Source organism: Panulirus ornatus, chromosome 47 (assembly GCF_036320965.1).
Source record: "Panulirus ornatus isolate Po-2019 chromosome 47, ASM3632096v1, whole genome shotgun sequence".
In the NCBI taxonomy this organism is placed as follows: domain Eukaryota; kingdom Metazoa; phylum Arthropoda; class Malacostraca; order Decapoda; family Palinuridae; genus Panulirus; species Panulirus ornatus.
The window spans coordinates 21,471,513-21,543,601 of record NC_092270.1 but is presented as its reverse complement, the minus strand read 5'-3'; the positions used below and the strand labels follow the sequence as shown (position 1 = coordinate 21,543,601).

Here is a 72,089-nt window from a genome sequence, read left to right as displayed (position 1 = left end):
CTTAACTTTCTTCTTTCACACACTTTACCAAACTCAGTCACCAGCTTCTGCAGTTTCTCACATGAATCAGCCACCAGCGCTGTATCATCAGCGAACAACAACTGACTCACTTCCCAAGCTCTCTCATCCACAACAGACTTCATTCTTGCCCCTCTTTCCAAAACTCTTGCATTCACCTCCCTAACAACCCCATCCATAAAATTAAACAACCATGGAGACATCACACACCCCTGCCGCAAACCTACATTCACTGAGAACCAATCACTTTCCTCTCTTCCTACACGTACACATGCCTTACATCCTCGATAAAAACTTTTCACTGCTTCTAACAACTTGCCACCCACACCATATATTCTTAATACCTTCCACAGAGCATCTCTATCAACTCTATCATATGCCTTCTCCAGATCCATAAATGCTACATACAAATCCATTTGCTTTTCTAAGTATTTCTCACATACATTCTTCAAAGCAAACACCTGATCCACACATCCTCTACCACTTCTGAAACCACACTGCTCTTCCCCAATCTGATGCTCTGTACATGCCTTCACCCCTCTCAATCAATACCCTCCCATATAATTTCCCAGGAATACTCAACAAACACATACCTCTGTAATTTGAGCACTCACTCTTATCCCCTTTGCCTTTGTACAATGGCACTATGCATGCATTCCGTCAATCCTCAGGCACTCAACTATGATCCTTACATACAATGAATTTCCTCACAAGCCAATCAACAACACAGTCACCCCCTTTTTTGATAGATTCCACTGCAATACCGTCACAACTCGCCTCCTTGCCGGATTTCATCATCCTCAAAGCTTTCACCACCTCTTCTCTCTTCACCTAATCATTATTCCTGACCCTCTCACTTCGCACACCACCTCGACCAAAACACCCTGTATCTGCCACTCTATCATCTAACATATTCAACAAACCTTCAAAATACTCACTCCATCTCCTTCTCACTTCATCACTGACTGTTATCATTTCCCCACTTGCTTCCTTCACTGATGTTCTCATTTGGTCCCTTGTCTTACGCACTTTATTTACCTCCTTCTAAAAATCTTTTTATTCTCCCTAAAATTTAATGATCCTCTCTCCCCTCAACTCTCATTTGCCCTCTTTTTCACCTCTTGCATCTCTCTCATGACCCCGTGCCGCTTTCTTTTATATATCTCCCACTCACTTGCACTAGTTCCCTGCAAGTATCGTCCAAACGCCTCTCTTTTCTGTTTCACTAACAACCTTACATCTTCATCCCACTGTAATCTGCCCCCCTCCCACCTTTCTCATCCCACATCTACCTTTGACGCAAGCCATCACTACTTCCCTAAATATATCCTTTTCCTCATCCACGAACGGTTCGATTCATGTAATCCGATGGAGACGCCTCTAATTCAAATTCATTAGTTAGGGATTTTGAATAATGCTAAACAGAGCCTCACAACCAGTGAGATGAGTAAGTGTTTAGAAACCCTTCTCGGCGAAGCTGTGATATTGTAATCAGATATAAACGATCTAATATTGTCTCTTGTGTGGTAAGGTGTTGGAAGGCCTTTGGCTCGTATATTCCTTATATATTTCTAAGACCATATCTTAATCTAATCCGAAAGATAACAGTCACGAATTGCGTTGCCTTAGCGTAAGCCAGGATAGCGATTGCGCTCAGACCGATGTAAGCTAGGGTGGTGAGTGCGCACATGTTGATGTAAGCCAGGATGGTGAGTGCGCACATGTTGACATAAGCCAAGATGGTGAGTGCGCACATGTCGACGTAAGCCAGGATGGTGAGTGCGCACATGTTGACGTAAGCCAGGATGGTGAATGCGCACATGTTGACGTAAGCCAAGATGGTGAGTGCGCACATGTTGACGTAAGCCAGGATGTTGAGTGCGCACATGTTGACGTAAGCCAGGATGGTGAATGCGCACATGTCGACGTAAGCCAGGATGGTAAGTGCGCACATGTTGACATATACAAGGGTGGTAAGTGCGCTCAGAATTTTTTTCTGGATTTTGTATTTTGAACAAACTTACTGAACTGGTTCGACCGGAGTGTGTGTGTGTGTGTGTGTGTGTGTGTGTGTGTGTGTGCTTGTGTGTTGAGCACCGCCCTGGTTGGCCTATGTGAGGAAACTCATTCTAGACTCCCTCCACTGGTGTGGAGGATCACTATGGTGCTACCGGACTGTTGTAGGTCACGCCCGTGGTTGCCACACCCGGCCAGGTGGTGTTCAACACCACCTGTTGTGCCCTCCAGCCAGAATAACCCTGGCTTGAGAGCTGGTTGGCTAGAATGAAAGAGAGAAAAAAACTGGTTCTCACCTGTGTTGTGTCCTACAATTTTGTTGCAAGGGAGTTTGGGGACGAGCAATTGCCGTAGTGTAGATGGTTTCCGTGATCCTCCCTAGAATGAGGGGTTTGGAGGCTGCCAAACCTGAGAGATCCATATCTCACAAGGCCAACGCCGACCCAGAGATGGTTCTCATTCGTCAAAATTCTATCTTTTTTTTTTTCTTGATTGTCCTTATGATGGTTTTACTCAGCTTACTCACCTTAGAGCATTCCATCAACTGCAGAAATTCATGACTGGTGTAGATGTAGGATACCAGCGTCTTCACCAGATATATGGACGATCCTTCAGAAACACGAAGTCTACATTAATATCAGTTCTGTGTGGATATGAAGGTGTGCCAGAGTCACATTAATTTAAGAAATTCAGATCAAAAGTGGTCGTGTCTATCTCTGCATGGTGGAATTTCTCTGTACGGTCTGAAGAGTTACTTCACTTGAAATGCCACTCCGATTTTAGCCATCATCGTTGCTGGGTGTCTTAAGACGTGTTCTACTCCGCCAGTCAACCCGTCAGCCACCTTCCTGACGGCTGACTAGATAAGCCAAGAGGTGGGTTGTCTGGTCGGATATTAGGCATAGGTTGGTTAAGCCAGACCACTCTGCTCCCTCGGTGGAAGGAGCAGACGGTCGAAAGTCAATGCGTTTTCCTAAAGCTACATTCCCGGTCTACCCCTAGGCGAAGGACATTCCAGCACCCAATACACAGAGTGTATACATGTACTTGGTGTGGGGCCGTAATATCTTCATCAATCGACGTATGGAACTTAAATCGACCTATCTAGTAACGCCAGCGACGCGTTTGATGGAGCTTCTGTCTTGCAGGATACATCAACGTGCAGCAGTTATCATACGACAGAGGCAAAGGACCAGAGAAAGAGAGCGAAATCAGGACAACGCGCTGATCGTAGAGACACGCACTCGTTAATTAGGATAGCCTGGTTGTCTGTTGTTAGGCCTCTCGACTAACAAGGTCATTAAGAACATTGTTCCTGTGGGCCGTCTTACCTTGAGGACCAGGTGTTCGCTGGTCAAATTGCTGTCGTTAACACTCGTGTGTCATCAGTAGTTAAATGTCAAGTAAACTGTTTGTATACAGTTGGACGAACGTGGTTTATTAGACACAAAAATGTATTGATAATACAGGCCTCTGCTGGTAACTTGAGCGTTTCATCATTTTTCCCTAAATGTTGACCCAGAGGGAAGCAGTGGGGCAAATCCTTGATTACCTGGAACAAGAAAGGACAAAATACGAAGACTCAAGAATGGCAGACATAGAACAAACCAAATACGAAGACTGAAGAATGGCAGACATAGACCAAACTTAATTAAAAGACTCAAGAATGGCAGACATTTTTAACTATGTGCTAAACTCTGGTTATCTAATATTAACTCATCCAACTTTAACAGTTCTGATGCTAGAGCGAGATAAATCCTGCCCTTAGATATTTATACTTTTAAGAACTGTTGGTTAAATATAAATTTGACCATACATACATACATACATACATACATACATACAACTTTTACAATACATACATGCTACTTTATCACTCATACATTCAAATGACAATTAAGTTAGGTATAAATCGCTACTCAGCAAGAATTATAGATTAACATTCTTTCTTTTATGTAAGACTAAGGCCATCACTAGTGGTTTAAGATGTCATTTCCAGATAAGGCATTAAGTGAGCGAGTTGTGGTATAGTTAAGAAATATTATTTCAATCAACAACCTAAACTATTTTTCGTAAACATTTGATGAGTCAGCTCTGACCTCACTGGCGAAGGGCCTCGCTCATCAATAAATTTTGTGAGAGTCTGAACAGGTAATAAGATACCATAGACGTTCGTGGAACATATGATAGCAACAAGATATGTTGCCAGCCTAAACTGGTTTGTCTACCAACCATAGTCAATAATATTCCAGTTAGGTGCTGGGTGGAGTCGCATGAGACCCAAATCGACCATCAAGATAATGCCATCCATACAATGCTTTTTGAAAAAAGAAATTGAACGAGATACTGACCACTGGGTATTCTCGAGGTTGTTGTTATTGACAGTGGAAGAGATCAAAAACAATAATCATTGTGATAACAGGATGAAATATGATAACAAAAGCATCTTGAGAGGAATGCTGCTCGTAAACTTACATTTAACTAAAGTGGCACAAATAATGGAAGTTGTGGACTTGAAGCATTCATCAGTTCTAAATGGTAAATAATAACATGTATTGACAACTTGAATTATACACAATTTCGTCCCACTAGAAGTGAAACGTTTGCCCACGAGTTTGAATCCATGATTACGAAAGATATGAGGCAAATCTAGTCTTAAGTAGCTTATACTAAGTTTGTTTAATGCTTATATCTCTTCTTAACTCTCGTTTCAAAGCTGAATAACTTCAAGTCGTCTACTGCTCTCACAGAACTTGTTTCTGAGCACGGAAATCATATTTGGGAACTCGCTTACTAAATGTAGTGTCTTAAAATACGTTTAGCTAGTTAGAGAGAAGTTTAAAAAGCAATCTAATACTAGCATTCAAACTTACTAAATGTTTCGGTGATCTTAACCAAAAAAAAACTGCTTTAGAATACATACGACAGATTTCATATGAAGGCAAACACTACACCGTCAAATGAGCTGGAATACAGACTGTTAGGGGCCACTTGTTCAGATCTCATGTTAATATCATCATTCCTTGATGTTAGTATGCGACCCAGGATGCTCCAGACTCTCGTGTTCGCTATCATGTTACCTTCTGTGGTTATCTCGTTGGGTTTTAAAAGTTTCCGTAAATTCCTCTTTTTTTTCTATCTTCGTCTCTCTGTCGGTCGAAGCGTGAGTGAGTTCGTAGCCTTGAAGACCTACTGGTGTGTGTGTGTGTGCGGTTCTCGGGTCATGGTCAGGTCACGTTGAGCCAACAAGGATCCATCAGCGGATTACCAATTACCGGTATATGTGATTATGCTCATCACAATACCGCCAGCTTCTCGTTTTCTACGGACTTGTGATTGGTCCTTTTATATCAGTTTTTTATGGTGATTGGACCAGGAGGAGATAACAGAGACTGTCTGTTATGCTTGAATGTTAGTCAATGTGGACGAAAGAATTGAGAGAACGTGAAATCAGTGAAATCAAGGCTTCTCTGGGAACCCTACCTGAAGACAGGGTGAAGAAGTTGGGACGCCATGACCACATAGTCTCCCTCCTCCCCAAACCACTTCTCCCTCCCTCCCTCCCTCGCCATGGTGCTCCGCCCCTTCCCAATTCATCATCTCTATGGCAACCCATTCCTATCTGCCCCCCTCAGACCCCTGTAAACCCCTAGTCCCTCTCCCTCCGCCATGGTCCCCAAAATCTAACCTCCCTCCTCGCCTTAATCCTTTAAACTTTCCTAACTCACTTTACATTAACTCATTTCATTTACTAAGGCATTTGCATGCGATCCACACCTCGCCGCTAGCGACCACTATTCCATGACAGATTACAGACAAGAGTTTAGGCGACGCCCTGCGACTGGAGGTAGACTGAGAAGGGTAGACCCAACTGGTGTGCGAGGCTGTGCTTGAAGATCGTCCAAAAGACTGGATCAGGTTTTGAAGGTGTCCTCACGAAGGCCATCTTCATTCTGCATCTGATAATTGTTCTAAGAACATCTGGCGCTCATTAAAAGAATTAATGATAAAGTTCACATGTTCCAGGAGTTCACACAACGTCTGAACATCAGATTTCATGTAAGTCATTCCACCAAACTCCAGCCAAACGCAAGTCATCCTTTCCTCTGTAAACATTTCATAAACCTTTACCTTTCTCTGTCTGTTGTCTGTTCATTGGCCACAGACACTTGAAAGTGAATTACGTCGTTTGATCAGATAGATTTCTTCAGAAAGAGACGTGGCGATGGTCGGTAGTGTTACAGCGAGGGTTGCGTGAGGTGGTGGGTGATTAGGGCATCAACATGTTACTAAGGTGACAAGTGAGGACTGCACTGTAATCTCGTAGTCCTACTGGCTGTGGAACCATCAGTGTAACGTAAAGGTACAACATATTTCGTTACTTTTCTGTTTACAAGGTGATTTTGGGGGTTGAAGAGTGAATTGTATCCCCTGAGAGTATTGTGTTGGCAGCTATCACTCTCACTTGTCCTGGTCTAAGAGTCTTCACCTAAGACTTGAGCTGTTATGTAGAATGCACTGACACAGCCGAACCCTAACAATCAATTTCCCCATTTTTCTTGACCGGCTTTATATTTCCTGGTTCAACCCAATGAGAGCGCACGTTGCCCCCCATATACCACATGGCTTCAATTTACTCTGTACCACGAACTCCTTTCATTCCCCTGAATGTTAATGCCCCGACATCAAATAAGATTTCCCTTGAATTGTCTATAGATCTTCTAGATGTGGTTAGTGTGTGGAAATGTTGGTTGTTGCTTAGTGCATAGTGATGGGGTTGATGTAGTATTATGCCACAAAGTTTCCGTCGAATCTAACCCTCCACGCCTCAAAACTGCTGGCCTGAAAGTAAAGTATTAGATATTGTCCCTAATGGGACACTCGTGATGAATTATGTCATTCCTTAGAAGTGCAGTATGACTCTAGTCTTATTCATGTTCCAAGTATACATTCCAGGAATTCCAAAGACGAGTTATGAAGTGTGTATAGCCACCATGCTCAGCTCTTCATTGCATGATAAGAAAGAATTCGACGAAAGATATTGTTGAAATCGAGTGATATTGCTTTATTTTATTCAGAAAAAGCAGATCATAACCGTATAAAGATGTTATCATATCTCAAAGCTCTTCTTAGCAGACGTACATATCTTAAATTACTCCAGAGTGACCTTTCACGTCTGCTAAAAGAGGATCAAAGTAATTCTTCAGTGTGTTCATCCACCGGCTCGAAATACTGATTCAAAGTCTTACTCTCCAAAGTTATGTGACAAGGGTGTAACTGACTGTAGTCGTGGTCAAAGGTTATAATCTTCCTTTACTGAAAATAACGTCAATTTCAAAAGGTGTGGAGTACAGTGGTCTACTGGTCTGTGGAAGCTGGAGGTGGATCGGCTCAGTGGATGTTGTGCCGACTCAAACAGTCTGTGGTAGGGCTTATATAGTGGCTACAACGTTTTACATCTTGTGACTGAAACGTTTTACATCGCTCTTGTGGCTGAAACGGTTTACATAGCTCTTCTGGCTGAAACGTTTTACATCGTTTTGGGGGCTGAAACGTTTCATCGCTCTTGTGGCTGAAACGTTTTTCATCGTTCTGGTGGCTAAAACGTTTTAACATCGTTCTAATGGCTCGAACGTTTTACATCGTTCTAATGGCCAGAACGTTTTACATTTTTCTTGTGGCTACAACATTTTACATCGTTCTTGTAGCTGAAACGTTTAACATCATTCTTGTAGCTGAAACGTTTTACATCTAGTGGCTGAAACGTTTCTCATCGTTCTAGTGGCTGAAACGTTTCATATCGCTCTGGTGGCTGAAACGTTTTACATCGTTCTAGTGACTGAAACGTTTCGCATCGCTGTGGTGGCTGAAACTGCCTATATTCTAAAAATTTATGCAGTAAGAAAAATTGACTTTCAATGGCTCACTATACATGCAACTTTAAAGTCAATGTACATTTTGGTCTGTGGCGTAAAACTATGGACCTCATTGGCAGATGAATTATAATGCTGCAAAACTGTGCATACAAAAAATCACAGAAAAATCAATTTCAGAACAATTCAGTAATCAAGGCTGATATAAATGAAAATATCAATGTATGCATCAGCAATATTTCAATAAATGTACATAAAAGTAAGTTGGATGTTGGGCACTAATAATGTTAATACTTCAGAATTCTTCTTGTGCACATGTTATAAGCTGTTACACTTTTGTATTTGGTAAAGAAAGAAAATTATCATGCCTGAAATAGACATATTTTGTCTACCAGACAGTAACAAAGATTATTTCATCTGAGGCTTTTGTTCCAACATTTGAGGATAATCTACTTAACCTAGGTTAAACTAAACTCACAACAAAATCAGTGATAATACAGAATGTTATAAAAACTTGCTTTTCAGGTCTTAGGCTGGATATCACTAACTTCTTTCTTTATAAAGCACTACACCAAGTGGGTTGGTGACTTAACGGTAATAAGGAACTTTGGATGCAATATGAGTGTCATATGTTTACCTCTTTTTCCTTGAATTTGACAAAAGCCTGTTCAAATAGCTGCAGCTGTGGACTTCATGAACAGCTATGTTGGCAGATGCTCTCCACAGAAAAAATAAAAGCTATACTGCTAGTATGTCTCACTTAAGGTATTAGAAGCAAAGTAGTTTTTGTCAGCCCGAATGTTTTCGTTTTTGTTAGGGCCAAATAAACTGTGCTGTATTCAAGCCTCGATTTAGTTGTTGTGAGAAAAACTTTCCATCTATTCCTATTCACCCCTTCATTTTTCATTCTTCTTCAATACAGGGAAATGTATATTGAAATTCCTTGGTGTAATTATTAATAGTTTATTAGATAACATTACTTACAATGTATGTAAAAGTGATGACAATAAATTATGTAAATCTCACAATACATACATCACCACATATGAGTTCACATATTTTCATATTCTAATCTGCCCCTGTCATATGAATTCTAAACTGAGAACAATATGGCATTTTAAGACAAATATCAAATTAAATTGGTTCAAAGGTATACGACTGATAAACCCTAACAATGGCATTTAAAAGATAAACATCAGTAATCAACCATTCGCTTTATCAACTGCTTTGTAAACGAAGAATATTTTACAAGACAGCACTGAAAATTTCCTGCAATAAATACCATGATGGTAAATTTACTTGATGCCCCATACCTCCTCAAAACCAGAACACACTTTAGCACAAGTTAAAGCTGCAGATAGATGATATCTTGAGATTGCAACCTCCTCTTCCACATAATCCGTTTCCACCTGAAAATTCAGAAGATTTTCAAGAAATCAGTTAACATTTAATTGGGACAAACTCAAAGGATCTCAGAATGTCTGTTGACCGCAAATATCCTATTCATGTTTACTTGATCTCTTCATGTTAAAGACAAACCCAAATTATGAAAGAGAGTTATCAATAGCAAAAACAGGAGACCACAATAATATAGCATTGTACACATCATTCCTGTTATATAAGGTAATGCAAGATCATATATAGTGAAAACTATTCACTCACCTTACACTTTTATTCTTTCCTATCATCATATTCCTCCATCATGCCTCTAGACTGTTAGTAGGTTATGTGTTTCATGATCCTCCAAATTGAGAACAAATTTCTTGTACATTAAGTACAACAATCTATCTATATCTCTGATGCCTGTTCTGAATGGAACTCCCTTAAGGGGATGGCCATAGCGACAGAGTCTCCATAACTAGTAAACTCCTGAGCCATTTCTTTGCTTATAATGCTTGATCCTTAACAGGCCAATGGCAGAAGGCAACTCTTGTAGAGTGTTTGCAGAGGCTCCTGCCTATGTTTCTACTGACTAGTTTTACCTAATGCTTCTTCCTACTACTTTGACCTAATGTTTCAACATTAAATCTTCTATTTCATGAATAAATCAAAATCAGTGCACATTTTGCAGTAACAGCATGAAAGTGTAATCAATTTTATCGTCTTTTTTTTTACCTATGTGGAAGTCTGCGTTGGGCCCACTGAACCTAACCTACTTAACACAGCAAATGAATCCCTAAAAAGTTGGCCATTAAATGAAACCTGTTTTCCTATAATATGTTGTTATACAGGTTCCCTGTCCCAAATCTGGAATGCCAGAGATTTAAGCTATGCTATAGTTCAGAATTTTTCACTTTTAAGTCATTCATCATTGCATATACACAAATAATAATAGTATATATATGCACTACTTCTGGTTTTATATAATTCAATCTTAGATCTTCATGTATTTTAGTCATACCCCTACCATACTAAAAGAAAAATAATTACATTATGCATAACCAACCAGTACAGTCATCTGACATTGTTATAAAAAAAATTCAAAATATGGTGAGCATGCAGATCACCACAATAAATATCCATAAACATTTCCCAACTATTTCTGATTATGTGACATCTATTCTTACATCTGATGCATCAAGTGACAAATATTCATATTGAGATTTTTTGGACACAATGTGCATCAGATTGTTCATGTTAACATCTAAATAAAGCTATGTGAAACCTTGGAATGCCAGTGTATTAAACCATAGCATAGATATATAAAATGGTCAGGCCATACAAGTTTTGAGTTAAACAGCATGTCTCTTGCATGCAGAAGTAATTTAATTACCTTGCCATGAGCCATTGAACCAATAACAATAACAACTGGTTCATTAGCAGGTACAAGTTCTCTAGGATTGACCAGTTTTTTGGAAGTGAATGAAGTCCCAATTTTCTTGCAGCCGACAGGAAGATGGTCAGAGACTGGATTACGAATGACTTTCAGCAGCTTCATATTTCCATCAGAGGCTCGTACATTCATCTTATGCAGGAGATGAACTGGAGAAAAAATATTTCTGAAAACTTCATGAAGAATAACTTGAAAATATTTTCTTAATATTCCATTATTATTCTACTAAGTGCAGCAAAGGTCGAGTGTGTTTCAAAGAAAATCTCAATCAAATAACCAATGGGAGAAGATGAGACCATATAATGAAAATGACATGAAGAGGAACATTTTTTTATACAATTAGCAAATGTTTACCTAACAATAGGCTAGTATGATTGCAAGTCAAACCCCCAGAATAGGTTGCCTTTGCTAATTTGCCAGCCTTTAGGATGGAGGTTGGGGACCTCATCTCTGCATTTAAGTTCCAAAAAAAGATGTATGCTTAATGTGTCATCCACCCCCAAATGTACGGAAATTGAGTTAGCAATAGAAGACATGCACAAAATATTCTGTTCTAAAGATCTATCAGAGACTGCAAATGGCACAAGAAGTCAATTTTGCTTTGTGATTCATAACAGCCTTGTGGGCTCAATTCACGTTTAACTCTTTCAGTGCATTGGTGGTTTCTTTTTGTCGTCCCCATTGTGCAAAAAAGCGGCAAATATTTCATCTGATTATATACACAAAAAGTTGTCAAAACCATCTCTCTTATGAATTAAATGTAAGTCATACCTCATATAAGAAAATTTGTTATTTACCAAACTGGCCAATCCTAAATACATGCAGCATGGGTACAACACTGGGCACTACAAGAGGCATAGGCACAGCAGTGACACTATAGTAAACATGGGTATGGCAACAAGCACTACAAATGTAGCAAAGGCATACAACTGCCCAACTTGTTCACTAGTGGGTTACATAGCCTACAGGCAGCCCCAGTGATTCATTATCCTTTGTTTGGTATGCTATATATGGCCAAGCAACAGAGTCTACAGTGGGTTCAGAATTCAACTAATAGTAGGAAAGCAAGCTCCTTTGATTGAAGACAACAGCAACCTACTAAGCTTTCCTTGACTGAGAACAGCACTGAAAGAACTAAATCATTACTAGTATATGTATAAGCAGGAAATCCTGTCTAACTCTACCTGATTAGTGGCCTCTGGCTAACCTAATCTGCCCTTGCAAGGGAAGTTCATGTTACCTAACCACCAACTCTTGATCTAACTGAAATGAAATGGGAAATCCCATGTACCTGGACCTTTGGCAAACCAGACCTGCCTATGATGGATGGGGTCAAACACATGCCTAATGTTTGTAAATAGTTTCTTACCAAAGCAAGGTGTCTCTATTCTGTTCAGATGGGGGCCATCCTTACTGCAGAGGATTCACTCTCTACTACATAAGCTCCATATACTAACATAATGAAAAATTTTTCCTCCCTAAAGAAAGATTCAACTTAATAGTTACGACACAGCAATCTATCCTGAGTGCTGGAATCTATATTTCATCTGAGCAGTGACCTGATACAACTAGCTTCATGCAACTCTCTGTGAACTTACTACCAGCCTGTAACTTCACCTGACCTTCCTCGGACTACAATACCTTACTGGTTCCCACCTGTGCAATAAAAATTGTCTCCTTGGAAGTGTTCTTTGAGGAGAAAGAAACCAAAGGTATCAGCAAAGAAATTTTGATGAGACATGGCTAACACTTAATACTGTCTACAGAGAGGTGGGGGTGTTGGAAAGCACGTGCACACTTTGTTGATTACCATCGATTACCAACCTAAACACAAGTCCTACTTCTCAACGTTTTCCTCAGTGATAATCTGTTACCCTGTAGTTTGTACTCTGAATTACTGCTAATAATTTATCAATCGTATTTCCAAGGCAAAAATTCACACGCAACACCATATTTTCAACTAATGTTATTCAAGAAAATCAAGTCTACAAAACAAGTAAAATCTTCTTACCCATGAGACCTGCAAACCTTTTGAATGTTCTTGGTATTCTGCATTGTGGATTGACCTCAATCAGAACATTCTTCTCTGTATGAACATATACCTGAAATATGATTGTGTTGATTAAATGTCACAAAATAATACACTGCACAAAATACAAATATCAAAAGTAAACACTAATAAAGAAAGGGAAACTGAACACAAATGAAGATGCATTTAAAAATGCAGGGGTGCATGATGTCTCCATGGTTGTTTAATTTGTGTATGGATGGGGTTGTTAAGGAGGTGAATGCAAGTTCTGGAGAGAGGGGTAAGTATGCAGTCTGCCGTTGATGAGAGGGCTTGGGAAGTGAGTCAGTTGATGTTCACTGATGATACAGCACTGGTGGCTGATTCGAGTAAGAAACTGCAGAAGCTGGTGAGTGAGTATGGTCAAGTGTGTGAAAGAAGAAAGCTGAGAGTAAATGTGAATAAGAGCAAGGTTATTAGGTTCAGTAGGGTTGAGGGACAAGTTAATTGGGAGGTAAGTTTGAGTGGAAAAAAATTGGAGGAAGAGAAGTGTTTTAGATATCTGGGAGTGGATTTAGGAGCGGATGGAACCATGGAGTGAATCACAGAGTGGGGGAGGGGGCAAAGGTTCTGGAAGCATTGAAGAATGTGTGGAAGGCGAGAATGTTATCTTAGAGAGCAAAAATGGGTATGTTTGAAGCAATAGTGACTCCAACAATGTCATATGGTTATGTCATATGGTTGTGAGGCACAGGCTATAGATAGGGTCATGCAGAGGAGAGTGGATGTGTTGGAAATGGGATGTTTCAGGACAATATGTGGTGTGAGGTGGTTTGGTCGATTAAGTAATGAAAGGGTAAGAGAGATGTGAGGTAATAAAAAGGGTGGTTGAGAGAGCAGAAGAGGGTGTATTGAAATGGTTTGGTCACATGGAGAGAATGAGTGAGGAAAGATTGACAATTAGGATATATGTGTCTGAGGTGGAGGGAACGAGAAGTGGGAGACCCAATTGGAGGTGGAAGGATGGAGTGAAAAAGATTTTAAGCAATCAGGGCCTGAACATACAGGAGGGTGAAAGGCACGCAAGGAATACAGTGAATTGGAACAATGTGGTATACCGGGGTCAACGTGTTGTCAATGGATAGAACCAAGGCATGTGAAGCGTCTAGGGTAAACCATGGAAAGTTTTGTGGGGTCTGGATATGGAAAGGGAGCTGTGGTTTGGGTGCATTACACATGACAGCTAGAGACTGACTGTGAACGAATGTGGCCTTTGTTGTCTTTTTCTAGTGCTACCTCGCGCACGTGCGGTGAGATGGGGGTGCTGTTTCATGTGTGGCGGCGTGGCAACGGGAATGGATGAAGGCAGTAAGTATGAATATGTACATGTGTATATATGTATATGTCTGTGTATGTATATGTATGTATACGTTGAAATGTATAGGTATGTATGTGTGCGTGTGTGGGCGTTTATGTATATGTATGTGTATGTGAGTGGGTTGGGCCATTCTTTCTTCAGTTTCCTTGCGCTACCTCGCTAATGTGGGAGACAGTGTCAAAGCATAATAAAAAAAATATAATATATATGTATATATACATATATATATATCCCTGGGGATAGGGGAAAAAGAATACTTCCCATGTATTCCCTGCGTGTCGTAGAAGGCGACTAAAAGGGAAGGGAGCAGGGGGCTGGAAATCCTCCCCTCTCTTTTTTTTAATTTTCCAAAAGCAGGAACAGAGAAGGGCGCCAGGTGAGGATATTCCCTCAAAGGTCCAGTCCTCTGTTCTTAACGCTACCTTGCTAACACGGGAAATGGCGAATAGTTTGAAAGAAACATAGCATTAATGGGATGGCCTTGATTAGTGTGCCAAAACAGTAAATCAAGAGGTGTCTAAATACAGTGAAGAAGCCCATATCATTATTCAAAATACTGCAAAAGTACAAATAATTATGTATGTATGTATATTTGCGTGTGTGGACGTATGTATATACATGTGTATGGGGGGGGGGCCATTTCTTTCGTCTGTTTCCTTGCGCTACCTCGCAAACGCGGGAGACAGCGACAAAGTATAATAAAAAAAATAGAAAATAAAAAATGATTTATCTTAAAAACACAAGAAAGAAAAAAAGGGCATTCAATCACTGAAGAAAAAATATACATTAAATACCATACTGAAAGTGTAATTCAGTACTGAGGCCTAAATATCTTACCTGAAGTTTACCAGCCTGATTAAGTGGAGAATCCTGCAGCATCAGAAGACACTGATGGAGAATATCTGGACGACAGTTAGCTGGATCCTTATTGTACTTTTTCATTAACCCGATGTGGTCATCACAGTTAAGAAGCTCATACATCCTTCCATTCTGAAGAAAAGGAAAACCTTTGGCCTCTAATGTACTTATGGGAATGAAAAATACCAGCAATTTTTTGATAAATAATGAGATGTTTCATTTATGTAAAAATACACAACTCTTCAATATCTATTTCAATATCCATAAAAAAGGGGAAAATGAAAGATAACTGCTTATGCATGATTGTTTCAAACATAATGGATACAATATTAATAATTACAAGAAAATGTCATGGACAGTATATGTAGACACACTGGTTATGCAAGACGAAATCCATTTATTTACCAAGGCTTAGTTCTAAAAGCACTTGAGAGATGATTTTGATTTTTGATATTTCACCCAGTTTTAAAATTCTAAAATAACTCCACATTTTCCCTAACATATATAGCTAATCAATACCAACCTATCAAATATTACAAAATAAAACGTAATACTCCAAAGAACATTTCACAGCTCTCATTGCAATCTCTAAACATTATACTAGCAATGTAAAGCTTGATTTGGAGCACTGCAATTTATGTTATGGTCTAAATTGAGGAAGCATTAATGAGGGTCATGAAAATCAGGAAATCTGAATTTCATTACAATAGATGTAAGTTAAACACTTGTAATAATCAACAGGATGTATGATAAACTCACATAAACTTCCCTAACATCCAAGATTTTCAAGTCAAAATATACCTAGCCTACCAAGCAGTCAAGAACTCACGGCAGAAATATACCATTATCAATGCGGTATGTTGCTGAGTACTGCACTGGGGGAAGGTGAGTAGCCACTTGGTCTGTTATCTGTTTGGCAACATTCATTAGCAGTTGGCATAATACTCAGTCTTGGGCGTTAGGTATGTGTAGACCAGAATACAAAAATCCTATGAGGTCTCCTTGGTTCTCCTAAGGGTCTCCTTGGTTCTACTTATTACTAATATGTTTTGCCTATCAAGATTTTTAAAATAATATGCACTACATTTATCCTATTGTTCATAACCTTCACAAATATTGACTTGTGTTTTGCAATAATATATAATGCTCCAAATTGTGCTCTGCAATTCTTACTCGTTCTCTTAACTCTAGTGGAACATGGCAGAGCAAAATCCCTGAATATCTAAGATTAATTTTAATAAACAGCTAAGCTTGTAATTTACTAGTCACTCAATACGTACAGTTTGTTTTTTAAGAATAGCTACAATGATAGTTTATCTAAAGAATAACCAATTACAGCATCAGCAGGTCTCCGCACCAGGGGAATGACTCACCATGGGTCAGTAATACCAGGGAAAACGATAGCGAAGAAAATGTATATTATGGGTTTGCAATATTCCTCATTAACAGAAGCCCACAGCAATTGTCAGCAGCACTCCTCACTGGAGGAAACCCAATGTGTCTGAAGTAACACACACCGGAGAGAACCCACATAGTGTCAGCAGTACTCATCTCCGAGGTAAACCCACACCATGTGTAACTGTACTAATCACCAAGGAGAACCCAAAACAACTGTCAGCAGTGATACTCACCGTAGGGAACCCACACCAAGTGTCAGCAGCACTCCTCACTGGAGGAAACCCAGACAATGTGTATGAGGTAACACACACCGGAGAGAACCCACATAGTGTCAGCAGTACTCATCTCCCACACCACGTGTAACTGTACTAATCACCGTAGGGGACCCAAAACAACTGTCAGCAGTGATACTCACCGTAGGGAACCCACACCAAGTGTCAGCAGCACTCCTCACTGGAGGAAACCCAGACAATGTGTCTGAGGTAACACACACCGGAGAGAACCCACATAGTGTCAGCAGTACTCATCTCCCACACCACGTGTAACTGTACTAATCACCGTAGGGGACCCAAAACAACTGTCAGCAGTGATACTCACCGTAGGGAACCCACACCAAGTGTCAGCAGCACTCCTCACTGGAGGAAACCCAGACAATGTGTCTGAGGTAACACACACCGGAGAGAACCCACATAGTGTCAGCAGTACTCATCTCCCACACCACGTGTAACTGTACTAATCACCGTAGGGGACCCAAAACAACTGTCAGCAGTGATACTCACCGTAGGGAACCCACACCAAGTGTCAGCAGTGCTCCTCACGGGGTAACAGTCAGCCAATACACATTAGGGTTGGTTACCTTAACGCTCTCCAGGTTGGCTCGTTCCAAAACAACCACCAGTCTTTTTTCTTGTTTTCTTAAGTGTGGAGCTTTTAACTTGAAATTGGTTGACTCCTCTACTTCCTCGTCTCCCTGGGTCTCTCCATACTTCCTTTTGTTATCCATTATTTTGAAATAAAGCTGAAATTGTTGATCACCTTCGCTTTCAGGGCCTCACGTGTGGCCACTGTTTGTCAACAACGTGTGCGAATGTGTTGACGTGACTTGGAAAATTAATTCCATTCTCGTAATTATTACTATTCATTTCACTAAAGATATATAGTTTTTATAGAAGAATAAATATAACATGTTTTTCTTTCAATTCATAGATAATTGAAACCTAGAAGTGAAACCATAACATTTTTTCAAGCATAAATGACGTGCATTCTTTTATACAAAACATATTAATTTCTATGAAGACATTGCTAATCAGACATATATTGCTTAATGAAATAAAACAATCGGACATTATTATTTGTAATGAAAGAAAACATCATATATGAGTTTCTAAAAGGTAGCAATTTTACTTATGTCTGCTCCTTGAAGTTGCTTATCTTTCCCAATGTGAAGGAAATTATGGCGTGCAAAGGTCATTAGGATTGCTTCATTACTTAATCAGGTTCAATCAATAAGAGTAATTATTTTCGAGGGATTGATGGGTCAAGGCAGCATGTTTCAAGCGTTGATTACACTTGAAAATATTGTGTCTCCTCTTGTTCTTCTACATTGCCATAAGAGTGGAGGTATGGCCTCTTGCAACATTCAGGGTAGTCTTAGTGCCAGAATGATAATTGTAGAATCATTATTCTCCAAACTATTTCATCGTGTCTGTTCTTCCCTTGCTAAAGCTCCCAGCATGTCTTTATTTCAGATCCTTCACTTTTGAAACCAGTTTTGTAGTTTCCTCTTGATTCTCTCATGACTTTTTTTTTCAATTCATTTCTACAGAGTGCTTGGCCGTAACTGCATGGTCTATATTTTGTTAATCAAAGTTTAAAACTTTATCTTACTGCCGAGAATATCTTATCCAAAAAGGTGTAGGCACTCTTCATACTAGCTATAGATTGTCTTTGGCAGCCCTTTTGGAAAGGGAAACTGTCTCCTGATTTAAGATATACTTTTATTGAATTCTGATCTACAATCTTCTCAAGAACTTTAATATCCATCATCTCAAGTTTACTATCAGCTTCATGTTGCTGTAGGAGACACCTAACCAACACATTCCGACACTCAAAATTAAGATGGTTCCCATTCATATCTATTTCCAGTTCTTCGTATATTCTAATGGCTTTACAAGACATGAAAAATCTGGACCTGAATCCATAATGTTGAAGAGAGAATATAAGAAGCATTACTCCACAAACATAATCTTGAAGTAAAAGATGAAAATTAAACCTGTATGATAAGAATGCAAGGATACAAAGTACGGTTCCATAAATGTAAAGTTTTCTCGGTATAATTGAGAATTGATAATGGTAGATTATGAATAATAATGTATGATCTCAACTCAAACATCAGCAAATATGAGAGATAACATGATCAACGTTAAAAATTTTCAGCGAACAAACATGAAACTAAATTTTATCTACTAGATAGGAAAATATTGGATTTTATCTAAATGTTTTACCTTTCCTGTAATACCACATTCATAAAGTATTCATATAAATTCATCTTTTGAACATAATTTTAAAAAATTTATGTGAAATACAAGCTATGAATTATTATCTCAAATTAATTCAAAATACATGTCTAATTTCAGGCAATTGTTGTCATTCTAGTTACCTCAACGACCCAAACATGTAAGCAGGTGGTTGTTCCTTGTTATATTGTACCATATGTAGTATAACGGAGATTTGATCACGTCCAAGACTAAGAATTGTAAGAGTGTGACATATATTGCTATAGTTAGATAATGACAAGTGGTTAAGATGAATCTTAACGGAATTAGGGTAAAACTGGGTCAGGCAACGGGGTTGACTCTGGGTGGGAGAGGGTTGTTCCCTGTTACCAGCTCTTTAAGTGTAAATAAAAATACTGAAGCAGTGTTGACCGTCAGAGGTGAAGACTTGAAAGTCATCATTTCCCATAAGTGAGCTATTTCAGTGTATTTTTTTTCTTTTTTTTTTTTACTTTGTCTAACCGTTGTATTTGGCTTTGAAAGTGTGGTCATTTTGGAAGTCTGTAGTGTATGGGTGTCAGGAGAAATTCCATATTTTCATTCCAGCGTTACTTGTTCCTGTGTGACTTGCTGTGGACTAGTTCGATATCGTGTTCCTTTTCTCAAGTACTTTCCAGAGTAGCATTTTGGTCACTGATGGAACTTTTAGTTCTGTCTGTGGTAGAATTTCAGTTTAGGAGTGCTACTGTATTACTCTATGACATTGGAAGATTTTTTTCATTGTATTTCTACCCTATAGTAGTGTTGGTTTCTTGAGGTCATTATGATTTCGAGAATTAGTTTGTATTTTTCAGTGTCAGATAAGACAGTAGTGGAGAGGGTTTCAATGCTCAGGGATTGTGTGGAGTAAGTAAATGTAAATGTAGGAGAATTATTTGGAGAAATCAAGAGCCTCAATGAAAATCTCACCAGACTTTCCCAAACTGGCCAAATTTACCTAAATCTAGATGTTCTTTGAAAAGTATGGGTTTTATAGTTTGAGTTTACATTAATTCTGAGGGGATTGTGTAAATCTTTGTTGACATATGAATTTCATCGACTGCCCCCACAGAACAGATGAATATGTTGATACATATTGTAAATATCATCAAAATTTAAGGTTAACCTTGACTGTTAGTGTAAACTAGGTAAGGTTTTCATAGGTTTTACCGATTTATAAAATTATTTCATTTATCTCGAGTAACCTCATTTTTTTCTGTTATACATGTATTCGGACAGATTCCATTAACAAACACCTGAAATCATCTGGCCCCATAGAGCATGCAAGAATTACATTCATACATGTCAACCATAACAATGAATTAAAAGTAAATTTGGACACCCGGACAAAGTTAGATGAGGTTTTCATTGCTTCAGTTATTTCGTGTTGTTAACCCCAGATTTTCCTCTGATCATCATAACCGTGTCTGCTGTTGCAGTATTCAACTGATACTGCAAATCATGCCGTAATGAATCAATATTACTGAATGATAAAGATAAATTGATACTATATTCATCTAGTTTCAAAAGGAAATGGAAATTTACCCCATCTTTGATGCTGGAACCATCATTATGGTGAAAAGCTGTACTGTTCCACAACAGACAATGGTCCTCTTCAGACCCTATGGTTTTGGACATTTTGTCATGGGTATAAAGTCCACACTACAGCAAAAGACTACCTGGTTTTTAGGATGTCAAAAAGAACTCTGTACCCCCTGGTATAAGGGGCAGAAAGATTCCTTTGGCTTTTTGGGTAAACTTTTGGCCAACAGACAGCACCAGGAGAAGGGGGAGCATTCATAGTCACCCCATCATGTAAGGAAGGGTTTAAATGTTTATCTGTTTTCACATTGGAGGTTATGTTTTTTGAGTATATGACTCCATATAAGAGGTGGATTTATTAGGCTAAAGGGGCATACTTCTAAGCAGGTGTTTGGTCTCTTTTCTGATGAGCTCCACACCTTGGCCTCTGAATTCATAGCTTTTTCTTGGCAGGGAAGGTAAGAAGTGATGAAGAGCAAATCATTGTGTGCTAATTACTCATTCCTTTCACATACATTATTGATATTGCTTGGGAGGATCCTGAATTCCAGCACAAAGACTTTTTTGTAAGAAAATGAGAACTTATCAATTAAAACATTTGATAGAAACCTCATGTCATATGTTCATTATGACTTCAGTTATTGTTAATCAAGAAATTTTGCTGAAGATAGTTTTTGACAGCAGTTAGATCCAGTGCCAGCTCTGCCAACACAGATGAAGCCCAGTCCTGGTGCACTGCACATAAAATTCTTTATTTTCATCCATGCTTAAATCACATTCCATTCCTTTTCTTCTTCATTTTACACTTTTCATTAGATTCTCACCCTATGATTCGATAATCCTCTTTTTGCTTGTTCTTGTAATTCTATCCAGTTTTCAAAATCAGAATCACAGTTCTATATGTAGCACTGTATGTCTAAAAGATCTCACCAATGTCTTAAGTGCTTCATCACTCCTGTAGTTATTGCATTGAAAGTCCATCTTTTTTTACTCAAAAATTTCCGTCATAGACAGGTAGATTTTGTATCCAGTCAGTGCTCAGATATTTGATCTTCTGTTAATGATAATATTTCTTTAATAAGAAATCTTGTATCTCTGAAACCAGAATGTGCATTTATTTATGTAGTAAGCTATGGTTCTTTTACTGTTCTCCATTCAGGCAGCAAAAAGGAGCATGCTGAAGGTTTTGCAAAGATTGAAGTCCTGAATCCTAAGTGTATACTCCTGATGGCATCTTCAAAAAGCTTTTCTGTAGCTGCTACTGAACCAGAAACTTTGTTCCATGAAGTGAGTGACATGTTTTTCTTTAATTCTTTATATAAGTTTGCCTGTGATACTGTTACTATGTAGGAAGATCTCCACTCCAAATATATGTATAGTTAGAAAACATCCAAAAGCTGAATGCATTGGCCTATGCACTTAAGATTCCAGAATTTCCAGAAGATGATAAGCCTTTTTTATGTACATCACTACCAAAGCTCATGCCACAACTTTGACTTTGTTCTCCCCTGTTTGAATTTGAAGTACTAATACTCCATGCTTTTCTTAGTTTTTTATTTCTGTGGATTTGCCATTATAAGGCTGTCCAACAAGCATCCAAAAAGGTGTTAAGTGTAGTAGTACAAAATATGTTACACTTATTATTAAGCAAAATATTGAAATTCCACAGGAATTAGATAAGAGCAAACCACTGCATAATCTGAGGGAGCATTATGGTGTTGGTAACATGAACACCTATTCCATGTAATCACCAAATTCCAGTATTTTGTAATACATCTTATCAATCACATTGATTAACCATGATTTCATATCTGATATTGAACCATATTCTTTTAGTTAATTCTGATATGCTTATTTAGAAGATATAGCTCAGAACTTTCCATCACATCAAGATTTTAGTTTATAGCATCACACTTGGTATATGTACAGTAGTTATGAAAATTTTTATTTAATTCCATACAGTAGTTTATTTTGATGAAATGATGTGAATGAAGACTTTGATCTTATAATGGATTAACTTATTTTACAAAGTGAAGATGTAAGAAGTGCTTCTATTAGCATGGAAGTTTATGTTTCCTGCTAAAGAACTAGATATGGATTGAGAATGTGTATGAGTAAGCTAAGAGGCTAACATGCATCTTGTCCACCATTTGCAATTGGGAATGATATTACTAGTAATATGTATGTAATTTATCCCTGAGGATAGGGGAGAAAGAATACTTCCCACGTATTTCCTGCGTGTCGTAGAAGGCGACTAAAAGGGGAGAGAGCGGGGGCTGCAAATCCTTCCCTCTCGTTTTTGATTTTTCAAAAGAAGGAACAGAGAAGGGGGCCAAGTGAGGATATTTCCTCAAAGGCTCAGTCCTCCGTTCTTAATGCTACCTCACTAACGTGGGAAATGGCTAATAGTATTGAAAAAAATGTATGTAATTATGTACTGTATAAGAGAATAATATTTTTTTAATATAGCATACAAACCAGTCTGAACAAAGAGAGACTTGGAGCATTTGCATCCTTGGCATACAGTGATTAGATTCAAATGAGATTTCTTTAGTGTTAAAGCCCATTTTTCAAGTGAAATCTTCAAGGCACTTGTTTTGTGAAGTGACTTAGGGTGGCTCTAGAGAAAACCAAACAACATATAGCATGAGAAACTTCATTCTGTTGATTTATCCCCTCAGTGGCTCTTTATAGATGACATAGACTAGCAAATTAAACTTTCAGTTTATTTATAGATTAATGCACATTACATAACCCATAACTTGTGTGCTGCAGTCTTCACTGTTGTTTTTCTCTAAATCCCCTTTTTCCACATGTGGAAATTTTGAAAGTTCTTGCTATTATACAATATTTTACACTAATGCAAAGACTCATACTTGTTGATGAAATGAAAGGCATCACCATGGTGGTCCCAAGCACCTCAATCTGAGCAAATAAATTTGTGTTAATGTCCTACAATGAACAACATTTAAGGAATATTTATAGCATGAAATAATTTGTACTTTTTACAGATAGAAGACAAAAAGTCTGGAAAAGTTCGAAGAATAGCATATAAGAAGATAAATGGACCATGCCCTCAAGGACTTATATATATACCAGGATTCATGTCAAACAAATCTGGAATTAAAGCTACTACTTTACAGTCATTTTGCCTGAAGTATGGCTTTTCTTATGTCAGGTAAGAATGTGCATTCTGAAATGATGTATTTAGGCAGTGAATTATAGATGTCTTTGATTGTGTGCCTTTGTAACCTCATCTGTTGAATAAAGAGCATTAAAGAAAAATACCAATTTCTTTGAGAATTTTGGGGAGAGCTGAAAACTGAATTCGAATTGAATGAATGACTGCTTTGTCTCTCAAATAGTTTTGTTTGTTCATTGTTTGAGCAGAAATCATCACATGTCAGTAATGCTAGATACAAAGTTTTGTGCTTATTAGCACTACCTGAGCAGTCTGCTTTTTACAAAACATACCATATTTTGATAATGCAAACATACAAATTATCAAGCAACAGTTAATAGAAGATTCTTCAGCCCCACCCCTGAGTGAGCTAAGGTGGTTATTGGAAGAGAAGGAACTTGTTATCTCTTTGATGAAAATGGTTCCAGTACCAGATGACCTTCTATACTTATTTGCAAAATCTTCTTGCAGTGACTGACACATAGGATATAAGAAAGCCGGCAAGGCGGCGGGTTTGGATGGTATTGCAGTGGAATTTATTAAAAAAGGGGGGGTGACTGTATTGATGACTGGTTGGTGGATATTCATTGTATGTATGGTTCATGGTTAAATGCCTGAGGATTGGTGGAATGCATGCGTAGTGCCATTGCACAAAGGCAAAGGGGAAATTATATGGGAGGGTATTGATTGAGAGGGCAGAGGCATGTATAGAGCATCAGATTGGGGAAGAGCATTGTGGTTTCAGAAATGGTAGAGGATATGGGGATCAGGTGTTTGCTTTGAAGAATGTATGTGAGAAATACTTAGAAAAATAGATGGATTTATATGTAGCATTCATGGATCAGGAGAAGGCATATGACAGAGTTGATAGAGATGCTCTGTGGAAGGTATTAAGAGTATATGGTGTGGGAGGTAAGTTGCTAGAAGCAGTGAGAAGTTTCTATCAAGGATGTAAGGCATGTGTACAAGTAGAAAGAGAAGAAAGTGATTAGCTCCCAGTGAATGTTGGTTTGCAGCAGGGGTGCGTGAAGTCTCCATGATTGTTTAATTTGTTTATGGATGGAGTTCTTAGGGAGATGAATGCAAGAGTTTTGGAGAGAGGAGCAAGTATGCAGTTTGTTGTAGATGAAGGGCTTGGGAAGTGAGTCAGTTGTTGTTCGCTGATGATACAGCGCTGGTGGCTGATTCGAGTGAGAAACTGCAGAAGTTGGTGACTGAGTTTGGTAAAGTGTGTGAAAAAAGAAAGCTGAGAGTAAATGTGAATAAGAGGAAGGTTATTAAGTTCAGTAGGGTTGAGGGACAAGTACTTTGGGAGGTAAGTTTGAATGTTAGGGAGGTAAATGCAAGAGTTTTGGAAAGAGGGGCAAGTATGAAGTCTGTTGGGGATGAGAGAGCTTGGGAAGTGAGTCAGTTGTTGTTCGCTGATGATACAGCGCTGGTGGCTGATTCATGTGAGAAACTGCAGAAGCTGGTGACTGAGTTTGGAAAAGTGTGTGGAAGAAGAAAGTTAAGAGTAAATGTGAATAAGAGCAAGGTTATTAGGTACAGTAGGGTTGAGGGTCAAGTCAATTGGGAGGTGAGTTTGAATGGAGAAAAACTGGAGGAAGTGAAGTGTTTTAGATATCTGGGAGTGGATCTGGCAGCGGATGGAACCATGGAAGCAGAAGTGGATCATAGGGTAGGGGAGGGGGCGAAAATCCTGGGGGCCTTGAAGAATGTGTGGGAGTCGAGAACATTATCTCGGAAAGCAAAAATGGGTATGTTTGAAGGAATAGTGGTTCCAACAATGTTGTATGGTTGCGAGGCGTGGGCTATGGATAGAGTTGTGCGCAGGAGGATGGATGTGCTGGAAATGAGATGTTTGAGGACAATTTGTGGTGTGAGGTGGTTTGATCGAGTGAGTAACGTAAGGGTAAGAGAGATGTGTGGAAATAAAAAGAGCGTGGTTGAGAGAGCAGAAGAGGGTGTTTTGAAGTGGTTTGGGCACATGGAGAGGATGAGTGAGGAAAGATTGACCAAGAGGATATATGTGTCGGAGGTGGAGGGAACAAGGAGAAGAGGGAGACCAAATTGGAGGTGGAAAGATGGAGTGAAAAAGATTTTGTGTGATCGGGGCCTGAACATGCAGGAGGGTGAAAGGAGGGCAAGGAATAGAGTGAATTGAAGCGATGTGGTATACCGGGGTTGACGTGCTGTCAGTGGATTGAAGCAAGGCATGTGAAGCGTCTGGGGTAAACCATGGAAAGCTGTGTAGGTATGTATATTTGCGTGTGTGGACATATGTATATACATGTGTATGGGGGGGGTTGGGCCATTTCTTTCGTCTGTTTCCTTACGCTACCTCGCAAATGCGGGAGACAGCGACAAAGTATAATAAATATAAATATATAAGTTTGAATGGAGAAAAACTGGAGGAAGTGAAGTGTTTTGGACATCTGGGAGTGGATTTGGCAGCCGATGGAACCATGGAAGCGGAAGTGAATCACAGGTTGGGGGAGGGGGCGAAGGTTCTGGGAGCATTGAAGAATGTGTGGAAGGCAAGAACATTATCTCAGAGAGCAAAAATGGGAATGTTTAAAGGAATAGTGGTTCCACCAATATTATATGGTTGCGAGGCATGGGCTATAGATAGGGTTGTGCGGAAGAGGGTGGATGTGTTGGAAATGAAATGTTTGAGGACAGTATGTGGTGTGAGGTGGTTTGATCGAGTAAGTAATGAAAGGGTTAGAGAGATGTGTGGTAATAGAAATAGTGTGGTTGAGAGAGCAGAAGAGGGTTTATTGAAATGGTTGGTCACATGGAGAGAATGAGTGAGGAAAGATCGACAAAGAGGATATATGTGTCAGAGATGAAGGGAACAAGGAGAATTGGGAGACCAAATTGTAGGTGGAAGGATTGTAGGTGAAAAAGACTTTGAGTGATCAGGGCCTGAACATACAGGAGGATGAAAGGCGTGCAAGGAACAGAGTGAATTGGAACAATGTGGTATACCAGGGTTGACGTGCTGTTAATGGATTGAACCAGGGCATGTGAAGTGTCTGGGGTAAACCATGGAAAGTTTATATGGGGCCTGAATGTGGAAAGGGAGCTGTGGTTTTGATGCATTACACATGACAGCTAGAGACTGAGTGTGAATGAATGTGGTCCTTGTTGTCTTTCCCTAGTGCTACCACACGCGTGTGTTAGGGGGTGCCATTTTCATGTGTGGTGGGGTGGTGACAGGAATGGATGAAGGCAGCAAATATGAATAGGTCCATGTTTATATATGTATATGTTATATACTTTGAAATGTATAGGTATGTATATGTGAGTGTGTGGGCATTTATGTATATACATGAGTATGTGGGTGGGTGGGTGAGGTGGGCCATTCTTTCGCGGGAGACAGCGACTAGGTATAATATAAAAAAAATTATTTTTATTAGACAGTAATGACTGTAAAACCATTAAATTCAATGATAATTTTGAAGTTTATGTAAAATTGGCATTATGTTAACTGTTTTTTTTATTTGGAGTGTAAGCAGTAGTTCATTGTAACTTTAGTGATATGAAATGTGCTGTGCTCATGTGATTGCTGCCTAATTGTTGAACAGTGTGAGTGATTTTTTATGTTGATAATAGTGTGTTTTGTATCATACATGTCTTATTTCCAGTTCAGTCAATAAACACTCTAGATAGCCTTTTATTGTGGATTCATATGCTTGAAATTACATTAGTATAGGCATAAAAGTGCAATATCTTTTCTTGTTGGTATCATTCATTGGCGATAGAACATGAGATTTTCACTTCTGATTAGATACAAACAAACCTATCTTGCTTCCCCAAAGGGCCTAACCTTTTATCTACCCAAGGATCAGTGTGTATACTTTGTCTCACATATGGCAAATGGCAACACCATGAGATCTCTTTTTTGGAATCCCCATTTTGGTTATCCCTGCCTTGACACTTACATGTTATTTCACTTGATCACTCCTTGTTAAAGCTTGTGTGTTTACTAGGAGGTTTTTGTTGGTTTTGTTGCATTTCAACATCAGACTGACTGCAATTTTGGTGATTTTTTGTAACTCATCCTTCCACTCAATGTCCTTCTACCCTAGAGAAACATTCACACTTATGTAACAGTTCTTTCCAATGGGATTGTTTTGAAAAATGTCCTCAAGGATAAAAGTTATAAATCACTCTTGTTTCAGTTATGCCTGTCAGCACTCATTTAGTTAGCAACAAAATGCACTGTACATCTAATAGCAGGCACATAAGTCACACATGTTAAAGTCATTTTGACCACTCAACAATCCCCTTACCCAGATTGAGCTCTCACAGTTCCCTTACCTCCAGCTGAGATAAGCATTTTCACTCCATTAGTCCAAGTACAAATGTCCATATACCAGAATTACTCCCAAGGAAGGTCACTGGATAATTCTGTTGAGCTCTCCTCAGCAGTCTTCATAATCCCTCTTGATTCTGCTTAATGATCATTGTAAACCTCTCCGTATGTCATGGTAAATAACACATAGGCCACCTCCTGTGCTTTCTTCTTCTGTCTATATCTCTGATGCCTGTCCCAGTTAGAACTCCCTCAGAGGGGTGGCCATGGCAACAAAGTCTCCATAACTAGCCCTCACTCCAAAATTCAGACATAATTCAAAAGGCAAGTGGCCACTTACTACAACTTTGCCCATCTGTTGACATAATGTTTCTATGTTATTCGTTGTCTTCAGTGTATCTCTAATTTACTTTTCTTCTATTGGATTATCTATTTTATAAAATATTGTTTATAGATGATCCTGTCTTAAAGAACAAGCCACAGATAAATGGTGGCAGCAAATTGTGGTAAAACACATCTTCCAGATACGTGTTTCATTAACTCATACACTGAGTTGTTCTCTACTGTTTCAGCATAGCCTTACAACTTTTATGATTTAACACATCCTCTTGCTTACACTCAGTAACTTGATTTCTTCATCACTTGTCCTGTCCCATAAGTCTCCTTGCTTGTTAATGAACCCTGTCACAGATATGACTTTATTTATCTTCCTCACTTCTGTAATTACACGTTTGTAATTATCTACTTATGATAACTTCCTTGTTTTCTGCAACCAACAACACAGTTCCTGTGTCTTACATACATTGGCAATGTTTCTTTCATCATGTGGTCTGATTAGTACATGCATAGTCAGTCCCACATGTAATGAACCACTCTAAGCCATGAAAGCATCCCTCTGTTCTTACAGACACAGAAATTGAGTTGGTTTCATATACTTGACCTACCACTTTGTTAGTTCAAAATTGTCCATGTAAGATTGTCAGTGCTTGTGATTGTATGCTTTTCAATCACCCTCATGAATTATATCCCAGCCTCTTCAGACTGCATTAACTCCTCAATGCTTCCACCTTCAGCAGTAATGACACTGGTGCTGTGGTTGGCTCCACTGCAACAGGCATGAGCTATCCTCATTAGTCCAACCTCAACAGACATAAACACAGTTCCCGTTGTATTGAAATATCTTGACAGAGTTACTGTACAATAGATTTTTTTTAAAAACTAAGAACTGTTTTCTAGTTAGAGTGGAAGAGTAATGGAAGGAGAGATATGGTGGAAGAATGCATGGAATTGTGCATGCAAGGAAGGCATATAAGGACAGGTATAAGTGGAGACTCTTTGGGTGTGGCCACCCCCTGAATGGGAGTCCCAAGAGGGAACAAGTATCAGAGATATAGGTAGATAGATAGAAGGACCATTTTATCTACATATGTACCTGCCTTAAGTATTCACATGCTGATTTCTTCCAAAATTTAGGTATGATCCATCAGGTCTGGGTGAAAGTGATGGTGTTCCTATAACTGAGACACGGTTGTCACTCTGGCTTGAGGATGCTACAGAAATGCTCCTCAAGATGTCACACGGTCCACAGGTTGTGATTGCTTCTTCCATGGGTTGTTGGGTAAGTTAACATGAAAGCCACTTTCATCCAAAAGAATACATTATTTCATACTCTTATCACTGTTTTATGTGCTATGTTTCTTTCATTAATGTCTAGAATCTTTGTTGATCATTGTTTCTGTCTCTTCACCATTCACTATCAAGGATTCAACATTATTTGTTAACCATTAGCTCAGATAAGTTATTTTTTGAAATGGCAGCCACATAGTTTGAATAATTTCCAAACTGTTGCTCTGGACACACATATACACCCCAAGTAAAGTCAGGTACCCATTTATTGACCAGCTCCAAGGGAAGAACAGCTTAGGTAACCATGGGCTGACTGTTGTACACAGAATTTGAAACTAGGTCAGCCTGTGATCAGTCTTGGTTAGTGACACTAACCAGAAGCCAGTGTATGTGCAAAAGTGTGTAATTACCTATTTGTATAGTATGGAGTGAGAATTTTACACTTGTGTGTCATTACCTATGTGAAATGACCTATTGTACTGTATGGAGAGGGACTTTTACACTCATGGGACCCTGTCTCTTTGAACATTTTCAACTACCATACATCAAATTTATGTATGGTGTATGTATTAACCATGTCCACAGGCATTCTATTCCATTCATCCATCACTCTTAGTCTTCAGAAGTACTTCTTTTCATCTGTTAAGTCAGCTGGTTGCTCTGTCTCTACATCTTTCAAAGAACTGGCCACTGTCTACTTACTGATGTTTTATAAACATAAAGGTGGTGATTAGGCCACCCCTCAATCTTCTCTTTCCCACGGTGGGCAAATTTAAACTTTTAGCCTTTCCCTCTGACTTGCTCTCTTACATCTGGTACCATCTTTGTTGCCTTCCTCAGGAACTTCTCTAATCAGCTTCTTTACGTGTTGTGACCAAACTTGAGAAGCATATTCTAATTTTGGCTTTATGTTGGAATTAAGATATGCACCGGTATGCATGTGTGTATTTGTGTGTGTGTGTGTTTTGGAAACACCTTTGATCCTGTTTTTTACTTTGGCTTGGGAAATAGGAGGTAAAGGGTTAGAGCAACTGTTTGTTTGCTGTATGACTGATTTTTGATAGTTATCACATTCATTATAGTTTGTGAGGGCAGAATGTTGCACCTTGAATTCAAATTAACCATTCCAGTAAAGGATGATGATTTCCAAATAAGTGTGCTACTTCTTTAGTGATGACAGATACGCTGTTATGGATGCCTGTGCTATGCAACCAGATGTTAAGGACCAAAATGCATAACTCAGTATTCAAAACATATCTTATTGCAGATATCATGCTTGTTAGCAAAGAAATACCCAGAAAAGTTCAAGAGCATTATAATGTTAGCTCCAGGCATTAATTCTGGGGAAAAGCTTGAAAAGAAGCTTCACAGTCAGTTGCTTCCAGAAGATCTCAAGAAATATGAGGATGGTGAAACTTTGAACCTTTGTAACCCAGAATATGGAGATTTCCCAGTGTGTAAGATGATGTTTGAAGATATGAAGCAGTTTAATTTAACTTTAGCTCCAGAGAGAGTTACTGTTACTTGCCCAGTAAGAATCATCCATGGCCTAAAGGTTAGTGTTTAGAATATTATTCTTTAAATTCATTTCACAATGGAAGGGTTAATTTGGTATAACATAATTCTACATTGTAAATGTTTATTCACAGCTGATAAGAAAAGCTGAGGCTGACAGATATTCATGAGCTCATTGTGCTAATACTGTGGGCAGCTTTACTTTGCTTATTTTACGCCTGTGTATTTTTTATACAAGATTATGCGTCTGGATTAGGATTTCTTTATAAGTTTGATTTTCAATAGTTATGGTTGAATAGGTTCTCAGAGTTTTTCATTATAGCAGCTACTATAGATCATATTAGTTGATCAGTCAGCACCATGGGTACTTCACACAGGAGTTTCTTTGATCATGAAGATGATTCTCCTAGGCAAGGCTTACTTGTGGATTTTTGGTACCGACCCTTGAATTTGACCCCAAAGTTAATAATTCAAGTGTTTGTGTTTGTCACACGTCATGTCCTGTGTCATATGCTGTCATAAGTTGTCTGGTTATCTGTGACATGAGTTGTCTCAATTGAAAAATTTAGTTCCTGGTAGGACAGTCCACTGGGCACTTCCCTTCAATTTCAATAGAGCTTTGGTTGTATACAGCATTCAGAATTCTATCTTTTGTTGTTAACCGAATTTAACAAATCTGTGGATAAGTTGCAGCAGAATTATAGTTACCATTTTAAACTCTGTTGTAGTTTGAGATTATGCTATAGTTCTGGCTGAAGTGAACATGTAGCTCTCACTTTTTAGCTAAGTTGTTAGGTAATCTTGGTTAAGAAGCAGTAAAACTTTTGTGGATCTCTGATTTACGTTCAAAGTCCATGGCTGCATAGGCCCATTAACACCCAAACAAAACTTTCCTTTCCATTTTAGGTTTGATATTTGAAGGAATACAGAGGTAAGATTCCCTTTCCTCTAATAGTCATTTTGAGCAGACCCCTAGAAGCCTACAAAGAACTTGAAGGTTGATAGTGTGGGATATTGGTGCAATGGTTTACATGGAGCTTTTAATCCAAAATTTCAATATTTTTATAGAAATTGGTTATTTGTGTGAACTGATATGTGTTAACACAAACACCTAAAATGCTAACTGTTTTGTATTGATATAAACAGTGCTTTGAGAGATTTTATTTCTATAGAATGATGATACTTGGTATTTTGCCCCCTTCCAGAACTTCTGCCACATAATATTTTATCACTTATCAGTATAAGGCGTCAAAGTTTGTCTACATACACACAGCACTCTACATCTTGTTTCATGCTCTACTCAAGATATTGATATATCCAATGTCATGTTAGTATGAAGAAAAGTATGGAAGTATATACATATACTGGACTCTCAAGGTATTTGCATGCCCAGGTCATAGGGGTGGCGAGTCATCTATTACAATTCTATTATTTTTCTGCTCTCTCAACCACGCTCTTTTTATTTCCACACATCTCTCTTACCCTTACGTTACTTACTCGATCAAACCACCTCACACCACACATTGTCCTCAAACATCTCATTTCCAGCACATCCATCCTCCTGCGCACAACTCTATCCATAGTCCACGCCTCGCAACCATACAACATTGTTGGAACCACTATTCCTTCAAACATACCCATTTTTGCTTTCCGAGATAATGTTCTCGACTTCCACACATTCTTCAAGGCTCCCAGAATTTTCGAACCCTCTCCCACCCTATGATCCACTTCCGCTTCCATGTTTCCATCCGCTGCCAGATCCACTCCCAGATATCTAAAACACTTCACTTCCTCCAGTTTTTCTCCATTCAAACTCACCTCCCAGTTGACTTGACCCTCAACCCTACTGTACCTAATAACCTTGCTCTTATTCACATTTACTCTTAACTTTCTTCTTTCACACACTTTACCAAACTCAGTCACCAGCTTCTGCAGTTTCTCACATGAATCAGCCACCAGCGCTGTATCATCAGCGAACAACAACTGACTCACTTCCCAAGCTCTCTCATCCCCAACAGACTTCATACTTGCCCCTCTTTCCAAAACTCTTGCATTCACCTCCCTAACAACCCCATCTATAAACAAATTAAACTACCATGGAGACATCACACACCCCTGCCGCAAACCTACATTCACTGAGAACCAATCACTTTCCTCTCTTCCTACACGTACATGTTTCAGAAATATTAATGATGACTTATAATTACTTAGCCCAGAAATTTACTGTTACTTGCCCAGAAGAATCATCCATGACCTATATTATGCTTTAGACATAAATGTCATACATCATTTCTTTTATATTTCATTCACATTCGAAGGGCTAAACTGGATCAAACTAATCCTACATTAATTTTAACCACAGCTGACTACACAAATCTGAGCTGCTGTACATTCATACGCTCATTTGCAATACTGCGCTTTACTTTGCTTATTACGCTGTAAATTTATCTCAAATTTGGTACTGATTAGTTTCTTTATAGTTTGATTTTCAATACTATGGTGAAGTTCTCGATTTTATATAGCAGCCTACATAGACATATAATTAATACACTAGCACACGCATCACACAAGTTCTTGATCATGCACATATTTCTTAGAAATTCTACTGTGATCTTGCCAACCTGCCCTTGAATTTGACCCCAAATTAAATTTTCAATGTTTGTTTGTACTCAATCATGTATTCTCCATAATGTCTGTTACTTGACCAGATCGACCAATAAAAATTTAGTTCCTTAGGACACTCCATCGAATCCCTTAAATTTCAAAAAGCTTTGTATACACATTCAGATCTCTTTCTTGTTAACATTAACAAATCTGTGATATTGCAGCAGAATTATAGTTACCATTTAACCTTCTGTTAGTTTTCCATTTAGTTCCTGCTGACATTAAAAGTCTTCACTTCTTGCTAAGATTTTAGTTAATCTTGCTTAAAATGTAAATTTGGATCTCTGATTTACTTCAAATCTCTCTCTATGCCCATTATCACCCTCAACAACTTTCCTTCCTTTGGTTCTTTTGGGATTTACAAGTAAGATTCCCTCCTCAATTTCATTTTACACTCAGAACCTCACAAAGAACTTGTTTCTTGTGGATAATTGGTGAATGGTTTACATGCAATCCAAAATTCAACCTTTTAATAACACATCTAGTTATTTGTGCCACTAATGTTTTACCAAACCAAATGCTAATGTTCTTAATAATGCATTAACCACGCCCTCCGAGATTTTGTTTCTATAAATTTTCATTCTTGTATCTTCCCTCTTCTCAGAACTTCTGCCAATACTCTTTATCACTTACTCTACCACGCTTCAACATTTCACTCTCTACTGCAAACTCATCATATTTCATCTTACACTCAAGATATGATAATCCCAATGTCAGTATGCACATCATGGAATTATACATATATGGACTCTCAAGGTTTTGCCATGCCAGTTACGAGGAGTTACATTGCTGATTATTGCCACCCTAAGTGTAAAAGCTACAGTTGAATCCATTTTCCCTTGGAAACCCATGTATAAGTGTTGATTACATTCCTAGAGACCTAACTTGGAAATGTTTTCAGTATCAGTTTCTTATAAAATAAAGGAAAAAGTCTGTTGATATACAGTGCTGTATATATTAAGTTTTAATTCTCCAAAGGAAGGAGCAGAGAAGGGGGCCAAGTGAGGATTTTTTCCTCTAAGTCTCAGTCATACGTTCTTGATGCTACCTTGCTCTTGTGGGAATTGGCAAATATGAATGAAAAAACAAATATCATGTACATATATGACTGTTACCAGATGTAGTCATGAATCTTGCTTATAGAAGTGGGTTAAGATGGAGGCATGAGTAGCCACCAGCCAATAGTCTAGCAATTTGGAGTCTACAGATTTCTTGATGATCACAGCATTTTGATGTTGCAAATTCACAACTTTACCACCTAAGAACAGAACTTCATGACTTACATCAAGTGTGCTCCATATTTAGTAGAGAGTATTAAAGCAAAACATTATGAAATGGAATGATTTGATATGACCCCCTCTTCCCATATTCAGACTTTATTTCTTGTTCTCTATTTATCTGACACTTCTCTGCTTATCTTGTAGCACTGTAGTCGGTCTCAGTGAGTAGGATAAACTATCACACACAACATATGAAACTGAAAACATACAGGAAATTCTTCCCTAAGTTTATCTCCAGATGCTAATGCACATTATCTGTACTAACCCATAGTTACATGAAAAACATCCCATTTTAATAAAACTGGACGTTTTTTAGCATTACCAAGCAAGTGAAATATCATCCCATCTTGTATGATGGCCTCTGTGGTAGACTAGTGAAGCATTACTTCAACATTGATAGGTGGGATCCCACTTACTTCACAAAAGAAAGGTGATCAAAACTTCATGGAAATATTCAAAATAGCTGACATATAATTTTATATTTCAGGATCCTTCCCTGGATCTTACACAAGATATAGCACTTACATATCATTCAAATGCCACCAATATGCATGGCCATTCTTTTCACTTGCTTGCATCGGGTCTTAATTTGTATATTGACTTCCTAAGAGGACAATTCAGTAGAGATAACCAAGTCTTGAAATGACTGGTGCTATTTCTTCTCTGTAGGATAAAGATGTCCCATACAAGGAATCTCTGGAGCTTCTTCATGCACTGAAGACTGATGATGCACAGTTAATTTACCTCAAGCATGCCGATCACAGATTGAAAGATGATGCCAGTTTGGAAGTAATTTGTGATACTGTCCTCAAGCTAGCATCACATGAACATCCAGAGGCAATTTGATTCAGAAAATACAATATGAAATTTCAAACAGAATGTTTGGGTCACTTTTGCTAAAAGATCTAGTGCCTTCAAATGAAATTATGTATTACAGTGTTTTCATTATGTCATTTGTTGAGACATGTTTATTTTTGAAAAGCATCCTAACCAAGGGACTTGAAAGTGTTGCTTTGGCTGTTTGATATATTGTAGCGGGGCTAAGGGAAGTTACAGAATATCTAAATATTTTGGATAATGTTTGTGTAAAAGATGTATTGTATTGCTCTGTCTGTGTCATTATCTGTAATGGGAATAACCATTTGAATTTAACTCTTATGGTGCTCTTTCTTACTTTGGGCACTGGGTTTTGTTGCAGAAATAAATATGTTTTGAAGTTGATATGAATAGTTCAATAATGTCCCGGCAAATAAAATGAAAAAAGTCCTTAATCTTTATGCTTTCAGGCTTTCAATATTGATGGTGAATATCTCTTCAGGTATTTCCGTCTGCAGTTGTTGGGGATGACCTGACATATCACTAGCTACCTACAACATTTACGAAGTCTGTTTACGATGTTCAACAAAAAAAAAAAAGGTTACAGTATAAGTAACATATTACATGAATTCTTCCAATTTCTAAGGCTTCTTCCATTGTTAGTGATAGTTTAGGGACTTCATGATCACTATACATCTCATCATCTGGGACATAAAACTTTACTGTTGTCAAAGATGACACTCCTGTCTCCAGTCAATGGTTTATAAACTCCTCAGGAACATTATCCATATTGCTTACACCTCTGAGTAATGGTCTGATTTGTGGTGTAATTTCCTCCAGCTGCAAGCTGCCTCATAAATTTGGGTGCACTTTGCTGTGTTACCTTATATTTGGTCAAAATGTCCAACAACAGTCAACTTATGCCTGGGCATCACCTTGGCTTGCATGTAACTCACGAACTCAAACATCGTAGACCAGTATGCTGTCAGTTAGGCTGGAAGCTTCAGGTCCCATATGAACTGCCCTTCAGTAAAGAACTTGGACAGCTCTTATCCTAGGGTATAGATGAACTTTACCATACCAACAGACTAGTGATTTAAGAGAACCATTCTGGTCTCCCTGATAATCAGTAGCTGGAAACATTCCTGGAAGACTTAGATTCAAAGTTGAAATGTGTGAATTGAAGTTTGGCAAAGTAAACTGGGTTGTTTCACCAATACTCTTACAGCAGTTGCAGCATCCTGGTCCAGAAAGGTATAAGCTTCTGGCCACTTGGTTACAAAGTCCATAAGTACACATGTGGCCTAGTTCCTAGCCTTGGTGATATAATGGTTCTGTAAAATCAAATGTGACTTTCTTCATGGAGTGCTCTTGACCTGCTGGGTCTGCAAAGGGACCCAACCTTGTCTTTGGGTCCCCTTTTAGTACTTCATGTGTCTTGTGACCACTCTGTTGTCATATCACATGTTGATGGAACACTGATGAAGTCAGCTAAGTGCCTGCTTCAAACTAAGATGAAAAACACACTGAAAAGACTGCTGTGTATCTTCCTCAAAATAACAGCCTGCATCTTCTAAAGCACAGCTATCTGCCTGTGCTGTACAGTATCAGTCATCCCTCTGTGGTACTCCTATTTTTCATCCTCCAGCTGCAGCAGATCTACTGTTCCACTAAGTTTTCCCAGACAGGCCCTAATGAACTATCCTTCAGTTCTTGCGTGATGACTCGCACATCCTGGTTCTGCAGCATTCTGATTTCTGCTCTGGCATTGGTGACCTCGGAATTGTTCTGAGTAACTCTTGTGCATGGGTATTTCTCTCCTGTTGCAGTGCTTGCAAACTGTATTTCTCTCTTCTAGCAGTGCCTGCAAGCTGAACCACAGGAACAAGACCCAAGACTGTCTACATTTCATATACTCATCCTGGTTTATGCATCTTAAAATCGCAGTTTCAACTTGCCGGTTGAGTTTGTTAGCTGTTTTCCCCAAGTTCTTCAGGATCACTTAACCAATGAAGTGCCACATTATCAGTGTGGACACAACTTCACATCACATAATTAGTTCTACAAGTGGTCCAGGCACATGATAATAGCCAACAGCATCTTCCTAGTCACAACATAGTTCACCTTGGGCAGGCTCCAACTCTGAGTGCACCAGGTAATGAAATGCTCTTATTTATCCTGCTTCTGTGACAGCACTCCTCACACTCTTGTCCCACTAATCTCCATTTCCAGGATGTACAGCAAGCTGGAGTCAGGCAATACAAGCACTAGAATGCTAAGTCAAAAAGACTTTTTGACTACCCTGAATCCACTTCAATTTCTTTTCTTACCACTGAAGTCTATGCAGTCATGTGATGAAGGTGGCAAACTGCTTCTTGAGCCTACAGTAAGAGGTGCAGAGTCCCAGAAAACTCTCTAGTCATCCCAGCTAGTCAGAAAGGGGCAGTTGCTGACAGCTGATGCCATCTGTGGGTCAATCATCCATCCATTCTTACTCAATACTGGCCTAGATAACCTTTCTCTTTACAATACATAAAACACGTCTCAAAGATGAGTTTCAGTTGCAGCTTGCAGGATATGCTGAAGGCTTCCGCAAGCCTCTTCATCTCCTGCAGGAATGCTCTCCCAAGGACAACAACATTGTCAAGTACATCATTGTACTCTTCCAATGGTATTTCTTGCAGATCAGTTTCATCAGATGCTCAAAAGAGACAGGCACATTGCTTGATTTGCTTGGTGTGACACAGAACTGCAACATTCCCTGGTCATACAAGAATGCTGATTTTCCTTGCCATCTTTTGGGCTCAGTCTGTAAGGTGGTTGTTTGCCCACTGCCAGCAATCATCCTTTTTTTTAATATGTTGAAGGATCCAGTCATGAACAATAGTCCACATCAAGGCCGGGCCTTAACTAAAATATAGAGAGGATTATGAAAGGGAAAAGGAATTTATGCATTTTGGAAAAAGTGAAAAAAACCTGTCTTTTGAAATGTGCCAGATCATAGTTACTGGGAAAGACATGAGAAAGAAGAGACTTCTAAAACTTCAAGGTGTAGGGAAAGAAATAGTTATCAAAATGGCCCACCCTTGAGTTGCTAACAGCCAAACAATGATCATGAAGAAACCACTTGCTGAGTATTGCATGGCGGGGGCACACAAGCAGCCACCTCTCGGGAGCAAAAACCAAAGCAATATCTATAGAAGGGGGAAAAAGAACCAACATTGTGACATAAGGCAACAAGGTCAAGTTTGAAAGTTAGCTTGGGAGAGTTTATATAAGTCAGACCACTTTCGACTCAACTCTGTCACGTAAAGATGCAGAACTAGAACCATCCCAAATATGAAAGCAATGCTCCATACAGGGATGAATTAATCCTTTGTATTAGCAGACTTAGCTATTCCTGAAATGTGGGGTTTCCAAGAAAGAAAGGATGTTACAGTAATACCAAGTATGTTCTTTAAGTAAAGAGGTAAAATCATTGAACCATCAAAGAATGGACAAAAGTTGCAAGGAGTGTTTGATCGAGACATGGGTAGAAAATGGGTCATGGAGACATTAAACTTAACAAGATTTTGTGTATCACACTGAGATATCCTGTCCAAGTCTTAGTGTAATGAGGAAGCTGTGTCAAGATGAGATGCAGATCAAGTAAGAGAAGAAGGAGCAGAATTGAAGGAAGTAGATGAATGCAGAGTAGAGTCGTCAGCACATGAGGGCATTTGATTATTTGGGATGAAATGAAATCGTTGAAAGAAAAGGAGAAAAAGTGTAGGGGACAGGACAGAACCTTGAGGGACACCGCTGTTGATGGAGAAAAGGGGTGAGGCTGATCCATCGACAACCACAGAGACAGACTGGCTGGAGAGGAAGCTAGATATTAAGGAGCAAAGTGAGGAAGGAAAGCCAAAAGAGGGGAGCTTAGAGATGTGACCCCAATGCCATACCCTTTCAATAGCTTTGAAAATGTCAAGGCCACCTACACATGACCCCCAAATCTTTTAGGGATGATGACCAGACATTAGCAAGATAGGAAAGAATATCACCAGTGGGTCTCACCTTCAGGAGGCCATGCTGGTGATCAGAGAGAAGACTGAGTTTCGAGGTGTCTAACGATATGGGAATTGAGAAGGGATTCAAAGACTTTGGAAATAGTAGATGTCAAAGTAACAGGACGATAGTTATAGGGGACAGAATGGTCACCCTTCTTAGGGATGGGATGTATCAATGCATGCTTCTGAGGAAAAGGAAAAGTTTTGGTTTTTAAATAGAAACAGCACATACGAGCAAGCATGGGTGTAAGTTCAGAGGCACGCTCTTTCAGTACGCGGGGATGGATGCCATAAGGATCATAAGCCTTGCTTGCATCCCGAGAGAGAAGCACTTTTCAGAGAGTCCAAAAGGAAATACAGAGAGAGGAATAGGAGTAGTAAGAGGTGCATTAGGAGATGAGGGAATGTTAGAGTCATCCTAGGTGGAGTTAGAGGAGAAATAAGAGCCAAAGAAAGTTGCTTAGTCTACAGGAAAGATAGAGTGACAGTTGTTAGAGATGCTCTTAGCTAAAGACTAGAAAGACCGATCAGTGGATGATAAGGAGAGGTTAACGCATTTCCTTTGAATAAAGAACACTTTGCCTGATGAATGACATGCTTGCACTGACCATGAGCAGTGATAAAAGTTGAATGAGTCAGAGGAAGCAGAGGTTTTTCCAAGCCCGATATGCCTGATCCTTTGCCTGAATGGCCCCAAAACAGGAATGGTTGAACCATGGATGGGAAGAAGAGGTCATCTTGGAGGAAGAGGGGATAAATGCTTATGCTTCCATTCCTGCAGCAATAACCACTGCTGTGTGTTTGGCGAGACAAAAGCATCACCACATAAGAGACGGTAATCTACCCAAGGAAAGTCAGAAAAGAAGTTACGTAAGTTATTCCAGTCAGCTTGGTTCAGGTGCCAATACTTATTTATGCTTAGAAGGGACTGCTGGAGGGGAAGGTGCCATTAGAATAGATACATTTATGAGAGTATGATCGGATGAACCAAAAAGGATGAGATTGTGTACTTACAGCAGGATGGACCAGAGGTGCAAAACAAATCCAAAGTACTAGAAGAGTGGTCACAGCAGTCAGGAATGTGGGTAGGTTGGGGGATAATTTGCTTTTGATCACTGAGAAGGGAGAACATGAGGGCTTCAATCCCTCCGTTATCCATATGAGAGGAACTCAACCATTCCCTATGGTAAACGTTGAAATCCCAGAGGTAGAGGATCTTGGCTTGCGGGTGAAAGGATGTCACAGTCTCATGGCAGGAGTTTAGACAGTCAAAGAAAGATATAGAATTTGTAGAATTAGGAGAGCAGTAAGTGAAACAGAGGAAAAGCATGGTAGTAGGGAGACAGACCTTGAGCCACATATCAAAGTCTGGGGACTCACGTTCCTTGAGATGTGCAACAGGTGTGCTAATGTTGGAATAAGCACAAACATCACCTTTGAACTGGAATTATGGGTGGAGGTTATAGTTAGATATGAAAAATCGACTATTGAGAACATCATTAGACAACTGTGTCTCAGAAAGAAGTAAGATATTAGGAGAGGTATTATTCAGACGGTGTTCATACACTCACTTACTGAAATATAATAAGTAGAAATTTGGGTTTGGTGTTCATAAATGTTACTCCCACCTCTTACCTAGAGATAGTGGTGTTTAGATAGCCATTAGTAATTTTACCAAAACACTTATCTCAGGACAATCCTGGGCTAATGTGTTAGGGGTCGAAACCCACTATAATCAAAGGGGGTTGAGACCATGACACTGTAAGCAAGAATTTAACTTTTAAGAGGCTGTATTATCATCATTGGATGTTAAGGAGTACAGAATTTTCAAGAGTATTTCTGCCCAAAAGGAGCCCACTATACACTGCTCATGCATAGAGTGCTCTCAGAGCTGAAGGAACGATGCAAAGAGTCACAGTGTTCCTTTATTTGGGTTCAGAGTGATGTAAAAGGTAGCAGTTTTATTGCTTGGGTTCAGATCAATGTAAGAGGTCACAGTGTTCTTTCATTTGGATTCACTCTGATAATCAGATGTCATGTGTCACTTCAGGAGGCTTCAGTGCCCATATAAATCCACAGTGAATCCTGAGATGTTGTCCTAAGGAAATAGCTATGTCCTCTTAATAATCCAGGATACCATAAGGACAACACACTTCCATGCAATATTTATTCAGGAATCTTCTGGATATCTTTGTACCAACTGATAAATAAACCAATATATAATAAAATATAACGAACGTAAACAAATGATACATGACTTGGCCATTCTTTGTGATAGAATTCGTGAGGAACCTCTTAGATCTCTGAAGCTAGCAGTAGATGGCATCAGCGGTGTTTTCCCTGATCCAGGGGAGGAAGGAACTCACCCTTGTGTACACTCCAGGTGACTTAGAATCGCTACATTTCACCCCAAAGGACACCAAACCCACCTGGGTATATGTGCCTCCTTCCTCCACAGAAAGTGGTCCTCCTGAGTCTCCTCGACAGGCATCCTTACCTCCCTCATCATGCCCAGCACAGAGCATATCTGGTGTGACATCTATGCCTGCCACAGTCCCTTTCCCACATGAAGGGTCCAGGATAGACACGTGTGTCTCCATCAGAACTGGTGGCTGTTGGCCAGTACTGCTGAGCAAACCCCAGCCATACACACTACCCATATACCCAGTGTAACTCTTACTGGAGTCTGTAGGCAAACACACTGGCCTAACCTCTTTGTACTTGGACAGATCCAGATTTTCCTTCATCTTCAAGAGAGCTATGTCATTGGCGTTGCTGATAAAGTCATAATTGGGATGGATAATCACATCAGCTTCCACAAATCTGGTGGCTCCTTCAACATCGTCTTCGTTAGAGGTCATGTCGTGGTCTGCCACACCCACCACCATGCCATCAGTGGATAAGAGAATACCATCAGTACTGTAGAAGCAGTGAGCAGCAGTGAGGACATAGCGGTCATTGATGATGGCGCCTCCACACCAGTACTTGCTGTCCCACAATGTCCTGATGCCCACCATCCATGGGTACTTGTGAGGTGGTGACACCTCAACACCCCCCATCACACGACTTGGATTAGCCACGCCACAGGCACATGCATCCCTTAGGATGGCAGCTGCAGCAGCTGGGAATCTCCCACAGTTTATTAGGTTAGTGAGGCTAGCCACAGCCTGGGGGAAAGCATCAATTACTAGACATTCAGGGACTCATTACAGAAACTAACAAAAATGTGTCAAATATATGAATAAATCAATACAACTAATATGTAAATTACTTAAAAAAACAGGAGACCATATGGGTCAGAATTAGTGTCAGACCTGGATTCATGGAACCAGGAGACCAAACAGAATTGGTATGGTTAGTTGAAGAGTAGCAAGAAGGGTAGGAATATAAGAATAATTGGAATTTGTTAAAGATAAAAGAAAAAATGGGGATGGATAGGATAATAGCAAGAAAAGGTATATTGAGGAGTAGAAAGGAAAATTTATCATTGGCTGATGGTGAAGAATATTGATAGACGAAGGATATGGGAAAAAATACTTAAAAGTTAGCATAGAGCAGAAGGCAGCATGCCAACTTTAAACTTGCTGGGTAACTGAAAGAATATTGTTGAAAGCACCAGAAGGATAACTGTCTGCGAAAGGCAATAACAGGAAAATCAGAGTAACAGAGTAACAAAGATGTATTTATTTGGGATAATATATCAGAGTTAGGAAGAGAAATATGTTGGAGGAACAGCAAAGACTGGTTTACAAGAGTTGAGGAAAGATATCATTTAAGAAAGATGTTAAGAAGTGATGTCAATGTGATGAACAAAATGTGTCAGAAAGTTGCTGATCACAAACAAAATAAGAGTGGCAAAAAGTTTAATTAATGTTAACAATAAGGGACAATATCAGAAAAGCAAAAGATACTGAAGAAAGCACAGGAGAGGATCAGTAAGGAATGTACATGCTGTAATATGTACATGTTGAGAGAACTCACCAGTATTGCAAGGGTTACTGAATACTTCATCGTTCAGCTAGAGGAGTCAGACTGGCCAGCTTAGCTCCATGGTGGGGTATTTATGTTCCCCTGAATCACCTTACCCAAATATGGAATGTCAGAAAATCATCTTCATTCGCATGCATCAGGTGAAATCAGTTTTGGTTTAAAAATTATCAGCTTATAATTATCCCTGAATTACAAAATTATGTATAATCACAAGTTTCAGAAAATTTTCTGGTGATTTCCCCAAATCATTAAATTTAATTATTGGAGGCAATTTGTATCAGATATTCAAGAAATATCTGTTTCATATTTTTTCCTTGATAATTATAGGGTAACAAGAGGATTAGGAGGTAAAACTAAAGGTATGTAATGCATGCAATGAAAACGATGTATGTATGGCATGCTAAATATATTTTTAGAGCAAAATTACTTGGTTTGGTAAGATCAACTCAATATGCATTGAGGAGTACATGGAAGATGTCAAAGTCTGCGAGTGCAAAGATGGGTATATTTGATGGTAATAGTAGTTCCACTGGTGTTGTGAGGCATGAGCCCTAACTGAGCAAATTAATGTGTTGGAAATTAAATGTTTGAGGACAATATGAGGTGTCAGGAGAGCAGATCAAATTATAAAAAACAGAGAAAGAGAGAGGTGAAGTAGTAAAAGGAGTATGTACAAGAAAGCTGAAAAAGGTGTGCTGAAGTGGTTTGAACACAAGGATGGGATGAATTGAGGAAAGGCAGACTATGAGGGTGTAGATCACAGAGGTGGAGGGATCAAGGGAAAGAGGGAAAACCGGTGAGGAGGTAAAAGGAAGGAGTGAAAGATGCTTGAGTGACTGGGGCCTAAACTACACAAGGGTGTAAGGGGCTTCTTATAGATAGGGGAGCTCTAATTTCATTGCATAATATACAATATATGTATATATATATATATATATATATATATATATATATATATATATATTATTTTTTATTATTTTGCTTTGTCGCTGTCTCCCGCGTTTGCGAGGTAGCGCAAGGAAACAGACGAAAGAAATGGCCCAACCCACCCCCATGCACAATGTATACACACACACGTCCACACACGCAAATATACATACCTATACATCTCAATGTACACATACATATACATACACAGACACATACATATATACCCATGCACACAATTCACACTGTCTGCCCCCATTCACTCCCATTGCCACCTCGCCACACATGGAATACCTTCCCCCTCCCCCTCATGTGTGCGAGGTAGCACTAGGAAAAGACAACAAAGGCCCCATTCGTTCACACTCAGTCTCTAGCTGCCACACAATAATGCCCGAAACCACAGCTCCCTTTCCACATCCAGGCCCCACACAACTTTCCATGGTTTACCCTAGACGCTTCACATGCCCTGATTCAATCCACTGACAGCACGTCAACCCCGGTATACCACATCGATCCAATTCACTCTATTCCTTGCCCTCCTTTCACCCTCCTGCATGTTCAGGCCCCGATCACACAAAATCTTTTTCACTCCATCTTTCCACCTCCAATTTGGTCTCCCACTTCTCCTCGTTCCCTCCACCTCCGACACATATATCCTCTTGGTCAATCTTTCCTCACTCATTCTCTCCATGTGCCCAAACCATTTCAAAACACCCTCTTCTGCTCTCTCAACCACGCTCTTTTTATTTCCACACATCTCTCTTACCCTTACATTACTTACTCGATCAAACCACCTCACACCACACATTGTCCTCAAACATCTCATTTCCAGCACATCCACCCTCCTGCGCACAACTCTATCCATAGCCCACGCCTCGCAACCGTACAACATTGTTGGAACCACTATTCCTTCAAACATACCCATTTTTGCTTTCCGAGATAATGTTCTCGACTTCCACACATTCTTCAAGGCTCCCAGGATTTTCGCCCCCTCCCCCACCCTATATATATATATATATATATATATATATATATATATATATATATATATATATATATATATTTTTTTTTTTTTTTTTTTTTTTTGCCGCTGTCTCCCGCGTTTGCGAGGTAGCGCAAGGAAACAGACGAAAGAAATGGCCCAACCCACCCCCATACACATGTATATACATATGTCCACACACGCAAAATATACATACCTACACAGCTTTCCATGGTTTACCCCAGACGCTTCACATGCCCCGATTCAATCTACTGACATCACGTCAACCCCGGTATACCACATCGCTCCAATTCACTCTATTCCTTGCCCTCCTTTCACCCTCCTGCATGTTCAGGCCCCGATCACACAAAATCTTTTTCACTCCATCTTTCCACCTCCAATTTGGTCTCCCTCTTCTCCTCGTTCCCTCCACCTCCGACACATATATCCTCTTGGTCAATCTTTCCTCACTCATTCTCTCCATGTGCCCAAACCATTTCAAAACACCCTCTTCTGCTCTCTCAACTACGCTCTTTTTATTTCCACACATCTCTCTTACCCTTACATTACTTACTCGATCAAACCACCTCACACCACACATTGTCCTCAAACATCTCATTTCCAGCACATCCATCCTCCTGCGCACAACTCTATCCATAGCCCACGCCTCGCAACCATACAACATTGTTGGAACCACTATTCCTTCAAACATACCCATTTTTGCTTTCCGAGATAATGTTCTCGACTTCCACACATTCTTCAAGGCTCCCAGAATTTTCGCCCCCTCCCCCACCCTATGATCCACTTCCGCTTCCATGGTTCCATCCGCTGCCAGATCCACTCCCAGATATCTAAAACACTTCACTTCCTCCAGTTTTTCTCCATTCAAACTCACCTCCCAATTGACTTGACCCTCAACCCTACTGTACCTAATAACCTTGCTCTTATTCACATTTACTCTTAACTTTCTTCTTTCACACACTTTACCAAACTCAGTCACCAGTTTCTGCAGTTTCTTACATGAATCAGCTACCAGCGCTGTATCATCAGCGAACAACAACTGACTCACTTCCCAAGCTCTCTCATCTCCAACAGACTTCATGCTTGCCCCTCTTTCCAAAACTCTTGCATTCACCTCCCTAACAACCCCATCCATAAACAAATTAAACAACCATGGAGACATCACACACCCCTGCCGCAAACCTACATTCACTGAGAACCAATCACTTTCCTCTCTTCCTACACGTACACATGCCTTACATCCTCGATAAAAACTTTTCACTGCTTCTAACAACTTGCCTCCCACACCATATATTCTCAATACCTTCCACAGAGCATCTCTATCAACTCTATCATATGCCTTCTCCAGATCCATAAATGCTACATACAAATCCATTTGCTTTTCTAAGTATTTCTCACATACATTCTTCAAAGCAAACACCTGATCCACACATCCTCTACCACTTCTATATTATCCCTGGGGATAGGGGAGAAAGAATACTTCCCACGTATTCCCTGCGTGTCGTAGAAGGCGACTAAAAGGGAAGGGAGCGGAGGGCTGGAAATCCTCCCCTCTCATTTTTTTTTTTAATTTTCCAAAAGAAGGAACAGAGAAGGGGGCCAGGTGAGGATATTCCCTCAAAGGCCCAGTCCTCTGTTCTTAACGCTACCTAGCTAATGCGGGAAATGGCGAATAGTATGAAAGAAAGATATATATATATATATATATATATATATATATATATATATATATATATATATATATATATATATATATATATATATATATATATATATATATATTCTTTCTTTTCTTTCTTTCATACTATTTGCCATTTCCCGCATTAGCGAGGTAGCGTTAAGAAAAGAGGACTGGGCCTCTGAGGGAATATCCTCACCCGGCCCCCTTCTCTGTTCCTTCCTCTGGAAAAAAAAAAAAAAAGTGAGGTAGCATTAAGAACAGACAACCAAGCCATACAGGGAAAATCTTTCACTTGGCTACTGGCTCTGTTCCTTCTTTTGAAAAGTAACACAGGTAGGGAGTGCTTTCAGCCACCTGCTCTCACACCTCTTAGTCGCCTTCTATGACAGGCAGGGAACACATGGGCAGTATTCTTATTCCTAAAATGTGTCCCAGGATCCCTTTCCCAGGATCCCTTTCTACAAAAGAGTCTTGGTATTGCTCAGGACCTTCCTTCTAAGGGCCCCTGCAGCCCAAGGCTGCAATACTTCCAGTAGCAGGGAATTGATGGTTCTTTTACCTGACTGTACTACCAATGTTACTGCCTTGCCAAAGGTGACTTTTCACTTGTGGTGTAATCTCATGCAACACCAAATCTGTGTTTCTCTGGTAATATATAAGGCCTTGAAAGTGAGGTTATTCCATAAATTTCAATTAACTCCACACCATGATCACCAGAAACGAAATATGATATCAGAGTGATTTTCTGTAATAACACTCATGCGACTGGGAAATAATAATCACAAACGATTATGTTACAAAATCAAGCCTTTCATATGAATTTTGAATTCTAAAAGCAACATACATTCATAAAGACTTTATGATGATTCACAGGTATTCATCATGAGAAAAATGGAAATCTTCACAAGTATTCATCATGAGAAAAATGGAATTAATAATAAGGTGATGTACAGAGGGAAAACATTATTCTGGTGGAGTATGATAGAGAGAAAAATTCGCACAAACTCAGAAAGACAGCCTTATTAACAGATATCAAGGAAAACAGATGAATACACATAATACAGGTAAATTTATCACTTAAAAAACAAATGTGAAAGAAGTGAAACCATATCAGTCCATAAATGAATATTCTATTCCAGGCAGTGTTACCATTTTCCAAAAGGCCACAACAACATAATCAGTCTAAAGAACAAGTCCACACCATAACGTTATTAGTCTCAAGACCCAGGCCACACCATATTATTAGTCTCAAGACCCAGGCCACACCATGTTATCAGTCTCAAGACCCAGGCCACATCATGTTATCAGTCTCAAGACCTAGGCCACACCATATGTTAACAGTATCAAGACCAAGGCCATTCCACAATGATATCAGCCTTACGACCGGGCCACACCATAATATCATCAGTCACAAGACCCAGACCTCACTAGAATGTTGTCAATCTCAAGACCTAAACTACATTATAATATTGTCAATCTCACAACCTAGGCCATACCATAATGTTATCAGTCTCATCAGTCTCAAGAATCAGGCCACATCATAATGTCGTCAGTGTTAAAACCCAGGCCATGCCGTAATATTATCAGTCTCAAAACTCCAGGTCACATCATAATGTTACCAGTCTCAAGACCAAAGCCACACCATAATGTTATTAATCCCAAGACCCAGGCACCATTGAGTGCTCACAGTAGAAAAGTGTGTTTGCACTGGCCATATGTGCACTGAGGAAAACAATGATGTTACAATTGTCTTGAGCATCTAGACAAAATTTTCAGGTCTTGATGTTATACAGCATCCACAAAAAACTTGTCCACCCCTATAAATACTTAAAGGTGACATATGGCTAGGGTTTATTGCAAATACAAGCATGTGACACTTTCAGGGTGAAATCACATACATCTGGTCACTTACAGTGAAGCACAAACAACCTGACTCAGTGTGCCTCAGGCTATTTTCAGGAAATGATCTTTACTCTTCTTGGCTATGAGCCTCATCTGGAAGCAAGAAAATGTGGGCACACGTAACTTTTTTAAGGCACACTGGGCACTTAGAATGCACAGTCAGGTGGTTGCTTCCCACTGCTTATGGTCTCCCAGAAAATTTCATCTCACCACCAAAACTTATCCCTGGTCAACCAAGGAAGACCTCTGGATATACAGATAATCTCCTAAGACAGAGGTACTACATGTAACCCAAGACCATCACCCCAGGAAAAGGTTTTGGTGGTGAGATGATGTTTTCAGGAAGGAATTTTGCAGATGTCATAACTTGATGCTGATAGCCTTAATGACCCTTTCATCAATAGACCTAAATCTGAACTAACCAACCAACCAACAAACTGCATTGGTGCTACTGTTCATGTAAGGATAACCTTAAAAAAAAAAAAAAAAAAAATAATTTATCATGCAACTTTTCTGAATTTCTTTTAACTGATAATGAACTTATCAGTAAAATTAGATCCATGTTGGTTGGGCAGAAAATTTCATACCACAGAAAAAATATTTTGAAAATTGCAAAATCATAATGCCACATATTTAGTTTTACATTTCTTTTAATTCATAAACAATTAAACTAAAAAAAAAAGTATACAGTTAAAGGCATGAGTTAATTCATCAACCTTCTACATAATTATCAACGGTAAAATTTCTCAGCGAAAACATTTTCATACTTGATTACCATTTCCCGCATCAATGAGGTAGCACCAGGAATAGATGAAGAAAGGCAACATCTGCTCACATTCATTTTCTGACTGTCATTTGTAATGCAATGAAACCTCAGCTCCCTGTCCACAACCAGGCCCCACAAACCTTTCCATCATTTGCTTCAGTCACTTCACATACCCCGGATCAGTCCACTGACAGCACATCGACCCCAGTATGCCACATCAATACAATTCACTCTATCCCATGCACCCCTTTCACCCTCCTGCATGTTCAGGCCCAAGTTAATAAAAATCTTTTTCACTCCATCCTTTCATATTCAATTTGGTCTTCCCATTCTCCTTGTTCCCTCCACTTCTGAACCATGTATTCTCTCTGTCAACCTTTCCTCACTCATTCTCTCCATATGTCCGAACCATTTTAGCACCTCCTCTTCAGCTCCCTTAAGCACACTCTCTATATTACCACACCTCTCTCTCTACCTTTTATCATCTTACCGTTTTATCAATTACTCAATCAAACCACCTCACTCCACATATTGTCCTAAAAGATTTCATTCCCAACATATCCATCCTCCTCCACAAAGCCTTACTGAGAGCCCATGTCTCCAATCCACATAATATTGTTGGGACTGCTATATCTTCAAACATGTACATTTTTGCCTTCCCAGATAACGATCACTCCACACATTCTTCAATGCTCGAAGAACCTTAGCCCCTCATCCACACTATGACCTACTTCCATTGTTCCATTCACTGTCATATCCACTCCCAGGTATCTAAAACACTTCTCTTCCTCCAATTCATCTCCATTCACACTCACACCCAAGCTAACCTGTCCTACCCTGCTAAACCTAATAACCTTACTTTTATTCTTAACTTCCTACTTTCACACACACACTTACAAATTCAGTCACCCCTTCTGTAGTTTCTCTCTCGAATCTGCCACTAGTGCTGTATCATCAGCAAACAACAACTTTCTCACTTCCCTGGTCCTTTCATCACCTACAAACTTCATACTCCTCCCTCTTTTCTAGATTCTCACATTTACCTCCCTCACCAACTCATGCTTAAACAAATCATAAAACCACAGTAACAACACACTTCCCTGCTGCATACCACCCTTAACTTGGAACCATTCACTCTCTTCTCTTCCTTACACCCTTGATAAAAACTTCTCACTGATTCCAGCAGCTTTCCTCCATGCTGTATGATATTAAGACCTTCCACAAGGTGTCTCTATATCCATATCCATAAATGCCTCATACCAATCCATCTGATTCTCAACATGTATCTCACACACATTCTTCAAAGTAAACACATCCTCTTCCACTTCAGAAACCACACTGCTCCTCCTCAATCTAATGTTCTGTACACACCTTCACCCTCTCAATCAAGACCCTTCCATACAACTTACTGAGCACACTCGACAAACTTATACCTCTTTAGTTTGAACACTTGCCTTTATACAATGGGACTATACATGCATTTCACCAATCCTCAGGCACCCCACCATGATCCATACATTGAAAATCCTAGCAATAAGTCAACAACCCCATCACCCCGTTTCTTAATAAATTCAACTGCAAAAACATCCAATCCAACTGCTTTGCCACATTTTACCCTACATAAGGCTTTCACTACCTTCCCTTTCTTCACCAAACCACTCTCCATGACTCTCACTTAGCACACCACCTCGATCCAAACATCCTACATCTGCCACCCCCATCATCAGACTCATTCAAGAGTCCTTCAGAATACTCACTCCATCACCACCTATTACCACTTCCCCTTTTGCGCTTTCACTGTTATTAATTTTTCTCATTTTTGCATACTTTCAAACTTCTTCCAGAACTTCATATTCTCCCTAAAGTTTACTGATACTCCCTCACCCCAACTTTCATTTGTCCTTGTTTTCATCCCCCACATCTACCTCTTGACCTCATCCTGCTTTCTCTTATACATCCTCTAGTCAACCGCAACCTTCCCTATATGTACTGCCCAAACGTCTCTATTTTCCCTTTTACTTACAACATCACCTCTTTATCATACCACTGACCACCCTTTCTAATCTGCTCACCTCCCATCTTTCACATGCATATCCTACAAATGACAGCAATGCTTCCCTAAATACCTCCCATTTCTCATCGACTCCCCTCACTTTATTTACTCTCACTTTTTGTCATTCTATAGTCAATCACCCCTGGTATTTCTTCACTTACTCTCACCACTCTCTTCTCATCTATATTGTTTCCCCTCTCTTCGGAAAACCTATATGAATCTTCACCCTTGCCTCCACAAAATAGAGATCAGACAAACCATGGAAGCAGAAGTGAGTCATAGGGTGGATTAGTCTGTCCATCCATCTCTTTGATCTAAGACTAAGCTAACCCTGCCATAAAAGTTTAGGAGACTCGTGACACAACATCTCTTCCCTGAAACCAAGTTCTCTGTCAGTCAAGTAGTTTCTCCTTTGAAGGAAGTCATTTGTTTGTTTTCTGAATATATACTCCAGTGGTCTCCATATCACAGCTGTCAAAGAGGCAGGATTGTACCTCAGCACAATTTTCCAGTAATATTTCTTAAATGTGCATACATTTGCCCTTATTTACATCTCTGGAACTATTCCTTCCTATAGTGTTTTTTGTGGGAGTGCAAATATCCACAAGGTCCATCCCTGGCACAAGCTTTTGTCACTGACAGTCAGTTTTCTAAGTGCACTATTATTGGCAGAGGCTGTGTTTCTCTTGAGTGAATGGGCTTATTTTCTTGTGTGTGCTTGTGTATAATGGATGTAATGTGTCAATTCAAGCTTTTAGAAAGTGAAAATACAAGAGGTGATGATCTATATATATATCTGGAGTTTTTCAAAGAAAGAAACACTTACCGTGAACATCACATCCTAACATTTCTAATCTTCATCATACAAAAATACAATAACCCTTAAAGAGTTCAGTCAACAAAAATTTATGGTCAATCAGACCAAGTCCCTAATGAATTGTATTTCTAATATAAAAATGTATAAATATTTCTCCACAGTCAGGTAATATATAAAACAGGAAAACATCTATGAAAGTTTATATTTGTTTGTAGCATCAGTCAACAGCAGCTGGCTTATTCATTTACTGTTTCTCTCCTTTTTCTTACACGCATCATTCTTTCATATCTGGTGTTTCACTTTGCTTTGTTTGTGGATCAATCTTTTCATTAGAACATTTTTTTTTCTTTTTCCACAAAGATTTTCTTAATCACATCTTCCATACCTCACAGTCCTCTTGAGACTTTATTTGTAGTTTTCCCACATGCAGCTCATGCAAACAGTTTAACGTTGCTACTACACTCAAGAAATAATTTTTGGAAATTATTCTTCAGCAAAAACAGCTTGCCACATAAGCTTTCTATGTATCACTTTGTATAAATTAATATTTCTGAAGATCATCCTCTTGGTAAATCCATTGATACAACTGTTTCCCTTACCACAATGTTCAGATATATGTTGGTAAGCTTCCTCATTCCATATATAAGTTTCTTTCACCATACAGTGTCTAGAGAGAGAGTTAATATTCCAGGAGTAGAACAAACATTATGTTTATTCTGGAAAGCTTTTGCACAGACTGCAACAGGAACCTGATTTAGAAAGAATGGAACTTCATGTGACATATGAATACAGGCAAGTAGATACTGCCAATATATTCTACATCATATTAAAAGTATTTTCACACTACTTAACACAATCAAATGTCTCACCTAATTACCCATAAGTAGAAAGTGTTTCCTACATTGACCACAGCCAAACTTTTACACACCACTGTGTGTAGGCAAATGTTTTCGAAGATCACTTTTCCGAAAAAACAGTTTCCCACATTCATCACAACCAAACTTTTTCGCACCACTGTGAACAAGCACATGTCGTTGAAGATCTCCTTTGCGCAAAAACAATTTCCCACACTCATCACATCCAAAGTTTTTCACACCATTGTGCACAGGCATGTGTTTCTGAATGTCACTTTTCCGAAAAAATAGTTTCCCACATTCATTGCATCTAAACTTTTTTACACCACTATGCACAAGAAAATGTTGTTGAAGATCACTTTTTCGCAAAAAACATTTTCCACATTCATCACACCCAAACTTTTTCACGCCATCATGCACAGGTAAATGCTTTTGAAGATCAAATTTCCGCAAAAATAGCCTCCCACATTCGTTACACTCAAATCTTTTCACACCACTGTGCACAGGCAAATGTTTCTGTAGTTCACTTTTCCGTAAAAACAGTTTCCCACAGTTATCGCATCCAAACTTTTTCACACCATTGTGCACTAGCAAGTGTTGATTTAGATTACCTTTATGTGTATATAGTTTCCCACATTCATCACATCCAAACTTTTTCACGTCACTGTGCACAAGTAAATGTTGATGAAGATCACTTTTCCTCAAAAACAGATTCCCACACTCTTTACATCCAAATTTGTTCATACCAGTGTGCACAGACAAGTGTTTTTGTAGTTCACTTTTCTGCAAAAACAGTTTCCCATACTCATTGCATTCAAACTTTTTCTTACTACTGTGCACAAGCAAATGTTGATTAAGATGACTTTTATGCATACATAATTTCCCACATTCATCACATCCAAGCTTTTTCACTCTCTTGTGCACCAGCACATGTGTTTTAAGAACATCCTTATGTGGAAACAGTTCCCCACATTCATCACAACTAAATTTTTTCTCAAGCCCAATATTTTCTACATCACTCTGTATAAGGAGATACTTGTGAAGATTTCTCTGACATGAAAACAGTTTCCCAATTTCAGTTCTGCCAGTTTTTTCCAAACCACTGTGAAAAAGCATACACCTCTGGAGGTGATCCTCCTGAGAACATAATTCCCTATATTTCTCAGTTGAAAAGTTTTCCTCTTCACTTGACATTATCACTTTTGGCTCAATTCGTAGGGTTGAGATGTAGCTTCACTCAGCATCTGAAACAAGGCAGTTGTCTTTAGAAAATGTTTTGAACCTGTTTCGCATTTGAAACTGAACTACAGAGGCATACCGTATACTAGTCATAATAAATTGAGTGATACAACGGACTAACACGTGATTACTTTTGGAATTCTGATTGATACTTTAACATCTGCAAATAAGACTTCACAGTGAAATTACATACCTACAGAACAATGATTTTTGTTTACACTAGTTTAGCATTTCCTGCAAAGCACGACAGGACTAGGATCAGACAAAGAACAGCCTCCCTTGCTTACGTCTACTCTCTACCAGTCATATATGATGCACCCCTATCCATGGCCAAGCCCCTCAGACATTTCCATGGTTTGCCCTGACCCCTTTCCTGCACATATTAGTGGCAATATACATCAACAAAGCATCTGACACTGAACCCAAGATATCCTCACACAGACAACACTTGACACCATCTTCCACAACAATGACAAAAAGTACAGGAGTTGGCTGATTCCATATCTGGATGCCAAGCCAGAGTCATTCACAATGGCTTCACCTCTAAAACCCTAAACCTATGCAGTGGAGTTCAACAGGGAGCAATTGCTTCTCCATGACATCACAGAAGCGGAAACAAATATACAACACTTTATTACTCATCTGGAATACAGGCTTATCCCAAACTGAATGTGTGCACCTCCAGAGAAGTCTTCAGTCTCCCTTTTGACCCCAGACAGACACAAAACCCACCCACATCATCCCATCACCTTGAGTGGCCAGTTGCTCCCTTGTAACTTTACAACTAATCTGGATATCATACACATGGCACTCACTTCAAACACCACTAATTATAATCATCAAAAAAAGCAAGAAAAAACAAACTACCTTAGAACACTGATTGCTAACACATCTGAACATGAAAGAGTTCCTTTTTAGTGTCTTTTATAAACAATTCAGCCACTCCACTCTTAACTACGCCGAACCTGCTTTGCCATTCACTAAGTCAAATGCAAACCACGCAAAGCAGAGCACTCAGAACAATCACCAACAGACCAGCAACGACAAACTCTCAACTCCTACACAATAAAACAAAGGTCCTCTCAATGTAATCCTACCTCAGTATGTTCAGCCCTCAGTTCTTTACAACAGCACTGGATTCTTCCCATCCAAACCATTCCATAACTAGCCGTTAACCCCTAACAGAAATAAAGAACTTACCCTTGCATCATGCCTCAGCAACCTCTACTCATCCCCAATAAACACAACACTACTTCATTACTCTAACTCAATCAACGCATAAATATTCATCAAGTAATGTTCAACTATTTATCACAAAATGCATAATGTATAAACCATAGTATATACTTTGTAAAACTTCCTGTATATCAGCCACTTTGACTATGTAGATGTACCTCACTCCTGAGATTATCCAAAGCATAGAAGTATTCATCCTTACCTTGATCTTAAGCTCTTTTATGATTAGTTAACCAGTTACTATTATGACCTCCCAGTTTTGTAATATCTCAACTGTGTATATTCAGTGAAATGGATACCTGAATTCAGTAAACCATTTATTACTTATTATTGGGCTGTTTCCCATTTATCATAGGTTGGTATCATCTATGTGAGAAGGGTTAACTTCTCTGTGACTTTTGTGACGAAAAAGTGATCACTGAATACACATATCATGGTGAAACACACCATATCAACCCTACCTGTTGACTGGCTGATATAGGTGTCTTCTGCGATGAGAAAGTAGAGAACTATTAACCAAGATGTAATACCACCCAATGTCTGAAGAAAACAATTTTTATATTAAAATGTATTCTTATATGAGTAAGTGATGCTGTATTAAATCATAAGGGAATTTAATAATCTTCATAAGTCTGAGTACAAAAGAAGAGATAAAACATCTCTTACACCATCTTCAAGTTATCATCCTAGTGAGAAGCATTAGAGAGTAAAGGCCTTGTAAGATGATAAAATAATGGACACAGCCTTTGGGCCAATCAAAACAGAGTACTGAATGTCCAGAATCCACCCTAATCTTTTAGGGGATCTCTCTAAACAATGAGGCCATTAAAATCCATCAAAAATCACCAAAATCCAAGATGATTGCAGTTGAGCTAGTGAAAGACACATGTTGTAATATAGGAGTCCCAGTCTACTAATAATTTTGAGTATCATAATTCTTTAAACAATATCTACTGAGGTGATACTATTATAGGCAAAAAGTGGGGTTTATTAAAGTATGAGTATGTAATATTTTTCTCAGACCTGATTGCCATTTCCCACCTTAGCAAGGTAGCAGCAGGAACAGAAGAAAGAAAGGCCACATTTGCTCACATCCATTCTCTAACTGTCATGTGTAATGCATCAAAACCATAGATCCATGTCCACAATTTCACAACCAGGCATCACAAACCTTCCCATGATTTACACCAGCCACTTCACATGCCCTGATTCAGTCCAGTGATAACATATTGACCCCTGTACATCACATCATTCACCCTCCTCAATATTCTGCTTGAAATATGCATCACATCCATGGCTGTGCACCACAAAGTTGGTGCTGGATGTCAACAAACAGGCAATACATTAAGCAGCCATGTGATCCCAGCAGCAAACACTTCAAACTTTAGTAAAATATATTCATTTTGGCTACTGGGTAAAGGTTACATGAGGTTTTATAGGTTTTGTCGCTATTCTACATAAGTAATCCAATATTTTGTTAATGAACTCCACATGATCCCTGATATGCTACATCACTTTATCAATATTGTGCAAAACAATAAAATATGAAATTGTGGTATTCTCTAGCAGCTATGTGAGCTTAGCAAAACAAAATATTCACAGTTAGCAGCAATACAGAATTAAAATGCATATATTACCATCTGTTAACTTACTTTCTTATATTGCCAGCTACTTTAATGTACAATATCAAGTAAGGCAGTACTGGCGAAGTTTACCATCTTTTCAATTTTTGCAAAAATCTCATCGTCATGATCTCATGTTTCCATTCATTTTTAGTTTAATGTGTCTGTGTGTGTTCAGATCCTGTATTTTGTGTGTTAATTCATCCAAATGAAGGCTGCAACTTTCAGTGTATATTCTTCACCGTGTGGCATAATGCAACAAGTACTTTTAATGATGTTATATTTCAACTACAGTATGTCTCATTAAAAAAAAAAAGTTGGCAGATCTGGTAGTATTCCAACACAAACACTAACAAGGCTGAATCCAATCATTGAGTTAACTGACAGGTTAATGCAAGATGCTCAGTTTACAGTCATGTGTCTTTCCCTTTGGTGTGCTGACCTGGTTCTCCTTCCACTCCTTAAAGTAGCGGGATCCTCAGAACTGACACTTGCTCTTACCATATTCTGTAAACAAGTCACAACGCTGTAGAACATCACTCGGTATCAAAAGCAATACTTACCAATACAGTCCTTCTCAGTACAGAGTCCAGTCCTTTAATACTATATGCGTTTCATCCTGATCCCTAAGCTACCTCTGTGGTGCACTTGATGTTTAATTTTACTTGGAATTTTACTAATAATGTTTAACATACCACAAAATGCTGATGGATTATCATACATTACACCTCTGGCTAGTCAAGGTCTTGTCCATTAAGGCTGCATGTTTACAGTGCATGAGTCATCACCCACAGACGAAGTAAACAACCACGAACATCTCGTCTTGTCACGTCTCGTTAAACTCAAAAGGTTTGGTGGTTTAACTATACATAAAACTACAACAGTTGTACATTCCATGTAATGCAAAAGTTACAACAGACGTACATCGTACCTGGCTTATATGTAATGCAAAAGGTACAAGTTGTATATCACACCTTGAATGTAATGCATTGGTACATCAGGTGTACATTATACCTTATTTAATGTAATAATTGTAACATATGTACATCATACCTGGTGTACATGTAATGCAGTTGTTACAACAATTATAAACCTTACCTGAATTCCACGTAATGCAATAGATACAGAAGTTATACCTCATACCTGGCTTGTATCTATTACACTAAGGGTGTCCACAACACAATACATTTGTTGTTGTTGTCAAGGTAGCGTACAACCGGAGCAGCACACAAACATCTCCAGCGCATGTAACAGATAGTACCAAACATTTCCAGCGCACGTAACAGATAGTACAAAACATTTCCAGCGCACGTAACAGATAGTACAAAACATTTCCAGCGCATGTAACAGACTACAAAACATCTCCAGCGCAGAATTAAGTGTAATGCGCAATGTTGATGGTTATATTAGGGGAATATATCCTCCATTGTTACTCTTGTATGATTTATCGAAATATCTTTTATTGTTTCTATTTGATATTTTCTGTATTAGTTGTATAAAACAGTGCTTCTGATTACTGAAATCAAAACTGAAAATGTGATGTAGAATTTCTGTTTAAAAGCACGGGAAAGTATCTTTAAAAATGGATGAAAAACTTGGTAATGGATTTACTATACAGTAGAAATAAATGGTGAATGCGATATTAATGCTAATTCCTCTACGAATATATGGTAGATAGGCTATGATGATCAGAAGAAAAAACTGAAAATGTATGATAGAATTTTTAAAACAGTTGAAAAAATAATAAAAAGACGAAAACAAAACGTTTGTAGAACTGAAAAACAACCAGGAAAAATTAAAACGGTTGTAGAAAAAATGTCGAAGCTAAGACGGTTGTAGAAATAAAATAACCATTAAAAACTCAAAGCATCATGCATTTATGATGGCAGACGACCGGCATGTATGCCATCTTAATTACCATACCAAGTAATTAAAGGGAGTGATTAACTAGATATATCTCAAAAACATGCTTGATATACCAAATTGTTTAGTTCGCTCTAAAGCCAAAGACATACCGATCGAAGATTATCTACAATTATAAGTAATTTGAATAGCAATTTACTTCTGCATTTATGAAATTTACGAAGAAATATATTTACTGTTATTCATATTTCATTACTTCTGCTACCTTATCTACGATTTATTTTTAAACGCCACTAGTCATGATACATCATATCTCATTTTCTCTAATGTTTATTTGCTTAAAATAACTATAACTGTTTAGCAATTGTGTGTGTGTGTGTGTGTGTGTGTGTGTGTGTGTGTATTTGGGGGGGGGGAGAGATCTCATAATTTTGCTATTAATAGTAAATAAATTTACTTCTAGGGTAGTATAATTCTTTTTAACCTTGTCTACTTCTCTGAAACAGTATATCTTATATCCAATATAATTCATATATCTTATTATTTGACAGGATTCATATTAATCTAATTATTGTCCTATAATATGAATTTAATGTAACGCAAAACCGGCAACTTTCAGCCACTGTCCCGGAGAACTGCACACGTTTACAATCATCGTTGTTATGATCGGGTCATCTGTACAGTGGGAACCGTACAGAAGTGAGTGTTGCAACGAAAACGATTAAATAAATATAAAATATGGGCTACACTGACCATCCAGATGGCCAAGATTGCTTCGGGAAGGTGATTGCTACCAGTAAATATGGTCTATGTCTTGGTAAGTATCCCTACACGTACTTACTGCCCTCGATGTTCAAGTATGGTGGCTGGTTTTTGTCTATATTTCATTTTCCTCTGGAACAGAAATCTGTTCAGTTTCTTGAAAGGTTGAAGTGATTCATTGTGACTTTAAGTTTATAACCCTTACATTGGTGCATTATTAAACGTACTCTTGTATCAGGAAGTAAATTAGACCCGATGTGAAGGTTTAAGACATGAATTTTTTTGTCCTCGTGCATCACTAGTAATATACAAGTATAGGGTCACAACCACGACTACTGTATGCATTTGGGAGAACTGCTTGTTATTGAAAGTGACATGATGATTGTTAAGTAATAGGAAATGAGAAAGGGCTGTAGAGATTAGGGACACCTTGTGATTAATGTCGAATTATAAAAAACTTGTAAAAATCAATTTAACTCATGCAAATCTCACCTGAGGTTTCCTAGTGGCTAAGATTGAAGTGAAAGTTCAGCATTGATAGCATTGATAAGGTCTACCCTTGGGGAAAGCATAGAGTGGCTGCTTATGGAGAGGTTGGTCGCTTATGGAGAGGTTGGTCACTGGTATGACCATCTGCTCAGTCTGTTTTTTTTTAAATCTGTCAGCAGAAGATGTTTAGTTTTAGATACATTTTAACAAAAATGACGAAAATTTAGATAAATCTTGGCTGTTGGGATATTACCTAGGTTTTCTTAGGTTCTTCAGAATGCAAAACTATTTCACCAATTTTAATATTAACCGCCATCTTCCGTCACCTCTATCATTTTATTTGATTTTGTAGAAAAATGCGCCAAATCAAACTCAGCCACTTTTATTCTGTTCTGAATCCCTATGCTGTGATTGCAAAATGAGACGAGCTCTTTGCTTTTATATGGTATTTGAATTCAAATATCTTAAATTAGTGAGGTTTTACTTCATTTTCCCATGTAAATTGGAGTTAAGTTCCGAGATGATATGGAGCAGGGTGGATGTACTCTAATTGAACTTATTTTTGGGTTATTTTTTATTTGCTTTTCATATAGAGGAAATATTGAGTTAGATATTAAATAGATGCGCTTGGAAGAGTTTGAACCACAAGAAAACGCTATTTTTAGCTTACGTTTGACTTGCACTTGGCTCAGAAACACTGGTAATTAAGTTAACTGTAAGCTCTTTTTATTAAACATAATTTCAGTATAAATTTTTTCATGATTATTAAATTAAATTGGGTGCTAAATGTTTAGCTTAGCTTGAGAAGATTTTAATGACAAAACAGATAAAAATGGCTGTATAGTTTATTTTTCTCTTGCAAAACAGGACAAATTTTGATAGCTACTGGTTTTTCATTGAATACCAGGCATTGACGTATGAGCCTCGTTTGTAAGGATGCAAGGTCTTGTGTGTATTGCTAACATTTATGTATTTTTGATGTTATGAAGAGTGATAAGGCTGTATGCCTGACATACCCAAGAAATATAGTACTTTTTTAAACTCTTGTAGCTTTCCCACCTTATTGGGTTGCACATCAGGAACAAATGGTTAATGGCTTCGCTTGCACACATTAAGTCTCTAGCTGTCATATAAAGTGCACAGCAGCCGGAGTGTACCATGCACATCAACTACTATATTATTAGGTAGAGGGACAATATGAATGTCTTTTTACTGTATTCATTGAAATTGATTATTTACTGTACCTTTTACTTCAGAATTTCTTCATGTGACGAAGCAGATTCAGTCATGGATTTTTTTTCTTCTTGATGGCAAATGCCTCATGGTACTAATGTGACACTGATGAGAAGTCATATTGATTTTGTTTATCATATCTTTTTTCATTAAAAGTTGTAATAATATGCAGTATACTTAAAACTCTGTCAGTATCTTGTAAGCCATTTTACATTTGTAAATGTGGTCCATATGGAGAATCTTAAAGTTTTAAGTTGCTTTGAATGTATACATTTTTTTTAACGTGTGTATTGCTGAAGCTGTTTGCATGAATTTCTCCTGGATAAGCTCTGACAAAATAAAAATTGTTTTTACTTCATCCTTAAATTTTTTCATGTTTCAATTTTCAGAACTAACTCTTTTTTCCATTATCTAAACAGTACTTGCACATTTTAGTACTGGGATTTTATATATATTTTTTGATGTATTTCAGGTCTTGTGGCATCAACTTATGATGTCATGTTCCTCACAACCCCACAAGGGTATTTACCCACTTTGTCTCGGTACTTCAAAAGCACCATTCCCTGTTTGGCTGCAGGAGCCACATTTGCAACAGTGACCTGTGCATCAACTACAATACGTGGCAAAGATGACAAGATTAATTATTTCATGGGTGGAGCCTCTGCTGGTGGTGTGTTTGGAGTAGCTGGTAAGTTTTCTTTAGAGAAAATTGTCTACTACACCGCATATGCTGGTTTGAACAGAAGCTGGCTCAAGTTGCTGAGCAGATTTTAAACTGGTATAAAAGGGAAGGGGGATGTGTTTGAGAGAATAGTGGTTCCGACAATGTTGTATGGTTGCCAGGCATGAGCTGTAGATGAGGTTGTGTGGAGGGTAGATTTGTTGGAAATGAGATGTTTGAGGACAGTGTATGGAGAGGTGGTTTGATTGCATAATAGGAGAGATGTGTAGTTGAGAGAGCAAAAACGGGTGTGGGGGGGTGTTGAAGCAGTTTGCACAGATGGAGAGAATGAGTGGGGAAAGGTTGACAAAGATGTTGTATATGTCAGAATGGGAACAGAGACAAAGAGGTGACCAAATTGGAGATGGATGGAGTGAAAGAAATTCTAAGCAAATGGGGTCTGAACATGCAGGAGGGTAAAAGGTGTGCACTGAATAGAGTGAATTGGAATTATGTGGTATACTGGGTATGTTTTGTCAGTGGACTGAACCAGGGCATGTGAAATGTCCAGAGTAAACCATGGAAAAGTATGTGGGACCTGGATGTGGGTTGGGACCTGTGGTTTCAGTGCAGTACTTGACAGCTCATGTATGGATACGAGATATGGCCTTTCTCCATCTGTTTCCTCATGCTACCTCACTTATGCAGAGGGCAGTGATCGGGTGAGGGGGGTAAGAAGAGAATGTATATGCTGTCTTTTTTCTTTTCCTTCATACACTTGTGCAGTTTACTCTGGGGTGGGGTGGCATCAGGTATGGATAAAGGCAAGCTAGTATGATTATGATCCCGTGTATATATGTAAATGTATGTTTGTATATGTATATATATATTTACTCTATTTTATTTATTTATTATACTTTATTGCTGTCTCCCGCTTTAGCAAGGTAGCGCAAGGTAACTGACGAAAGAATGGCTCAACCCACCCACATACACATGTATATACATACACATCCACACACGCACATATACATACCTATACATCTCAGTGTATACATATTTATACGTACAGACATATACATATATACACATGTACATAATTCATGAATACTGTCTGCCCTTATTCATTCCCGTCACCATCCCACCACACATGAAATGACAACTTCCCCCTGCATGTGCGTGAGGTAGTGCAAGGAAAAGACAACAAAGGTCACTTTCGTTCACACTCAGTCTCTAGCTGTCATGTATAATGAACCGAAACCACAGCTCCCTTTCCACATCCAGGCCCCATAAAACTTTCCATGGTTTACCCCAGACACTTCACATGCCCTGGTTCAATCCATTGACAGCAAGTCAACTCCGGTATACCACATTGTTCCAATTCACTCTTATTCTTTGCACGCCTTTCACCCTCCTGCATGTTCAGGCCCCGATCACTCAAAATCTTTTTCACTCCATCCTTCCACTTCCAATTTGGTCCCCCACTTCTCATTCCCTTCACCTCTGATACATATATCCTCTTTGTCAATCTTTCCTCACTCATTCTCTCCATGTGACCAAACCATTTCAAAACACCCTCTTTTGCTCTCTCAACCACACTCTTCTTATTCCACACATCTCTTTTATCCTTTCATTACTTGATCAAACAACCTCACACCACATATTGTCCTCAAACATCTCATTTCCAGCACATCCACCCTCCTCCGCACAACTCTATCTATAGCCCACGCCTCGCAACCATACAACATTGTTGGAACCACTATTCTTTCAAGCATACCCATTGTTGCTTTCCGAGATAACGTTCTGACTTCCACACATTTTTCAATGCTCCCAGAACTTTCGCCCTCTCCCCCACCCTATGACTCACTTCTGCTCCCATGGTTCCATCCGCTGCCAAATCCACTCCCAGATATCTAAAACGCTTCACTTCCTCCAGTTTTTCTCCATTCAAACTTACCTCCCAATTGACTTGTCCCTCAACCCAACTGTACCCAATAACCTTGCTCTTATTCACATATGTACATGTATGTGTGTGTATATGTGCATTTGAGTGGATATGTCTTTCTTTGTTTCCTAGGGCTATCTTGTTAATGCAGGAAATAGCGATCAATTATGAAAAAGAAATTAAGACTGCTTTTGAGTTGGAAGTTCATATTTCTTTAGCAATAGAAGTTCAGTCCTACCATCACACATGTACCACTGAGTGTGCATTGAAAGCTACAGTGAATATGGTGGATAACAGACTGGTAGTCCCAACTCCATTTGGATGTGAAATGCTAGTTTTCTAAGGCCTAGTTAGGTCAAAATTAACAGCATTAGATATAGATAGTCTGAAAAATGTAGTTTGTCTTAGAACATGACAAAAATGTAAGATTTATGTGAGAAGTAAGTTGTTTGAAGAAATTGGAAAAAGTGTTTGAATGAACACCTGATAAGATGATAGTACCATGAATAAAGTAGGAAATGATATTGGGAAGGTATGTAGCTTGAAGAAATAATAGAATAATGTGTGAATTAAAGCCTGTTAAGACGGTACAGGCTATTTAGGACATGTGATAGGTGAGTTTGGTGAATATCAATGGCAGTATGATGAGAGTACAGAAGACCATGAAAGAAATGGACAGGTGTAGTAAGTGAATTAATGAAGATGAAGGTATTTTAGATGGGGTTATAGTTCCAGTGGGATAAATGGTGATCATATGTAGTTATGGTGTTTTGTATGTGATTACTATTTGTGTGTTATAGGAAAGTTGTACACTGATTTTGCCAATCTCTTAACTGTGTATAAATGCACACCTGTACTTCTAGTTACATATACACACAAACACGGTCCCTAGCTTATGCCAAAGGTGTAGATGTAAATAGAGATTTTTCTTAGTGAATTAATATGGTGTACAAAGTAAGTGATTAAGAAATTTTGCTGAGTGTGGAAGCATTTTTTCACTAAAGCAAACTGGACATAGCTGAAGCTGTATGCTGCTAAGCTGGGAAGCTGAAGGCTTTTTCTGAAATCCATATGAATAGGAACAAGTCAAAGAGGGTTTAAACTGTAGTATTTGCTTTCCCTGATCTTTCCATGAATTTTGTTTGTGGATTTGTCAATTATAGCAAAGTCTAGAGACAACAGAATACCTCTGCAGTAAAACCTCTTCTAGTTTCAAGATGTAATTAAAGTTTTCACCACCCATCATTCTTGAGACAACACATTGGTACTTCACACTTTGACTGTAGAAAAGGTGACCATGAAAAAGACTTGTTCCTTCAATTTTATGTAAGTTGGCAACATTTCTCATTATTCTATTCATGTTTTTTGTGGTTTCCTTGAATTAGTTGATGGATTAGGTGAAGCTAAGGTCTTAGAAAAGTGGTTGCTCTGTAGGACACTCATTTGTTTTGTTGATTTATGCTGCTTGGGTTTGAGTGTTTATTTTTCTGTTTGTAATAACAATTGAACTATGAAGATTGTTCACCCCTCCCACAGCCCCAGTCTTGCTTTAGTGTCTTGCTAGACACCTTTGAAACTGATTGATGGAAGGATGTTGGCTAAGCGAGAGACAGTGTATGCTTGTTGGAATACATGGTTGTTTTATGCAAGTTCATACAGCTTAATTGTTGTTGTGAGGTTATAACTTTTCCCTTTATATATTACTTTCTGTGAGATCTGATTGATGTCGACTGTTGCCCTCTGGACATTTAGGCAGCATTTGTCTAAATATCATAAGAATTTTTTTTTTACTATTGCTCTGGTAGTTTAGTAGTCGTTGTTTATTTTGGCACAAGAGGCAGAAGCTGAGGAGTGAATCAAGAGATTGAAATCACTTGATCGGTTGTGTTTAAATAGGAACTGAATTAAAGATAATGAGACAGTTGTTAAGTTCATAGATTGGAGCAGGAGGAGGATGATATCAGGAGACAGATTTTTGAAGGGAGTCTCTGAAAAGTGGAGCTATGGAGTGAAGCGAGTTAGAACTTAAATATAAAGCCAAAATAAAAGGATGAAATGAGGTAGTATGCAGTATTTTAAAAGGGTGCCCAAATGAAGAAATCTGTTGAACTCTGTCCACAATCATAGTTTAAATTTAGGAAGTTTCTCCTCTTGAGCCACTCTTATTTGCATCATGGGAAGATATTTGATAGTGATACTAGGTCCACAAAAAAAAAACTAGTATTTTTAAAGGCAACACACAGCAAAGTTTTATTGTGGGTACAAACATATGGTGAAATCATCATACATCTGGTCACTGAAACTAGCATTTTGAATGGTGTGAGCACGAGCAACCCACTCCTCCAGGATGCTACTTCATTTTGGAAATTTCACTTCTGGGCACTGTATTCCTCCTCCAGTGCTTTAAGATGGTTGGCCCTTACCTTATAGAAGAGAAAGAGCAAATTCTTGCCAGGAAGCAAGAAAATGTGAGTACACATGAGATTCCTAGGGACGGACACTGGGTGCTCAGAGGACATAAGATGGCTGCTTGCCAGCACTCAGGGCTTCCCTGATAGAATCATGCCACCACCAACACCTATCCTTGGCCACCTGAGGAGGACTTCTATATCACAAGCAACCTCCTGAGAAGTATTGAAGGAGACACACATTCCAGCCACCTAACTTAAGAAAAGCTATCCAAATCTTATAGGAATTGGCTCTCAAAAGGACCACATTCCCTGCTGCAGGCCAGCTGTGAAACTCCTGGTTACACAGGATGTGAAATGCAGATGACACATTTGCAAAGAAATACGAGGACTGGAGTGAGCGACTGTGGAGTAAGGTGATTTTTTTTTCTGATGAAAATAACTTCATGTGTGTGCGGTTGAGGCAAGGGAGGTTGAGGAGGCTGAAGGGTGCCAGCTGGTGTGACTCATTTCACAAAGAAAGCAGTGAACACCTGGATAGTGTGATGATTTAGAGTTGCTTTAGAGGTGCAGTTGGTAGGGGAGCACTGCACGTCTTACTTGAAATCACTACAGTGAACGGAGGGCTACAATGAGTGGAAGGCGGTACATTAAATATTAGAGGACCAACTGCTTCCTTTTTATGAGGATCATAAGTATGATCACTACCCTGGATGGTACTCTATGCTATAAAGCTACAAAGGTGATGCATTATAAAAAAAAAAATAATCAATGGCTGGTGTGGCCTGGAAACATCCCAGACCTTAACCCAATCAAGAAATGCTGAAACCAGGTAAAAGTCAAGCTTGCTTTGTGCAACACCTCGTCAGTATTGCACCTCACTTTGATCAAGACCCCATGGACCCAAAACAGACCGAGAATAGTTCATATTTTAGGAGCCTTGCCAATTCCATGCCCAGACATCTATAGATGGTATTTAAGGCCAAAGTACTATAAGTGTGACATTGCCTTTAAAAATATTAGGGGAGGGAGACAAGTTTTTTTTTTTTTTGTTTTTGTTTTTGTTTTTGCAAACTGTAGGTAGATTATCATATTTAAGGCCTTGTTCAAGGATGGTATGAAAATTATTATAGTGATTTCAAAACATTTGATTCCTTCAAGTTTACATGCTATGGGATAAAGAGTAGATAGGAAATGGAATAGAAATAATGTGAAGAGCAAGCAAAGATTATGCTTGGAAATGGATATGGTACTGGCTCTTAATTACAGAAGTTATCATTTTCAGCACGCACTTTCCGTGTGGGTTTGCCTGTGGGCTTTCTCTTGGGTGTAGCAGCAGTAATTTTCAAGGCCTCCAAGGATGGTGGATGGGCAATAGTCCCTCAACAGACACGTATGTTGCTTGGCATGGATTCCAATAAGTATGACTACAGCCTGGTAAAGGACAAGTAACTCATCTTTGACTATGATGACATGATTTCAAATGGTCAGTGTTAATGAAGTTGTAGCTTGTTTGGTAGACTGTTGTTTGAAATTCTAATTGACCTGAAGATATAGATTTAAAAATTACCTCTAATGTTTATCTCTAAATTATAATTTCTTCAAACACTGTGGTACATGTTTATAAAGATGCATCATTTCTTATCCACAAGTAAATATTGTGAAAAGTGTAAATAAATATTTGTATCTTATATTCTTTTATATACATCCAGATACATTCCTGTTAATTGTTGATTTACTAAATTGCATAGATAATTAGTCGTGGGCAAAAGATTATAGAACTGTATCGATATCCTTCCAGTTTCTCTTTTTGTGCTATACCTCCATATCTGAAAAAAATATGTAAATTGCTGCTTGCTTTGTACTAATTAGCCAGCTTATTGTTACAAATGAGTTAACTGCATACTGTGGAATTTGATGCCTTTTTTTATAGACATTTTGATTTCTGCCTGAAAACTGGCTGCGGTTGTCGAGTTGCATATCTCTGAACCTTGTTAGCTGTCTTTTCTTTCTGCCTCACAAGCATGTGGGCTGCTGGCAATCTGTCCACCAACATACAATCTCTTCTTGTTATATGTAACACTTGACAACACTACTCACACAGCTCATTCTTCGTAACTCTAGATTTTCCTGTACTAAAAAAGTTCTATGCACTATCCCTGTCTTTTAGCAAAATGGTAGGAACAGTAGGTAGTAGTAGTAGGCAGAAACATTTGGTGGTAGTAGTAGTAGTAGTAGTTAGGAACACTAGATTTGCTCTCTGCCAGTGGCCTGTTAAGGGTGAGGCACTAAAGGCTAGAAGTTATGGAGACTGTTGATATTGGCATCCCTTTGAGGGAGTTCCAGTTGGAACAGGCATCAGAGATATAGATAGATAGAACTGGCTGTTTGTGTGCCATCGCTATTAAACTACATAATACTCAGCAAGCAACTGCATCTTATGTTTATAGAGTGGCTGTTTGTGACTCAAAGGTGAGCTGTTGTGATGTCCTGTTTTCTTCAGACCAATGGGCTGTTGATATCATTACCTTTTCATATCTTCCCACACAGCTGTAACATGTCTGTTTAGATTGCTTGTTTCCACTTCCAAAACATTATTTTTCCCAGTCCTTCTTCCTTAGCTCTTGTCCTGTCACCAACCCCTGACTTTACTCCCAAGACTTCCAAACCATTTTTCCCCTTTACTGTTGAGCTTCGTTTCACTGAGCCATAACATCCAGGTTTCTCTCCTCAAACATACTTCCTGTATCTCCTTTTTTCTCATCTTGGTTGCATCCACACACATTCAGACACCCCAAGTACAGATTCATACTCGTTTGCCTTCATTGATTCCTGACACCGCCCCGCCCCACAGTAAACAGTAAAGATACATGAAATAAAAGAAAAAAGATAACATACAGTTTCTTCTCCTCCCCCTTAAATTTGATCACAGCCCCATGTCAGCGAGATAGTGCCACGAAACAGACAAAGAAAGGCAACATCCACTTACACTCGGTCTCTAGCTGTCATGTGTAATGCACTGAAACCACAGCTCCCTGTACACATCCAGACCCCACAGACCTTTCCATGGTTTACCCTGGACGTTTCACATGCCTTGGTTCATTCCACTGCCAGCACGGTAACGCCAGTATACTACATCGTTCCAATGCACTCTATTTCATGCACGCCTTTCACCCTCCTGCATGTTCAAACCCTGATTACTCAAAATCTTTTTAACTCCATCCCTCCACCTCGGTCTCCCGTTTCTCCTTCTTCCCTTCACTTCTGACAAATATATCTTTTTTGTCAACCTTTCCTCACTCACTTGCTCCATGTATCCAAACCATATCAGCACATTCTCTTCTGCATCTAGTTGTATTTATATGTGTCAGGAGATATGGCCTTTCTTCATTGTTTCCTGCTGCTACCTCACTTACATGGAAAACTTCAATCAAGTATTAAATATATAAATATAGAAACAATCATTGAAACAAATCTTCCCAATACAAACCTACCTCAACATGCTTTGCTCTCAAAAAAACCCGCTTTGCTCTCAAAAAAACCCAAGTAAAAATAAAATGCCTACCCCACCTTCACACCAGCAACCTCTACTCAAGATTCTCCCCACCCCAGCAAATGTAACAGACCAAACACAAGCACAATCAAATGGCCCCGACAAGTGCCCTACCAACTTAGTCTTAAACACCATCCCACTACACATATATGCATTTGCAACCATCCTCCCCAGGCAAACACGTTCACATCTTCCCGTTTATGTTCTGCACATCACCTATCCCTACATTATTAAAAGCACAAACTCAACACATCCCAGATCCTTCATGCTCATGATGAAAAAAACCGCAATGAAGTCACTAAATGCTTATTCCAGATGTTCTGCAGGCTATTCACATTGATACACCCATTATTTTTTTATTTATTTATTATACTTTGTCGCTGTCTCCCGTTAGCGAGGTAACGCAAGGAAACAGATGAAAGAATGGCCCAACCCACCCACATACACATGTATATACATACACGTCCACACACAGCACATATACATATCAGTACATCTTAACGTATACATATATATATATATATATATACACACACACAGACATATACATATATACACACGTACATAATTCATTTCCATTTGTTTATGTACGTGTGTAAATGAATGTGTAAACATTATCTCGGAAAGCAAAAATGGGTATGTTTGAAAGAATAGTGGTTCCAACAATGTTGTATGGTTGCGAGGCGTGGGCTATGGATAGAGTTCTGCGCAGGAGGGTGGATGTGCTGGAAATGAGATGTTTGAGGACAATGTGTGGTGTGAGGTGGTTTGATCGAGTAAGTAATGTAAGGGTAAGAGAGATGTGTGGAAATAAAAAGAGCGTGGTTGAGAGAGCAGAAGAGGGTGTTTTGAAATGGTTTAGGCACATGGAGAGAATAAGTGAGGATATATGTGTCAGAGGTGGAGGGAACGAGAGAAGTGGGAGACCAAATTGGAGGTGGAAAGATGGAGTGGAAAAGATTTTGTGTGATCGGAGCCTGAACATGCAGGAGGGTGAAAGGAGGGCAAGGAATAGAGTGAATTGGATTGATGTGGTATACCGGGGTTGACGTGCTGTCAGTGGATTGAATCAGGGCATGTGAAGCGTCTGGGGTAAACCAGGGAAAGTTGTGTGGGGCCTGGATGTGGAAAGGGAGCTGTGGTTTCGGGCATTATTGCATGACAGCTAGAGACTTAGT

At 38.9% G+C, this 72,089-nt stretch overlaps 5 protein-coding genes across 11 annotated transcripts; 2 read left to right on the top strand and 3 right to left on the bottom strand.

Moving 5' to 3' along the window:
* Positions 1 to 8,854: 8,854 nt before the first annotated feature.
* Positions 8,855 to 17,468, bottom strand: LOC139763666 (ribosomal RNA small subunit methyltransferase NEP1). Its single transcript, XM_071689966.1, has 5 exons — positions 17,239 to 17,468; positions 14,964 to 15,116; positions 12,752 to 12,842; positions 10,681 to 10,889; positions 8,855 to 9,316 (listed from the first exon to the last, which is right to left on the bottom strand). Exons 1-5 carry the CDS (start codon positions 17,383 to 17,385, stop codon positions 9,203 to 9,205), a joined length of 714 nt encoding a protein of 237 aa, XP_071546067.1. The 5' UTR covers positions 17,386 to 17,468; the 3' UTR covers positions 8,855 to 9,202.
* Positions 17,469 to 17,886: 418 nt separating this feature from the next.
* Positions 17,887 to 36,311, top strand: LOC139763668 (palmitoyl-protein thioesterase ABHD10, mitochondrial-like). Of its 4 annotated transcripts, none has more exons than XM_071689970.1 (6): positions 17,887 to 18,002; positions 21,618 to 21,745; positions 23,470 to 23,636; positions 29,434 to 29,578; positions 30,854 to 31,141; positions 35,715 to 36,311. In XM_071689970.1, exons 1-6 carry the CDS (start codon positions 17,915 to 17,917, stop codon positions 35,889 to 35,891), a joined length of 993 nt encoding a protein of 330 aa, XP_071546071.1. In that variant the 5' UTR covers positions 17,887 to 17,914; the 3' UTR covers positions 35,892 to 36,311. The 4 variants fall into 4 exon arrangements, with proteins under 4 accessions (XP_071546071.1, XP_071546073.1, XP_071546072.1 ...); XM_071689972.1 differs by lacking the exon at positions 17,887 to 18,002 and adding an exon at positions 19,053 to 19,137; XM_071689971.1 differs by lacking the exon at positions 17,887 to 18,002 and adding an exon at positions 19,223 to 19,348.
* A 5,378-nt stretch (positions 36,312 to 41,689) lies between these two features.
* On the bottom strand, positions 41,690 to 44,779 carry LOC139763730 (venom protease-like). Its single transcript, XM_071690049.1, has one exon. The coding sequence runs from the start codon at positions 42,967 to 42,969 to the stop codon at positions 42,220 to 42,222; it is 750 nt and encodes a 249-aa protein (XP_071546150.1). The 5' UTR covers positions 42,970 to 44,779; the 3' UTR covers positions 41,690 to 42,219.
* Positions 44,780 to 53,235: 8,456 nt separating this feature from the next.
* On the bottom strand, positions 53,236 to 59,209 carry LOC139763665 (uncharacterized). Of its 4 annotated transcripts, XR_011716202.1 has the most exons (4): positions 59,099 to 59,201; positions 56,840 to 56,918; positions 53,919 to 55,147; positions 53,236 to 53,798 (listed from the first exon to the last, which is right to left on the bottom strand). XR_011716202.1 is itself a non-coding variant. In XM_071689964.1 (3 exons), exon 3 carries the CDS (start codon positions 55,095 to 55,097, stop codon positions 53,970 to 53,972), a length of 1,128 nt encoding a protein of 375 aa, XP_071546065.1. In that variant the 5' UTR covers positions 55,098 to 55,147; positions 56,840 to 56,918; positions 59,144 to 59,209; the 3' UTR covers positions 53,236 to 53,969. The 4 variants fall into 4 exon arrangements, 3 of the variants coding, with proteins under 3 accessions (XP_071546065.1, XP_071546064.1, XP_071546066.1); XM_071689964.1 differs by having other exon boundaries at positions 53,236 to 55,147; positions 59,144 to 59,209; XM_071689963.1 differs by having other exon boundaries at positions 53,236 to 55,147.
* Positions 59,210 to 60,489: 1,280 nt separating this feature from the next.
* Positions 60,490 to 69,049, top strand: ND-B14.7 (NADH dehydrogenase (ubiquinone) B14.7 subunit). The gene is made up of 3 exons (XM_071689974.1): positions 60,490 to 60,680; positions 62,820 to 63,035; positions 68,644 to 69,049. The coding sequence occupies exons 1-3, from the start codon at positions 60,602 to 60,604 to the stop codon at positions 68,808 to 68,810; spliced, it is 462 nt and encodes a 153-aa protein (XP_071546075.1). The 5' UTR covers positions 60,490 to 60,601; the 3' UTR covers positions 68,811 to 69,049.
* The last annotated feature ends 3,040 nt before the right edge of the window (positions 69,050 to 72,089 follow it).

What these genes read in the sequence shown, in the direction of transcription:
- LOC139763666 (XM_071689966.1), bottom strand. Translation starts at nt 17,385, where the DNA reads ATGGATAACAAAAGGAAGTATGGAGAGACCCAGGGAGACGAGGAAGTA. An exon ending in ATCAGGCTGGTAAACTTCAG is followed by an intron (nt 12,843 to 14,963) that starts GTAAGATATTTA and finishes ATCATATTTCAG; the next exon opens with GTATATGTTCATACAGAGAA. An exon ending in GTTCAATGGCTCATGGCAAG is followed by an intron (nt 9,317 to 10,680) that starts GTAATTAAATTA and finishes CTGAATTTTCAG; the next exon opens with GTGGAAACGGATTATGTGGA.
- LOC139763668 (XM_071689970.1), top strand. Translation starts at nt 17,915, where the DNA reads ATGGGTCAAGGCAGCATGTTTCAAGCGTTGATTACACTTGAAAATATT. An exon ending in ACATTGCCATAAGAGTGGAG is followed by an intron (nt 18,003 to 21,617) that starts GTATGGCCTCTT and finishes TTCTCCATTCAG; the next exon opens with GCAGCAAAAAGGAGCATGCT. An exon ending in CTTCTTCCATGGGTTGTTGG is followed by an intron (nt 29,579 to 30,853) that starts GTAAGTTAACAT and finishes ATCTTATTGCAG; the next exon opens with ATATCATGCTTGTTAGCAAA.
- LOC139763730 (XM_071690049.1), bottom strand. Translation starts at nt 42,969, where the DNA reads ATGGGGGGTGTTGAGGTGTCACCACCTCACAAGTACCCATGGATGGTG.
- LOC139763665 (XM_071689964.1), bottom strand. Translation starts at nt 55,097, where the DNA reads ATGTCAAGTGAAGAGGAAAACTTTTCAACTGAGAAATATAGGGAATTA.
- ND-B14.7 (XM_071689974.1), top strand. Translation starts at nt 60,602, where the DNA reads ATGGGCTACACTGACCATCCAGATGGCCAAGATTGCTTCGGGAAGGTG. An exon ending in TAAATATGGTCTATGTCTTG is followed by an intron (nt 60,681 to 62,819) that starts GTAAGTATCCCT and finishes GATGTATTTCAG; the next exon opens with GTCTTGTGGCATCAACTTAT. An exon ending in TGGTGTGTTTGGAGTAGCTG is followed by an intron (nt 63,036 to 68,643) that starts GTAAGTTTTCTT and finishes TATCATTTTCAG; the next exon opens with CACGCACTTTCCGTGTGGGT.